Consider the following 72089-nt stretch of genomic DNA (forward strand, 5'->3'; position numbering starts at 1 on the left):
CAAGAAGAAAAAGTTTACACACTTTCAATGTTGGGAAGTGGTTAAGGATCTTCCATCTTTTGTTGCGGTGCTACCTACTACTCCATCTCCATATGCAAGTAGTTACGATGCTACTCCTTTCGCAACCGAATCATCTCCAACCATCAATTTGAATGACGACCAAGAAGTGAATGAGACACCTCAAAGCAACACGGCAGCTTCCTCGAGTCCACCTAGACCAATGAGAACCAAGGCGGCAAAGGAAGCTAGGCGCCAAAAGAAACACGGTAAGACTCCTATTAAGCAACGAGTTGAGGTTTTGCATACCATTACAAGTGACCAAGCATCATGGCATGCCAAGAGGCTAGCGCATAATGAAAGTGAGCTCAATTATTATGCGGAGTACATAGACATTCAAAAGAGGAAAGAAACAAGGGCGGAAGAAGAGTTACGATTGAAGAAACAAGAGAATGACACAAGGATCATGACAATGAATTTGGAGGATATGACCTCAATCTCGAAAATATATTTTACCAAGAGGAAACTAGAAATCTTTAATGAATGAGGAGCTAGTCAAGATCAACCTAGCGATGAAACATATTCAGATTATTATCAGCCAAGTCACCCAAGCCGCGTCTTATTTCCATGATAGTTATAGTATTGTACTAAATTTAAATTTTATGTAATTTAAATTTTATGTTTCAATTTTATGCAATTTAAATTTTATGTAATTTTAAATTTTCGAGAAATAAAAATGTAATTTATTTATTAAGATGAACTTGAAATACGCATTAAATTTAAACACACACTTAAATTTAAACACATACTTAAATTAAACACATACGAGCTTAATAATTAAATACAAACGGAACGAAAACATATAATAAAACATATTTAGAGTATTTCTCCATTTTCCACCCTCCAAATGTGTTTCACTAGGTCTCTCTGGAGCTCTCTATGGATGTAAACGGATTCGAGATCGGCAACACAGTCGTGAAACCTTGTATATTGGGTCCATATCTACTGATTGGCTAAAAACGAATTTGATTCCCTCGTACATCCACCGGCCCATCATAAATCCAGAAAGTCCTCAATGGGTTTTGCAAGTCTTCTTCTTCCTCATATTCGTCATCCTCATCCTCTACGTACTCTTCCTCAATAATCATGTTATGAAAATAATGCAAGCTAACATGATAGTAGTCATTACCGATTGGTGGTACATTGTACAACTGTGACGTTTAATTCCACATTGAGATTGCAAGATGTCAAAGGCCTTCTCCACATCTTTCTGGTATGCCTCATGTTTCTTTGCAAAGAGCTTATCTTGTGGTATCTGGGCATTGTGAATTGTTTTGACAAATGTAGAGTACCTTGGATATATTCCGTCAGCCAAATAATAAGTTGTCGAGTACCTCTGTCCGTGGACTTCGTAAATGGCAGTTGGGCCTCTTCTGGTTAGGATCTCTGAGAACACAATCAATATGTGGAGCACGTTAATGTCATTTTAGCTTAGGACACCCAAAGAAACTGTGACATATCCACGTATCATAGGAGGCTGTGATAACCGTTGGGCGACCCTTTCGACCCGAGTATGCCCCTTGATAGGCGGTTGGGCAGTTCTTCCACTCCCAGTGCATGCAGTTGATGCTTCCAATCATACCTGGAAAGCCTCGGCGTTCGCCTTTAGATAGTAGTCGCATGAGGTATGCCTGTGTTGGACTACGGAGGTATCTTGAACCATAGAGGCGAACCACTTGCCTGCAAAACTCCTTCAAACAATAGAGGGTAGTCGATTCCTTCATCCTTGTAATTTCAATACATTAATCTGCAGCTGACCAGTATGCCAGCAATCGTAGAGCCTCGGTTATCTTTTGTTGGGGAAGTAGCCCTAGCAAACCAGTGGTGTCTTCTCTTTGGTGCCAAGATTGGTCATGGTTGCAGAGGTCCGTCATGATAATGTTGAATCGGTCTCTACTCATCCTGTACCTCTGACAAAAGTCTTGTAAGTCGAAGATTGGACATTCGATGAAATAATCTTCCATGAGATTGTGTCCCCTAGATAGCCTCTGACGTGGCTTATTTGATTTTTTACCGCGACGTGAACTGTTTGGCCGTGCTGGTTCATCGTGTTGTGCTTCCACCATGATCACCTGATTGACGAATGATTGCTCCATATGGTAATCCTCTTCTTGTTGACGTTGTCTCGGCCTGAAAAAATTGTGGAAGCTAAAAGGATTCATTGGTGCATGAACAAGGAAATGTTGCTGAGTGTTTAGATAGAAGGATCCTAAATCTGCTCTGATTCTTCATAATGGTGTGAGTATAGAATGAGTGATATTAGACAATTTATAGCCAATTGGTCGAAAATCTCACCGGAAATCTGGTCCAATTATTTTGCCGACAACGGCACGTGGCACATTATTATTGGTTGTAAATATATTGGAAATTTTTTATAATCATTTCACAACAAGACAAAATTGAATTGCTCAAGCAAATTGTGAATGAGTGTGTGGAAAAATCAATTTGCTTGCTTGAAACAAAATTTACTTTTGGACCCACCATTTGCTTGAGCAAACCTATTTTATAGGTGCAGATGCTCTAAATTGATCGTGCATACATGCCTCACCATGTTCACATAACCACCACTGTACCGCATGCGTTTATGGTTCTAGTGTCAACTTGAAGTACTCGTGTCAGAGTCAGAAACGACATCTATTACATAGCCAAAATACATGTACCACTGGGCATGCCTATGTTTGTAACGCAGTTGCGCCCCTGTTATGTCATCTCTTGAAAACTAGCCACTGCATGCATATATGATCATTCCATTAATGTGATCGGCACACTTACATAGTATATAAATTACCACTGCCACATGCAATACCTATATGAGTTGCTATAATTTACTGTTAAATTCAGCCATGAGATGAAGACATTGGTTATTGTCACAGGTATCAAGTGCAATATATGCCCAACGTGCGCAAGCTAATTTTTCTCGCCTGCCTTCTACCTATGATGGCGCTAGGGTGATCAATCCCAGCCAGCCTCCCTTCTACGCAGCGGAATCTCTACGTTCTAATTACCCTTATGAGCGATTAACTCCCAACTCACAAGTCACTCTACACACAAGTGTTTCCCAAATGTGCGGGGGTTAGAATCATGCAAACACACACACTCGACTTGTGGAACTATTGCTCCGTTTTCATTTATGAATGCAAAGTACAATCCTACAATTCTAGCATGGACTTTTACAAGTGTTCTTCCCCAAGTCTCATGCAATAACCTACAAGCTATTTAAACAACTAATCAGCATAGAAGTTGACATCCCCAACTTCCCTAGGACACATGTCTAACATGCCATTATTCTAGGTGTAGTGGACAGCCCCCACTACTAGGTTTATTAACTGTCAAGAGGAGGTGGCAGCTTGCATGCTTTGCCAAGGCCTGCAACTGCCCAAGTAACTGCCCAAGTAATTGCCCCTAATATTGTGCATCAACTGCCTTGCATAACCTCCCTCTGTTCATGCGCCAACTGCCCTTGATAACCACCCACTAAGCAGCCCAGTAACCTCCCATAAAGTCCCTGTAACTGCCATCATGCATGCTCTGTAACTGCCCCTGCTGACGAGGCTAATTTCCCCGCAACCGCCTGCTGACAAGGCTAACTGCATGCACGGTCTGCAACTGCCTGGTGAGGCTAATCTGCCTGCACTGCCCTCCGCCACTGCTGCTGCTGGCGAGGCTAATATCCCTGCATGGATCTGCGTTGCCTTCGGGTCATCCCTGCCTGGGTCTGTGTTGCCTTCGAGTCAGTCTGCCTGCGCTGTTCCTGGTGAGGCTAATGTCCCTGCACGCTAGCGAGGCTAATATGCCTGCATGCTAGCGAGGCTAATATGCCTGCATGCTAGCGAGGCTAATCTGCCTGCATGCCACTGAAGCTAGCCTCACTGCTAGCGAGGCTAATAGCTCCGCACGGGTCTGCACTTGTTCTCCATCTTCTTCCTACGCTCCTACTCCCTGCTTTAAGCTTCCCACACATGGACAAGGTGCAAGGTGAAACCATGCCCTGCGCGCCCCTGCCTATAGCATTAGCGAGGGTGTAACAAACCACCCCCACTAGAGTTTGGCAACGCCCTCGTTGCCAAGGGGTTGTCAATCTCCATAGGCACTGACTTGTCTTCACCTTTGAACTCCTTTGCTGCAGCTTCCTTGCTGTCCCATCTTGCCAAAGTGTTGGTGAAGTCCGCACAAGTCTTTTGTTTCTCCTCGGTTAGCCTCTCCGACGAGTTCTGAATTTCTTCAAGGATGTCATTCCGCGACTCCTTTTTCCTTTCTTCAATGTGCTTGGGTGCAGCAACCATCTCCAAGCCATCTTCGAGAACAACCTGGTCCATTGCAGCCATTGTCTCTTCCGTATGAGCAATCTGTACCTTTGCAGCCATTGCTTCATTTCCTTGTGCAACCTGTCCCTTTGCAGCCATTGCATCAACTCCTTGTGCATCCTTGTCATTCTTTGCTCCTACGTGCTTGATAAATGTGTACTCGCTGATCTTGGGGTCTTCCATGAGATCAACTGCTCCTTCTTCTATGCGCAATGCATTTAACAAAAACATGGAACTTATGTTTGCTTCTTGTTCTCCAACAATTCCAGATTCATTGGAACCCTTCTCCAATGCAAGCAAAGCCGATAAGTTTGCTTTCTTTGGGCAATCCCTGGCTTTATGTGGTCCTTGACATAGGAAACAATCGAAATTCTCCCTACTTCGGTGGAAGTTGTGGGTGGAAGTTGCCTTCAAACTGCCTCCTTGTTGAGTGAACTGAGTGTGGGGTTTGTAACCGCCCTCTTTCTTCTTGTTCTTCTCAGTCCCTTTGTCTGCAAACATGCTGCTTGTCTGGAAGTCAAGCAAGCGTTCAGCCGCGACTAGTGCCGACTGTAGGTCCTCCACATTTTGCCTCCGCAATTCATTCTTTGCCCAAGGTTGTAATCCGGCCATGAAGCTAAACAACTTGTCCTCTTCTCCCATGTTGTTAATATCAAGCATTATCGAGCAAAACTCCTTGACATATGCACGAACTGAAGAACCCATCTTCAAGTTCCTTAAAGACTCACGAGCCATCCATGCCGAGTTGCATGGCAGGAATTGACTTCATAGTTCCTTCTTCACTGCATTCCATGTCTCAATGGTTTGCACTTCCTCACTTTGATCTGCATCTTGCATCCTTGAACGCCACCAAAGCTTTGCGTCTCCTTCTAGATACATTGAAGCCATTGTAGCCTTCTCCGCTTCCGGAATGCGAGCACTTCTAAAGTATTGCTCCAAGTCCCATATGAAATTCTCCAAATCCTTGGCATTTCTTTCTCCCTTGAACATCTTAGGCTCAGGTACTTTGATCTTTGGCTTGATACCTCCGTCAATGTTGAACCCGCCATTGGCTGTAGCGCTTTTCACCAAGGCCATGTTCTCATCTAGATCCGCCAATTTAGCCTTTATCGCGTCCGACAAAGCTATGAGATCCGAATACATATCCTTCGACTTTTCTTCTGAATCTGCTACATGTTGTGTAAAAGCTTCCCTCATTTGTATCATCTCAGTCCTCAAGCATTCAACTTGTACTGCGAGACTAACAGTTCCGTCTCCTTGTGGCGCGCCGAGAAAGTCCTCGACTCTTGCAATGCGATCCTTCAAAGTGTCACCGGTCATTGCTCCTATTTCAAACAACCGCGATCCGGCACTGATTCTGCAACTCTTTACTGATTTGTGGTGTGTCTTGGTTTCCACCACTTGTCTTCTTGAGTCCTAGTGTTTCTCGGTTTCCACTAAGCTCTTCCGCACGCCGTTGTCGGCCTCGTGCGCTGCTTCGCTGCCTTTAGTGTATCTTGGTTTCCACTAACTGCTGCTACTAATGTTGATGTCGTCTTGCATCAAAATTATGGGACCCTAGTGTGTCTCGGTTTCCACTAAGCCAATCCCTCCGCGAGCTTCCTTTGCCTCCGAGCGGTATGCAATAGTCTTGGTGTGCCGCCGTTTTCACCTTACTATGCTGAGTTTAGTGTTGTTGGTTGCCACTAACTCTAAAACTAAGGAGCCATAGTGTGTCTTGGTTTCCACTAAGCCAACTCCTCTTTGGGGCCTTAGTGTTTCTCGGTTTCCACTAAGCCAACCCCTCCACACACCTATATCAGTTCCGTGTGGGTGCACGTCCTTTCCGGCCTCCGTACACAAGTATCAGCCCCTTAACGGTGCTCTGATACCAAATTGTCACAGGTATCACGTGCAATATATGCCCAACGTGCGCAAGCTAATTTTTCTCGCCTGCCTTCTACCTATGATGGCGCTAGGGTGATCAATCCCAGCCAGCCTCCCTTCTACGCAGCGGAATCTCTACGTTCTAATTACCCTTATGAGCGATTAACTCCCAACTCACAAGTCACTCTACACACAAGTGTTTCCCAAATGTGCGGGGGTTAGAATCATGCAAACACACACACTCGACTTGTGGAACTATTGCTCCGTTTTCATTTATGAATGCAAAGTACAATCCTACAATTCTAGCATGGACTTTTACAAGTGTTCTTCCCCAAGTCTCATGCAATAACCTACAAGCTATTTAAACAACTAATCAGCATGGAAGTTGACATCCCCAACTTCCCTAGGACACATGTCTAACATGCCATTATTCTAGGTGTAGTGGACAGCCCCCACTACTAGGTTTATTAACTGTCAAGAGGAGGTGGCAGCTTGCATGCTTTGCCAAGGCCTGCAACTGCCCAAGTAACTGCCCAAGTAATTGCCCCTAATATTGTGCATCAACTGCCTTGCATAACCTCCCTCTGTTCATGCGCCAACTGCCCTTGATAACCACCCACTAAGCAGCCCAGTAACCTCCCATAAAGTCCCTGTAACTGCCTAGGTAACTGCCATCATGCATGCTCTGCAACTGCCCCTGCTGACGAGGCTAATTTCCCCGCAACCGCCTGCTGACAAGGCTAATTGCCTGCACGGTCTGCAACTGCCTGGTGAGGCTAATCTGCCTGCACTGCCCTCCGCCACTGCTGCTGCTGGCGAGGCTAATATCCCTGCATGGATCTGCGTTGCCTTCGGGTCATCCCTGCCTGGGTCTGTGTTGCCTTCGAGTCAGTCTGCCTGGGCTGTTCCTGGTGAGGCTAATGTCCCTGCACGCTAGCGAGGCTAATAGCTAGCCTCACTACTAGCGAGGCTAATAGCTCCGCACGGGTCTGCACTTGTTCTCCATCGTGTTCCTACGCTCCTACTCCCTGCTTTAAGCTTCCCACGCATGGACAAGGTGCAAGGTGAAACCATGCCCTGCGCGCCCCTGCCTATAGCATTAACGAGGGTGTAACAATTATCCACTTGTCTCTGCCTATTATAAGCTGCTACAATCTTCTATGGACACCGTAGTCTTCATCAAGCTCCCCCGGCACCCAGTTGCATTTTTCCTCCATGGACACAAATCTACACGCTTCTCCTCGGTGAGGCACAACTACTACCGAAGACTATTCTTATATGTATTACCCCGGTGAGGAATAGACTATTCTTATGTCGGCATATATTGATTCATATTTCACCATCAAGCCGCCACTGCTTCCATTATTTGGCTCTCTACTATTTATTGGGCTAATGATTGCACCAACGTGGCACCACTATTTGATTCTTTATTATTCGTCGGGTTTATGACTTTATCCCCATGGCACCACCGCCTCATTATTTGGCTCTCCACTATCTCTTGAGTTTAAGACTTCTTGGGCAAGTTATGTGTCCACACCCATATATTTCCCCGGTGTGGTAAAACTACCACCGGGACGTTTCCTTATATGGACTTATTCGGCATCCGCCCTATCGCATTCAGTATGTTATCTCCTCCGAGCACATTTTTATTTTCCCTTGGTGAGGCACAACTACCACCGAAGACTATTCTTATATATATATTTCCCCGGTGAGATACGACTACCACTGGGACACTTTTTTATATGGGCAAGCTACATGCCCGGGCACTTATCTATTTCCTCGGTGAGATACAACTGCCACCGGGACGTTTTCTTATATGGAACAGGTTTTGTCAGGGCTCAATGGCCGACATGGAGTCTCGTGTATTCACTCCATTTATGTTATCTACGGCATCTTCATATCTCTTCGGTACACTTCCCTTTACACTTGACTCTTCATTATATTATCGTCATATACGTTTTTCATTACGTTCTCCATTACGCCGTATATGCTACATTATTGTTGAGCATGCGTGTTACACTTGCACATATTCACGCCACATGGTAACGCCTACGGGCTAACACCTAAATGGCTATACCCGATGTTTATCTAAATGTTTACACTTTATGCCCCTGAATCGCCTATTGTTCATATTTTTACATATGCTTACTTGACTCATTCTCTTTTGATGATCACTTTTTCCACGAGTCCTAAAACCCACGGCTTTGCCCCGGCAGCACCTGCCCTGGCCGCTCTCTCTGCGGGTAAGATGGCGCACATATTTTTACAGCGTCGCCTCGCCTCCTCAAGGGCCCACTTTTATCCCTGGCACTAGATGTCGGACCCCCAGGGCGGACTAGCTACTTGCCCTGGCAGGTCTTGGTGTTTACTACTGGGTGACATCCCTTGTATGGGGACTTTGGGGACTCGTCATGATACTCCATATTGAATTAAATCGCCGACCCAAGCCAATCTCCAGATCCATGGATGCTCCGAGCGTGCTAGTTAACCCACAGCCTAGCCCCGAGATCCTAAGTCACTCTCCAGATCCATGGATTCTCCGATGTTAGTTAACCCACGTGCCTAACTGCATTTGTTAGTTAGCCCTTGTATAACATTGAGATCACGGCCACTCTCCAGGTCGACGATGCTCGCGCATATGGTGAACCCATGTGTCTGATGCGGAGATCCTCGACCAGATCCATGGGTACCCCATACGGTCAGTACCTGACCTGGCGATCAACACCTGACCCCGGCATACATAGGTCACTCCAGATCCATGGATGATCCAAGCGTGCTAGTTAACCTACGTGTCTAGCCCTGAGGTCCTAGATCACTCTCCATGGCAACGAATTGGCCGACCCGGGTCCCGAGGAATTTGAACTCGGATATTATGCCAAAGATGGAGATATGAAAACTCCCCACCCAAGTAATCTCCTCAACCATTGATGTAAGTGTCGCCTCAATTCCTTAAGGGCCTCACGCTTGTCCCCTGCATTAATTGTCCTGACCTCCGGTGCGGGTTAGCCACTCGCTCGAGGGGGTTTCGATCGTTACGGCCGGGAACATTTCTGAATGGGGACTCTGGGGACTCTCTGGCCCAGCTATTCTTCTCTAGGTAAATAGATAATTAACTGCTATCTTATGTCTTGCTTTAACAGAATTGTTGTCGTGTCTCCTAAAAAAACGGGTGCCTGCCCAGGCCGCACCAGCCTGGCTTAACTCCAAAGGAATTATGTCTGGTTTGATCCCATATGTGGGTACGTAGGCACTCTAGAACCTAGAGGCAATCGTATGTCGCCAACATCGTCGTCTGATCCCTCAGATCACGGCCATCTAGGGCACGTATCGCCATATGGTCCCCCGGACCACGCCACATCTATCGAACGCCTCACTATTTGATCCCATGCATCACATATGATGAACACATGCCATATGGTCCCCCGGACCACGTCATATATCTGACAGATATCGTTATACGATCCCCCGGATCACAATCCCCACATGATCCCCTGGATCACACATCGCCACATGCTCCTCCAGAGTGCAAAATTCACCTCTTGATTTCAGTTCTCCTGAAACCATATTTATCTCCTCATTCAGTCTCCCCGAGCCCCGGCATCTTCCCCCCCCAGCCATTCTTATACGGAGACCGGGGGACTTATACATCGTGTACCACGTGCATAATCATCGTGTATCACGTGCATAATCATCATGCATCAAGTGCATACTCATCGTGCACCACTTGTATGCTCATCATGCATCGCCATCACATGTCCCACGGACCATACTCGCATCATACGGTCTCTCCGGGACCTCGCATCATTGCACACATTTCTTTCTAAAAGTTGGAATAACTCAAGTGGTTAGACCTTCCTGTTGTTAACCACAAGGTAGCGTCGCCCAGTCCATCCCCTCTTGCATAGGGACTTGGGGGACTAGGGACTGTTAGTGCCGCCGTTAGTGCTTCGGCACTCGTTCGGGCTCGCACTCCGGATGTTTTGTTTGGTAAAATCCTCACTCAAGAGGGTCTCTTGACCGGAAATTTGAGGACTTGTTAACACCACGCCCTTTAAAGGGCTAATAATCGTGATTGCTCGCCATTTAGGGTCCGATTGGCCCAAAAGTCCATTACGCGCATTATTAGCCCACGAGACAGTTTTGTAATCTTACTGATCACACACTATTTAGCTCTATAAATAAGCCTTTACACCTCCACTCACACTCTTTCTCCTACCTAACTCTACATGTCTATTTTTGTAGCTAACTTAGGTATCAAAGCGTTGAAGGCCGGTCAATCGGGTCTTCATGTCGTAACGCCATGTGTTTGTGGTTTATAGGTGATCGGAGAACTTCATCAGTTCGTCGGAGTTCCCCTGCTGGAATCCCAACGTAACAGAATTAATTTTGAACTTGTAAAGTGCATAAAATATAAGACAATAAAACAAATGTGCAGCTATTACCACCTTACTAACCTCTTTGTTCACCCTACAAGTTCTTTATTTATTAAAAGACTAAAATATCCTACTGTAAAATTATAATAAAGGACAATATACACTAGCCTAAATTTCATACTAAATCTATTCATTTATCATCAAACCCTTATTTTTCAACAATCTTCTACATGGGACGACCATATATTGGGAAACAATGATGACGATGAGGATGATGAAGAGTTGGAACTGATGAACCTATTGGGCTCCTCAACCCTGAAGAGGTCACCAATTCAAGGGATTGTGATTCTCCAAGAGTTTGACCAATAATTGTGAGGAACCAAAGATCTAGCTTGACAAAAAAAAATCACGATGGGATGCAGAGGGATATGACACGGTGCTAATTGATTGAGTCTTCATAAAACATATTGATCTCCTCATCCCAGAGAAGGAGATTATATTAGACACGAAAGAATTAGATATATTGAAAAGGGGTATTTCGGGTACAACACATGGGTGAACAAAGTAAACATCATATTGAAAATTTATACATAGGGTGAGAAGAGTACGTAGGGTGAATAAAATAGTTTGTAGGTTAGCAATAATCGCACCCTAAAATAATGCAAGAATGGGTAGTTTCTACGTAGCTTTTTAACTTTTAGGCACCTTTAGTGAGAATTAGCCAAATTGGACAATTAGTAAAGACTATATTAAATGGATTAGTAGAATCACTTCTTGATCAAATTGACGACTCTTGTCTTCTAGACGGTAATACAAACTCTAGACTTCTTTGTTTTCTGTCTGAAGTCAGGCATTCGATCGTTTCAATTCTTTTCTCTTGGTCTTGAACAAAATAAACTAAGGCATGAATAATTACCATTGTATAAAGAGCATCTAAAGAACCTACACGACAAAAATTGATTAAAAAAAAAAACCACACCACGCAAGATGACCTAGCTAGGTTTAAAACGTAAGTGCTAGAGGCTAATGCAACGAAAACGTCTTCAACATTCTTGTTGGTCTTTGCACTGGTTTCCAAGAACATGAAGCCGCACACATCCGCAAGAGCTTGACCTCTACATCTCAACACAGCTCTCTTGCTCTCAGCTCTCATCATCCATGTCCGCCTTGTTCCCTACCAGTATCGTCTTCACATTGTTGGATTTGTTTTCACGAATCCAATCCTTAACATGCTTGAATGACAACTCATTCGTGGCATCATACACCAACAAAACACCATCGGCAGCCTGGTAGCGAGTCCTTGTGATCTTTTTGAATAACCGTTGCGGACTGGCAGTGTCACAGATTTGCGGATTGACCCATTCGTCACCTATCTCAATGGTTTTCACACTAGGATCTATCCCTATCGGAATATCTGAGAAACGAAGTAGCTAGCAAACTGGTTTTCCCAACGCCACTGTCGCCAAGGAGGAGGAGAGTCTTGAAATGGTAGTGGGGTGGTGTTGCCATTTTTAATATTGAAAGGCAGAAATAAGAAGCACTCACTACTCAGGAGAACACAAGTAATTAATAAGCAAAGAACAGAACAAAGAAATGCAACCAAACTAAGTTGTGCTCTTATATAAGCATTAATCCATGAACTATACGGAAGAAGTAAACATTACTGGACTGGGAGAAGGAAATGAAACGAACCCATTTCTAAATGTTTTCTAACTCTTACTGCTAGAAGGAGTGAGAAAACTGCAAATCTGAGTTTTTCGTTTCTCCTATTGGCGATAGGAAAAAGACGCGTTTTTTTTACTGAGGTATACTGAATTGATAAGCTCAAAACAACTCCAGGCATACAGATATGACCAGAGGATTGAGGAGGTTCCGCACTGGACCCAAAATTCCTTTTTTTTTTCTGTTTGCTTACCTTTGTTGATTTATCTACATCTCTTCTTTTTTTCTTTTTCGGTTTTCACAATTACATTATTTCCAAGAAAACCTCACTTTTTTCGTGCTTCCGCCATCTTCTTCTCTTTTAAATTCTTAATCTTCTTCATTCATTATGAAGAATACCAATCGTAGGAATCAAGGAGTTCAATTGCCAATTGATGTTTTCTTAAACCAAAATTTATTTCTCTGCCACCTCTATAAAATAGATAGATTTAATGGTGATCGTTCACAATTACTTTGAATTTTTAAATTTGACGGTTTCAATATTCGGAACTTCATATAATTTCATATTCTTTTTTATAATTTTACTAATAAAGAATAATTTTTCTTTTTTGAATAAAAAAATTTGTGAAAGGGCCCATTTTTTTCACACGGAGCCTCGAATCCCTCGGACCCTTTTTTTTTCGCAACCGGAACATCAAAATGCTGCTTCCAGACCGGGTTCTGACTATTACTAATCACGAAAGTCCTCCCAACTACAGCACCTGATACTGCAATTGTAACATAGGGAGCACTGGTGGTTCTTTTGCTACTTTTTCCTGGCATTTTCGCGATGACTCGCCCCATATGCTTATGAAAACCCTCCACATCAGGAAGGTTCTTGGCCTCATTGACACATATAACTAGGGACCCATGTAGCAGAAGCTTCAAGGCTCCACTCTCAAATGGTACAACTTGTTGGCCCTGCGCATGGCCTGAGCCTCTAAAGGGTTGAATCAAGAACTAAACTTTAGCAATGATACTACCCAAAATCTAACAAAAGACCCAAACTTTTGGGGAATGTGCAAAAACCCAGTTCGCATAGACACCACAAACTCTTGTTGCTAAACACCAAAGCAAGTAAAGCTCCCAAATGGACGAACAGATACGTTGGAAATTTAGAAAACCAGGACAAATGGGCAAAACTGAAATGATGGGTATTGAACATGCAAAAGATGCTAAGCCCGAAACCATCTATATATTTAATGCAAGCCAAGAAACCCTGTGATGATCAACCAAAAAAAACTCCTGTGATGGTCGGAGTTGACTTGCAATGGAGGGCGAAGACGAAGACCCAGAAGCAGCATTTTCAATTTACAAGACACAACACAAGTGGAAGTAAATAATTAATGTGCAAAGAATTGAATATATATACAAGCTGGGCAAGTTGTAGCTTATCTTTAATCCCCCTTTGGATCGAAGAAAGGACAGTATTCTGGAAAAAACCCAGTTGAGATAAATAAACCCCAGGATGAACCAAGCCTTGTGTACTAGCTGAAATGAGCGAGGAAGATCGAGCCTCAAGGAAATAGGCGCGTGTTTAACAGTTTGCTGCTTCAACATGGGAGATTCGAAACATATGGAGAGACAAAAATGCCCCTTTTATTCCGGCTACCAATCCAGCCCTTTCATGAGTGCTTGGACTTGCAGGGTGTTGCATGCGTGCATGGCATTGCCCTTGCTTGCCATGCAGGGCGTGGCTTGCGTGCATGGTGTCACGCGCTGCACTCAAGGTTAGTGCAAGCGTCTCTCAATGAAGGGCATTGACATTGTAAGTGGGGGAGGGTATCACGAGCTGCACAAATGGTTGTGCCATCATGACACTTCTTGGGAGCTATGCCGAAGAGAGAGTGTTAAGCGGAAAGCATCCAAGCTGATTGCGGGCTGATTGGGTGTTCAGTGGCATGTCCAGGTGGCAGTTTCGTAATTAAGATGCACTTCTAGGTTCGAGGCACTTAGGCTCTGAATTTGGGAAAAGTCTGAACACGAAAAATGTCTGGGACATCGAAAGGAGTTCAATGCACTTAACGGCATATTTTTATGAGCTTGTATGAATTAATTATGGAAGTTTCCCCTCCTTGGATATTTGATGTTTCCTCCTACAAAGTCCAGTTTTCTCCAATATGCTCTATAGGGGGTACCTGGTGTCTGACTCTCCACCACCCTCGGTGCCGGCCTTATGAGGCACTAAGCGAGTCACTCCTGGGGGACCTTGGGGAACCTAGGAGCCGGGCGGATGTCACCAAAGAGTGGTGGCATGCGTTTCCATGAGTCAGGATGTCTCATGGACAGTATTGGCCGGTAGGCCGATATTGCGGGTCCATGCGGGTGGCGAGGTTCGTACGTGGGCGATCCTTATGCCATCGGCATGGGCGAACTTGTGGGCTGAAGGAATACATGTCGGAACCCCGTGGTGCGCAATGGCCACGGAGTAAAGCGACGTGGGCATAGGTTAGGGGTTCGACCTTGCCCAAAGGAAAGAGTTGTCAACAAGCACGGACGGGCGACACCGTGCTAGAAAGAAGAAAGCCTATAGTGGGCAGATGCGGGCATGTGGCCTATGAAAGAGTATGCTGACAAGTCGGATGCGATGTCGGGATGATATGTGGGAGGCAAGCCGTGGAGGCGAGCCTCGCCCAACAAAGATAACACCTTGGGGCCGAGTTGCCCATATGATTATCCCCATGGGTGAAGTGTGGACAAAGGATGCCTATATGCCGAGTGAGCACGATGATGGATGCTCAGGAGGCAAGTAACGTGCGCAAGCTTCCAAGGGACGGTCAGATAGAAGGAAGCGAGGACCATCACGGTCTCGGCCTACTGTCATGCCGCCTACTACGAGGTGCAAGGTGCACACTTGTTAGTAAGGGGTTGGCATGGAAACCTATCGGTTGGGCGAATGTCATGGGAGTACCATAACACGAGGAAGCGATCGGTAAGGGGCTGGCATTGAAGCCTATCGGTTGGGCGAGTGTCGTGGGAGTACCATGACACGAGGAAGCGATCGATATGTGGATGGCATGGAAGCCTATCGGTTGGGCGAGTGGCATGGGAGCACCATGACACAAGGAAGTGATCGGTAAGTCACAAGTTGTGAGACTCATGTGTGAGTAGCTTTCGTTGGTGGAACCTCACAAGCAAATGAAGGTATGTTGGAAAGATCGGAATGACACGGGAGGCGCACACAAGTAAGAAAAGAAAGTTGGCATCAGGGATGCATGAAGAGTTAGGCTGGCCTTGGTTAAGAGTAACCTTGGCGCCGCACGGGTCATATTTCGCTGCGTAGTAAGTCGGCCCGTGACACATGGCATTGCCTCCATGGCATCAATGGTGGATCTAGAATTCAAAAATAGGGTAGGCTTTAAGTTTGGTCGGAATTTGGGCTAAGATAGCACTGGGCTTCAAGTTTGGTCGAAGTTTAGCCAAAGGCCAAAAACATTTTTGTCAATACAAGTATATAGCCATGGAAACGGTTGAGGTCAATGTGTCTTTTAAAATTAAAATAAATGTTTATGAATGTAGTAGAATATTCTAAAATCAATGACAAATTAAAATATCGAACAAATTTTTTTCTTAAATTAATTAGATTGAAACTCAATCACTCATACTTGCATTTTCATATTTAATATCTAGAGCGACAATAAGATTAGAAGAGTTAAACTTGAGGAATTTTATGATTAAAGAAGATGAATACTTTTATATAGGAGAAATGCATGTTAAAAGTCCAATTTTATACATATATATCTATTCTTTTTTTGTCAACACTAATATATATATATATATATATATATATGAAAGAGGCCAAAAATCTTGCAAGGGCTGGATACGTTATTGCATGGCATGTAATCTACCGCAACGAGGCTATTATGCCTAGTGTTACACCCTTGAACGTGCCATAGGCATATTAGCCTCGCTAGCGGGGAGGTTAGCCTCGCTAGGCAGAAACAGAGGCAGGGTGACTGATCTAACCAAGGGGAAGCTGCGGGGAAGTTAGCCTCGCTGGGCAGTCAGACAGAGGGAGCAGTAGCAGGGGTATTAGCCTCGCTACAATAGCCAAGCAAGCACGGAGTCAGGTGCCAAGCAGTTCAGCATGCAAGGCAGGCCGCGGAGACAAGTGTTGAGGCTAGGCTAGACATTAGCCTCGCTAGCATAATCAATGGGCTGGATATTAGCCTCGCCAGCAAGGAAGTGGGCAGATCTGACTAGGCAGGGACAGGGACGTCGCCAGCAGACCTCGGCAAGCACTAGGCAGGCAGTTGGCCGGATATTAGCCTCACTGGCATGAAGCAGGCAGGTCAGATGCGGAGGAATTAGCCTCACCAGGCAGTTGCAGACTATGCAGGCAGTTTAGCCTCGTCAGCGAGCAGTTGCGGGGAGATTAGCCTCGTCAGCATAGGCAGTTACAGAACATGGATGATGGCAGTTACCTAGGCAGTTACAGGGACTTTATGGGAGGTTACTGGGCTGCTTAGTGGGCGGTTATTCATGGGCAGTTGGCGCACACTGAGGAGAAGTTATCCAAGGGCAGTTGGCGCCAGGAGGGGAAGTTACTGGGCAGTTGCATGCCTTGGCAAAGCATGCAGTGCCACCTTATCTTAGCAGTTAACAAACCTAGTAGTGGGGGCTGTCCACTACACCTAGAATAATGGCATGTATGCCAAGTGTCCTAAGGAAGTTGGGGATGTCAACTTCCATGTTAGATGTAGGTATAAATAGCTAGTAGTTATGCGCATGAGACTTTGGGGAAAGGTTGAGACAAACCATTGTAAAGATCCATGCTAGGTTTTCAGTTTGTACTTTGAATTCATCAATGAGAAAAGGGACGCTAGTTCCACAAAACCGAGTATGCATGTGATTACTTGTTAACTCCCCCACACGCAATTGGAATTCGGGAAACACTTGTGCATAGAGAGACTTGTGAGTTGGGATAAACACTCATAAGGGTAGATTATAGATATCCGCTGCGTAGTACAAAGAATCCGCACAAGGATTCAAGCATACACCATCAAATACAAGGTGTAGTGCAAGGAGGCTGGCTAGGATTGATACCCTAGCGCCATCACAGGTAGAAGGCAAGGCGAGAAAAATTCACTGCCGCACGATTAGCATATATTGCACGTGATGCCTGTGACACCTAGCATGGTGGCATGTCGTTTGTCATAGCGAGGTTAATATGCACGATGCATTAGCGAAGCCAATATGCCTATTGGCGAGGCTAATATACAAAAAAGACTATCACACAACATATTATAGTAAAATATGTTGTGTGACATGCCTACAAAATGACATGCCTGATGCGCTAGTGAGGCTAATATGCCCGCGTTGGCAAGGCTAACATACAAAAAAGCTATCACACCAAGGATTTTAGTAAAATCAGTTGTGTGACATAACTGTATGATGGAAAACCTGTACTCTAGCAAGACTAATATGCTCATGCTAGCGAGGCTAATATATGGAAAAGCTATCACACAAAACCCGTTGTGTGATGTGTCTACAATACGGCATGCCTGATGCGCTAGCGAGGTTGATAGGCCCACCGGGCGAGGCTACTATGTGCGCACTGGCCTACTGAATGCGCTAGCGAGGCTAATATCCCTACTTAGTGAGACTAATATCCATGTCTGGTGAGGCTAATAACTCTGCCTAGTGAAGCTAATATCCCTACCTAGTGAGCCTAATATCTCCGCGTTAGCACGGCTAATCTACAAAAATACTATCAGACGGTAGTTTTTTTTATATACCCGCCTTGTGATCACTAGCGAGGCTAATATGTATGTTTGGCGAGGTTAATATCCATGTCCGGAGTAGCTAATATTCCCGCGTTGGCACGGCTAATCTACAAAAATACTATCATACGGTAATTTTTTATATATACCCGCCTTGTGATCACTAGCGAAGCTAATATGTATGCTTGGCGATGCTAATGTCCATGTCCGGAGTAGCTAATATTCCCGCGCTGGCACGGCTGTGATGGGAATGAACTTGTAATGTGATACATATGACACACTCCTTTTTTTTAATCGTACATACGACACACTACTTTTCTCTTGTGAGATGATTGCATTTCCAAGGCATTTGGGTTAAGATGTTGGGTAACATCTGCAACATATCGTTCTTTTTTGCGGTGTTTGGAGGACACTAATATGTTCGACCAAAAAAAAAGGACACTAATATGTGCTAACTGGATTTATTGTAAAAGACTAAAAGGGTGATTGCGATAATTATCCACCATAAGCATGGTATGGAATCCATTTGAGATATTGGGGAACCTCAAAGAGTCAAATAGACCTTTTTTTTTGTTTGTTTCGAACAAAGTTACTCTGCCCAATAGAGCAAATTTGACTATTTGAGTGCCCTTTTCTCTGGCCAAACAAAAGAATAATGGTTGTTTGAGACTTTGAGTTCCCGACTTGAACTTTTTCCTCAAACAACAAAAGAACATAAGCATCACTACCTCGCTTCTTTTTGTCACTTGCCGCTAGTGCATAACGAATGTTGGGTTTGTTTCACTTTCTATTATTCTTTTAATGAATCTTAATGATGTTGGTCATTTCATGGTGGTATCTAGTTTGAATAATGTGTGTGACACCCACACAAATTTCACACTTAAGATGACTAGAAGGTGATTATACTAGTAATTCACCATGTATCTAATTGTAGATGGAGGAGCACTAGCCTTGTGTATCACCCGCACATTCTAATATCTGTGATATGCATCCATATCCTATTAGTCCAAAATTCTTGCGTGAATTAACTACCTAATGAAAGTAGAAGTGCAGTGTATATACTAATTTTGAGTTCCCATACATCCACTATATATGGACCAATATGATTCGAGAAATGTGACCACAAAAATTGAAAGAGCCGCTATTTGTGAATCACAAACGTAGACTGAATGAGTGTTGGAAAATATTGCAACAATTTTATAGAAAGAGATCATAATCAGTCTACATTTGCAAATATCAATCGAAGCAAACTCAAAATTAAGTAGACATATAGTACAACGGGAAAGAGTTCTACCGAGTACTACTCCATTGGAGAACATGAATTTACCAACCTCACATGTAATTAAGCTATTTGTTGCCCATTGTTACTTCTGTATCAAACATCTAAAACTCTTCAATGCTTTCACAACTGTTGGCTAGGCTAGATTATTATATTTACTCCCCACCCCCCAAGGTCACAAAATAGCAAAATATATATCAGACACAAAAGTAAGCATTTACTTCTTCCATTGAACAATCGTCTCATCTTTTGCGCTTCGACTTCAAAGAGGTCACTGACTGAGAGTTGCTGTGCCAATTGCGCTTCCTTTGATTGATGAACCAATTGTTTATTTGCTTTAGCTGCAACCCTGTCTCTTCCACAAGTTTTGCCTTGTCATCTTCCTGTGTGTATCACAAAACAAGCAGAAAGATGCATCAGTATACTAGAATTAATACAATGATCACAACTGAATATATTAATTGTGAAACTTACAGTTGGATAAGGCCACTTCGAGTGTTGCTGCCACCAATTCTTCAGCACCGTAGTTGTGTCCCCAGGTAATTTGCCTGCCCTTCTTTTTCTTAAGATTTCCTCCCTTACATCCTCAATTCTCGACTTAAAACCCTGCAAATTTGAAAATGCAAGTTTGTTTTAATTACTGTAATCTGTAAAATCGTGTCAGATAGGTACTGTACTAATGTCTGACATCAGGCAAAAAAACCGTTACTTCATATAGCTTATAATTGTTCACCTGCTTGAGCTCAATCTTCAATTCCTGACGGACTCTTTCCATGAGAGATCTTTCAGATTCAGTAGGGAGTCCAAATCCCATCATGTCGTGGGCATCAGAGCCAGCCTGATCCATAGAGAAATCCATTGGCATGTCATCTTCATCATCTGACATAGTTGCGCCTGTTCCTTCACCCAGACTCACTCCTGAAAAAGGTGATAAATAAGCCAAAAAATTTGAAATCAATGTTTTTATGAAGACAGTGGAGCATAATTAATCAGTGATACAGACATTTGTTATGGTATTAGACGATAGAATAATCTTGTGAGAGGAAAAAAAAAATTGGCATGGATGAGGAGAGATTACTGGTCTTATATAAGTTTCATTATGTTAATGTTAACTCATATCCAGTACCTCTTATTCATTGATATTATGCATTATTCATCACTTGCAAATTAAGGTTTGATAATCTTTATTGTAATCCAAAGTAGTACTCGGTTTTCTTTTCAAATGTATGGAGAGGGAATATGCATTTGACACGAATGAACATCTCTAGCACAAATATTTAATCTATGTTCTTTCTTGAGCTAAAAAAAACTAAGATTTTGTATATTTTCCTTGCAATGTAATATTCTACCTAAGGTAGAAACTAGAAAGGGGTTCCTTTCAGTTCTGCATGTAATTAAAATTACAAAAACTTAAGATTTGTAAGGAAGATGCAAACACCAGTACGTGTGCATGACTCCAAGTAAATATGATAAGAATTGTAATCGGAATTGTAATTTCTCTTACACCACTCCTAACCCCATCAGTAGTAGTGATTGAGCCTTTTAATTTTATGAGAATGAGTGATTGAGCCTTTTAAAACCAAATAAACGTTTTGGTACTTGACCCCAAGGATTATTGAATTATTGTAAAGAAGAAACCCTGTATCTGTATCAGGTAGCAAGTATGAAGTATCCATCCAAAAATCCAACCTTCATATAATCATATCATTATTTAACGATATGATTGGCTACCCTTTAGTTAATTATATATTACTCCACCTAATCACCAAACTCCGAAGATATGGATAAGCCAACAAACATAGTTCATGCATTCCATTCAGTACTCACAATACTTAAAAGAACGAAGAAGAAGAAGAAGATTGCAATCACCAGATTAGATATTTTATACAACCCAAAATAATATTCTTGTAGCTGCTAGGTGCATCCTTGTCATCAGTTTGGTAATGGTTATGGTGTACCCTCTACTTTAAACCAACCCCTACTACCCAACTCCCTCATCTTTTGGTTATTTTTTGTAGACCCACACCCAACTTTTCTCTTGCAAGGACACTCAAAAATTTCCAGAACCCCCAAAATAGCTGTCCTTTCTTATCGTTATGCCTACCAAACGCTTTAACCATCAAAACAGACTAACAGAAACAAATTTCTAATACCCCAAATAACGCAAAGAACTTAAAACAAGCCTTCAAATTAAAGATTGCTAATTTAACAGAAAATTACACTAATTTATGGCTTTATAGTAATTACCAGTAAGAGCCTGCAAGGTGCTCTCAATTTCACGGCAGGCCATCACCGCCTCGACGGCGTGGACTCTCACATGTTGCTGCAGCTGTTCTTTGAACGAGCATAACACTATCAAATACTGCGCCTGCAAATTAAAATTTTTGTTATAAAGCTAGAACTCATATATAATATTAGTAAAGAACAGAAACTAAGGACAAACGACGATGAATGCTATGTACCAAGAAGTTATCGAGCTCTTGGCGCTCGTGGGGCGAGAGAGAGTGGCTGTGCTGTTGGTGGTGCGAGGCGTAGGAGCGGAGGAGATGGTGTGACTGAGATAGCTGAGCGTCAATTAGTGGCAACTGATCGATCGGCGTGGCGACACGGAGGCACGACACGTGTGCCGACAGGAGCTGTTCGTAGAGAGGGTGTGTGGCAATCTCGGACTTGAGTTGGTGAACGTGGTCATCACCACCGCCGCCGCCACTGCTCACTCCGCCGGAACCCATCATTCCCAAGCCGCTGTCTTGCATTTTTGAAAAAGGAGAGGTGGGATTTGATCAGTTTGGGATTTGGAGAAATGGGTTTGGAAGAGAAGAGGGAGAATTATAAAAGGGTGGTAGAGAAAGAATAAGAGAGTTTTGGGGGGTTGTGTAGGTTAGAGAGGACCACTACAGAGAGAAATTGAAAGAGGCATGAGAGGTTATGATCTTCTTCATGCCATTATGGCGTTTGAGACAGTTGCATATATTGGGATCTGAGACACACAACTTTCTGAACTGAGTCTGAGAAAAACAAAGATCGTACATACACACAAGAGACACAGAGAAAGAGAAAGGCTACAGGGAAAGAGATTTTCAATCAGAGAGATAGGGAGAGTGGTGTGTGTGAGGTTTTCAAGATTGTTTGGTACTTGAAACTTGGTCCCTGAGAAAAGAGAGAGAGAGAGAGAGAGAGAGAGAGAGTGGATCCTAGCTCTTGATAAAAAGAAACCAAAGATAAAAGAGTGGAACCTAGCTCTTGATAAAAAGAAACCAAAGATAAAAGCACAAAGATAAAAGCTACTTGCTAGCTTGCTCTAATTGGCCTATGGCTTGATTGAGATATTGCTTGTTTTGAAGAGCTAGGAAATTAGATTAAATTAAGGGTTTGATTAAGGAGGTTGGTGGGTAATCTTGGTTTTTCAGAAATCAGTCAAATCACATATGTTTGGTTAGGTATGCAAACTTTGTATTTTTGGGTTATAAGCAGAAAATTCAATTTTAAGATGGTTCCATCAAAGAACTGATTTGGACACTTCACAGTATGATAAATGGGGAGCACCCCTTTCAGTACGTTTTCATTCTCTGACCCGAGGACTAAAAAATCGAAATTATCGGCGGTATTTCAGTGATAATTTCATTTTTTTTTCAAATAAGGATATATATTTGTCATATTAAATTAATTTTGTCCGAAATTTTCGATATTTTATAATATTTTTGATATGTTATGATATTTCTAATAAATTTAAATTTTGTGTACTTTTTAATATAATTTTTTATATAATTAAATTCAATTTCACTACTGATATTTCCCGATATTTCTAATAAATTTAAAAAAAATTGTACTTTTTTTAATTAAATTCAATTTCACTACCTTCTTAGTTACACCATTCATGATCATTATCATATTTTTCATTCTTCATATTGGGTCATGGATTAGATAAATAAAGTAAATTCTTGTAAATTCTCAATAATTAAGTATGTACCGTATCATGTTAACTTATAATACAACTCACTATAACTATAAATTAATGTTTATACCAGATTCTCTATATGATATAAGGTTCTAATAATTAAAAGTGTGTACAAAGTCCTAATAATTTAAAATTTATATCTCATAGATCCTCTACGTTGTTATAAATCACTCATGTAATTTCATACTCAAGATATCATATTCATATGTATATAAGGTGTGATAGCCTAGTCTCCCTTTGGGTTCCTAGTCATTAAAAAAATAGATGTTTAAACTTTAAAGTGTCAATTTTTCAGAATTTTTGACGACTGTTTCATTTCAAATTACTACAACTCATTATAGACTAATAGTTATACAATATTTTCTTATAAAATATAGTATATAATTTATTAAAGAAGCTCAAATTTTCATTCAAAATCCATGTTTTTATTCAAATTTCCATCAATTTTCTCAATTATTTTTCAAAACCAATATTTCCCCAAAATTTCTAATTTTTAGACTCTCGATATTTCCGTAATCACCGAAATTTTATTCCTTGCTTTGACTATCAGTCTATGCAAGCTTTAATTTCTACTATTGTCGTCACTCTTTACAAACTTGATTTATAGCTTGTGGTTCTAGTGCACACCTTGGATGGAAACATTTCCGTACTCATATTCATTTGCCAAGAGAATGATTTTGGTATGGGTATGCGAAAACTTGTATAAAAAAAAGGTGGAAAATTACGATCAATTAGTCTCTTATTGCATGGTGTACGTATTTGTGTTTTTAAGGCCAATGTATCAGCATGTTTCTTTTTTTTCCTTTTGGAAAATTAATGTAGAAGGTGCGTATGATTTGAACTTGAATAAGGATGGTATTGGTGTAATTTGTCGGGATGAGAATGAGAGGAGTATCGGTGTGCTTGCTAAATCCTATCTACATGCTCACTCAGCTCTTGCTATGGAAGCTGAGGTGTGTAGAGAGGGTTTGCTTCTTGGTATTAACCAAGGTTGGGGTAACATTGACATTGAAACTGACTCCTCGGTATTAGTTACAACTTTGAGTCCTGATGAAGTAGATTTATCGGATGTGGGTCGAGTTATAGAAGATTGTAAACGGTATCTATTGGCATTACCTTCTTCTACGATAAGACACACTTTCCAATAAGCAAATAGTGTAGCAGATTGTCTACCTCACTTTGCTTGTGGTGGTACTATTAATAGCGTATGGTTTGAGGAGCCTCCTAACTTTATCCAGGATATGCTCTACGAGGATATTTTTGATTTACATTATGTAGCACAGAGTTCAGGTTCTTTGTTCCCGTTGCAAAATTTATTTCTATCAAATAATACATGTGGCACCTAGTCCCTTCTAAGTGTTCTGCCTTCAAAAAAAAATACATACCACATAAAACAACTAAAGATCAAAACCTCTAGTTACACCCCCTCAGACTAGAACGCTGGTACACATTTTAGGGCAGACATATAAACCAAATACAAGATAGAGTGTAATAATCCTAAAACAGCAGCCCCGTCAGTAATAAAATTTGCTTCCCTATATATGCACATATCGGACTAATCGGAGGATAAAACTCTGAAAAGAGGCAGTCAACCATCTGATATATTGTATGTAGGGATGGAGTGAAGACACCAAGGAATTGCAACTTTACCAACCATCTAATTAGTAATACTTTTTTACATGGCGTTGTACGTAGTTTGGCAGTATGAAGACTCTCACAAAGGGCATTAGCTTCAGGCCTTCAGCAAGTAAAACATATATATATGTTGACGTATTGAATGAGATTAGTTCCATGTGAATATGATATGATTTTTGTAACTATGCCCTGAAACATAAACTAAGTAACTCACATGTAGTTTTTCAGTCTCTTCTCTTTTGTGATGACTTATTGTCTAATTTGGTTGTCTTTAACCAAACTTACCTCACAATTAATGATGATTTAAACATGAACAATTCAAATTATTACCTCACAATTAATAGGCAAGTATATAATCAAGATCATGCATTGCATAAGGCAATAAGATGCATTGCTTAGAAACACGAACATATCTAATACCAGCGGAGAGGGACTGCGCGCAATGCATATGGTTTACTTCCGAAACGCAATTGCTTTAAAGATAATTAAAATATGTCTTATTTTCATTATCTTTCTGTAAAAAAGCAATGCTCACCTAAAAGTAGTTGGCATGCATAGAGTAATTGGTCACACTTATATTTCTGCAACTAATAAATTATATTCATATTGCTTAGTCATAAAGTGTTGGTAAATAAGAACACATAGTTTGGTCACTTGGTCATATAGGGTGCTTCGATAAATTAATCAAATTATCAAATAGAAACGCAAAGATCACACAATATAATACATTGGTTATTTGGTTTTTGTTTTTTTGGTAATAATTGGTTATTTGGTTGCATTACCAAGTTTTCTAAGTTGTGTTCATTAAGAAAGTCAGCTTAGAAGGTTGAGCTGTCACAACACCCGTCGCCAGTGGCTGGTGTACCATTCTTTTTTCAATTACAAATACACGGTGGTGCTTCTTCATCTTGATATTATTATTAGAGAAAATTAAATATAAGTCTTGAAGCCACCTCTTTAAAATACATCCACACCCAATTTTTCTTTTAATATATGTTCACAATTTTTGATTATCAATATTCTTCATTTTATAAATGTATGATTTGCCCTTCTGATATAAAAAAAAAGTTAAATTAGATTATTTCCTTAATCTTAGGTCTTTACATCAATTTGAATGTGGAATTAATGAATTTCATCCATAATTATATTATTTTAAATTTATATTAATAACTTCAATCTATATATATACTTATCACTGAGATATTCAGTTTTGCAAAGTTTTTGTAGCTTTTGTTGTTGTTCTTCCATCAATCTATTCGACTTTGTAAAATTTTACACAATTCTTGTATTTAAGCAATAAGAGCTAGTGAAACGAAAATTATATGAGAAATTCTTATCGTAAGGTACGTACACATCTTTATTCTTGAATGACATTTTATTTTCTTCATGTTAGGTATATTATAACATAAATCCACTGTAAGAGGTATAATACTGTTTTTTTTTGAACGAGAAGCATAGGTATGTATATATATATATATATATATACATTACAAAATCTAATAAAGATGTATATTAAAATTCTCTATGCATGTTTTCCTCGATAAGAGGTACAATATAAAATTTATAAAGTTTCCATGTGTCATTACATTTTTTTGAAGTGAAACTTCTAAGTAAATGCTCCTAATCCTTAGGTTGAAATTAAAAGAGATACATATTAACTAAGTTGTCTCATACCTATTAACTAAGTTAACAATGTTAACTTCTACCTTTATGTTAAGTTATAAAGAGATGAATGAATATAGAAAAAAAAATAGTGTTGCAAATATCAACCTACAAATTTTTAAGTTTCAACATAAAAATTTACCCAAACAACAACTATAAATGTCCTCATGAGTCAATGGACAACCCATCTGGTTGTCCCAAAGAAATATGAAATGAAACGCTCATGAGAAAATTAAGTAACCCTTCTGGTTACCCAATGCATTTATAATACGGGTACCAAGAACGCTGGTACACATCTGTTACCCCTCTCGTAAATTTTTAAGTTTCAACATAAAAATTTGCCTTTAAGAAAGATAATTTAAATGACCAAAACATAAGTATTACATTCATCATCTACCTTAATTTGAATTATTATTGTAAACAGAATTTATATAATTTTAGCAATAATAATGAGTTAAAGAATCACAAGCAATCTATAATTGAGTGTTTTAAAAGAGAATTTAATTTCATAGTTGACTAATCAGATTTAAATAGTGGCAACCTATGTAATTCGTGTTAAAACGAATGACAATTTATAAGCTTAATTGAAAATATTTAAGGAAAAATTAGAATTAAATGATAAGTGGGTTTATTTTAAAAACATGTTTCAAAAATGAGTGTAAAATGAAATACCCCAATTATTATTATCTCTCACATTTGGTCAGATTATAACTTTATATTATTGTCATGACCAAAACGAATCGAAGAAAATATCAAAGGAACCCGTTTGTTGGGAAACAAATTTGACCCACCACCAAAACTGTTGTGACACCAAACTAGGTCTATGTTTCTTTGCCTCATTGAGTCTTTGCATTATTTTCATCTTTGGTGGTTGTGTTCAACCTATGTACGTCTAATTAAGTAGCATTTAGGATAACGATGGGGGATATACATGTTTTATGTGCAATTAAGTAGTATAATGATCCATCCATTGAAATTGGATCATGAGGAAGAGAATGAATTGGGGTTCTAGATGAGAAAAACAATAATTAGTTGGAGATGTGGGAAATATTATCGAGCATGCATTAGCAATATAAAAATCTTGTTTCTTTTGTTTTACGTGTAATATTTGCGTAGGTAGCAAGGTTGCGTTTATATCCATGTGTGGATATTAAGCTTTTTATAGTATTAATATCTTGGTACATTGGTAGAAGTATGAAAGCAATTCCTATGTTGAAAGTACCCGGAAATGCTATAACTTTGTATTCTTTGGAGATGCAAATACTCAAAATGTCATGCTTAAGTGACAATGGCATGTTCTCTCTCTCTCTCTCTCTCTCTCTCTCTCTTTGTTTGTTTTTGTGTGTGAAAAATGTGCTCGAACATTGAGTGGTAAGTACAGCCACAAAAAAATTTCTCGTTCTCTTAGAAAACCCTAGAGAGTGAAGGTAAGAGATCGCGACCCTCCGGCAGCACGCCATTGTGACAGCGTCGCCGGATGGGTTATAGTGGATAAATCGAGTCAAGGTGCAGGAGGTGCGGTGTTCTTGTTGTCCAAATGCACAAAGTTCAGGTCGTGGTACAACAGACTATAAGCTCGACGTCATGTGGGTATGGTTGGGTCGATCTCTCTATGTGCAGGAGGTGTGTGGGAGGGTGCGACGCTGCCTGTTGATATGTACATCAAATCTACAGGTTTCAAACAGGACCGAACTTGTTTCGTTTCTAGTTTTGGAGTTGTGTGGATGGGTCGTGTGGATGTGGTGGTTGTTTGCTCGTGCGGTAGAGAGGGGTTAGGAAGGGAGGGACGTGTCGAGCTTTGATCTGTGGGCGGGATGGTTGCTGGTGGTCGGATGGCGTGGCTCTGGAACGCGGGACGGCGATGAGGTCACAATTCCACATTGCACTCTTGGACTGGGCTATAGTTGGTGGTGGGCCTGGCTTACTCTCTTGCCCATTACCCATATTTATTTTATTTTATTTTGCATTACTTTTTTTTTGTAAAATAATGCTCTCTTTGGGAGTGTAGCGGGATTTCACTTTGTATACTTGTTCTTTAGGTCATGCATGCGTTAACTCATTGCACTAGTATTAATGTACACTGTTGAGGTCTTAGGCGGATATACTACTGGATTAACTTATGTTTTTATCTATTGGTTAAGTTTAGTAGTCTAATGTAAGCTTAAATATGAGTTCATCTCCCGCTTGACTAGGCATATGGTTTGTATTAGAGTTTTTCTCTTGCATAACTACTGAAACGTAGTTGTAGGCTTCGATCGTATGGGCGCCTTACCCGATGAAATATATCTATTTCTCTAAAAAAAAGGTGCTCAAACATTGAGGGATTTTTAACACAACAATGGGAAAAATCATCCTCTAGCTCTACCAAACCATGGTTGACATGATTGATCATGGTAGGGCTAGCCCGGCGCGAGTCCCTTCATATCTAGTCTGAACTCTGAAAGCGTCTACCAAAACATAATTATCAAGTACATCTAGCATTCATTTCTAAGTGGGACGTAGAATACCGAAGGATCTGAGGAAGCTTAATTAAGGGTGGTGCTATTAACACACACATTTTTACTATTAACACACTCTCTTTCACATAATTTTTTAAAAGTATGATGTCATGCAATATTATTTCATATGGAAATGGTGTGTTAATAACAAAAAATGGTGTATTATTAACATCACTCTTAATCAATTTTGCTCTTGCTATGTCATATAAATGAAACTGTTTACATCGTCACGATTTTTTTAGATCTGGATGTAAAAGTAGAAAGTAAATACTATCTTGATTATTGATGTTTGATACACAAATTGATTATATAAGCTAATTTACCACTAATCCCTCTGTGAATCACGGAGGGAATGTGAATCACGATCCGTGATTACCGGCCGGATTCACGCCGACAGTAAATATATCGTTACCTATAAAAGGTCATCAAGAAATTACACCAAAACAAAACAAAAATAAAGGGCAGCAATATCAGATATATCATCATTAAATGACTTATGAAAAAAGTCGAGAACGTGAAAGCCAAGAAGAGCCTATTCTTTCTTCTCTTTTGATTGTCGTCGTTGGTGGTGATGACGGTGGTGGAACAACCTAGGTGATAGCTAGAAGCAGCTTCGATCACAATCACATGCAGCTGTAAATCCTCGTCGTCTTTCTCTCTGCTACATGGTCCTCTCCAATCTTTCCACAGAAGAAAACTTAAAATTATTACTCGAAATAACAAGCTTATCGATCATAATCCAAGCAAGAAAAATAGATAACACAAAGATATGAAGGGTGGTCCTTGAAATGAAAGAGATCGAGATGATGATAATAATCGGGGAGTAGTCGTTTTCAGCAAGGAAGGAACCCCCACACAAACATATAAACAATGCTGACTTTTCTTTTCTGGCTTCTTTGTATTGCATCGTTTTCTTTCTCTGATGATCTTTTTAATTTTTGTCTCTTTCGTTATGAATCATCAATCCAAAAAAGAAGAATAATTAAAGTCAATCCATTGGCTAATCATCGAGTAATTAACAAATGAATAGTGTGGAATGATGATGGATAAGAATTATGGCATATGATAAGGGGAATTTGGTTAATTGGCAATAACAGTGATACAAAGAAGCTTGAGTTTAAAAAAAAAATTGATTATTAAGACACTTTTCGATTCACAACCGAAATATAGTAAATACTTTGGTTGAGAAACTTGGAAAGAATTCATTTCGCAAAAACCCTAAATACTGGGAAATAATTCATTGAGCTATGAAATAGTTCATTGTGTGGATGTTACGCATTCTAATAACATGTGCATGTTTTGCATGCCTTCAGTAACAGATGATATCAGACTTGTGAGTTCCAGAAACCTTTGCTAATAGGAAAATAGGATTGTAGATTATGTTTTCAGAAGCACAAATCACAATTCCAACAGTCCTTTTTGAAGTCATTTTCACTTGGATTCTCCTAGTTCAAATACTGCCATCAATTCATTTACATAATTGTGACACTACCAGCAATCAATGGCAGTATGGCACCCAAGGGTTTGATTAACACACATAATTTCCAAGTTTTTTTTTTGTTGTTTTTGTTTTCGATTACATGTAATTTCCCCCTTAGTACAAAATTTTAGTTTAATGATGGTCAGAACTGTTTGAGTGCTCAAAATTGTTTGGAGACATTGTTTTCGTTCTCTATTATTAAGGTATAACTACAAATCTCTTTCTTATTAAGGGAATAGTCATATCACATAGGAAGAAACATACAATATTACACCATACTGGATTCGAGAACCATCACATGGAACATGTAAACGTATAACTGATTTGAAGATGTGGAAAACCAAAGATACAGACCTAATTGCGAAAAATCAGTACAACAAAAGCAAATGCACCAACTATGGGTTTGCTCTTTTGGATTAAAATCATTAGATTGTATCAAGTTCTCCGGTGAAAGAGATGAAGCAAATCCCTGATCTGTCCAGGAGAGAAGATTCTTGAGGTAGGATGTGGATCCTACGAGGAACAAATTGGCATGATAATAGTCTTCTCCAGGGTCCCCTCATACCTTTAGAAAATTGACACACCTATAGTGGGGGATGTACATATGACTGTTGTCACGATTCTGCCAAGAACGAATATGAAGGCTATGAATATTAGTATATTACTCTTTCAGATGCACGCCTACTCTTAATTTAGAAATTTAAGTGATTCTTCTATTCACTATATAGAGTATATTGGTTAGGATGATGATGTACTGCAATGTTCTGATAATTGCATACTAAGATTTGGCACCACCAAAGTCCTATCAATGATCAAGACCAGAATGTAATTTGCCAAAAAGTAGCACAAGAATAGACAATCGATAATAATAATGACGAATGACAACTCTGATTAAAAGATAAGCCAAGAAAGACACAACTGTTGCTTTTTTGAATCCTCAACGGTTGAAATCCCACTGCTATCTTTAGCTCATTATTCTGTGCATCATACCCACGATTTGATAATATCATCATATCCACAAAACTGGAAAAAGATGAGTCACTAGGATTGATGTAATAGAAATAAAGAATCCACGATGTATATGTAAGGAGTCACTAAATTCAGAAGACAAACATGCTACCTCAGCTAGCATTTCGCAATGTCAATATCAGCCCCAAAAAACAAAAGCTCACAAAGCTAAAGAACTAGAGCCCGTCACTGAAATCAGGTACTTCTTCGAATCTGTCAATGAGTTAGAACTGGGGCTTTATTCACCTTCCAACAACCTCAGAGTCAATCTGGTTAGAAAACACTGCCAGGCGGAGGGCTGAAGGGCCGAAGCAAGATGGTGTATATACTGACTGGACTCTATGTACAGTAGAGAAATGTATCGTTTAAAATTCACATACAATCCTGAACGTGGTGATTAATGGCATCAAATGTAATTAAAAACATAAAATTTACAAAGACAGCAGTGAAAACTGTTCTTCCTGGATTCACATCACGATACACTTCTCCTTGGGCTTTTCAGGTCTTGAAGATGAGGACATTGAAGAAGTTCTGACATTACTTCTTGTCCCCTGCAAGTTTTGAATTGTTGCTCTTAGATTTATATTGCAAAACCGAACGAAAAATCCAAGTAAAACAAACACCCATGATTTATAGCAGTCCATTCAAGGCAGAGAAAACATACTGATTACTGAACAATACAAAATGGCCAACGGTACTAGTCAGAATGGTAATGTGAAAGTGGGTGGGCTGGTACCCTAGGTTTCTCCAGACCAGACAAGCAAATTATTTAGCTAGCCAAAGTTTAGGCCACTGAGAACTGTGCATTTTTAGAAAGTAAAAACTTTGACGTCCAAGAAGAGAAGGGCCTTGAGAAGTATTCTGCCTTCTATTTACACCAAAAAACTGGAACAGGAAATCAGAGTCCATACAACTCCCTAACATAAAACTCTCATCAAACCCATTATTAACAGATAGTACCACAAGTGCTAGCAGAAAGTAGTTTGAAAGTTCTCGTAATCAAAGAAATTAGGTCGAAAAGCAGATGATTATACCTGGGGACCTGTAACCATCCTTGAATTGCCGCTAATAGATGGTTGCTGCACATTTGATCGTTGCTGTTGTTGTGGTGGTTGGTGTTCAAACTCCTGTTGTTGAAGAGCAATTGCCAATTGCAGATCAGAACTGCAACAATACAGTTTAACAATATTAGTACCTCTGGACACTCGGTAACCATAATTTTAATTTGTAAGACGCCAAGTGATTTGAGAGAGAGAATTCTTTAAATATATTAGCAAATTGTTTTTCAATTCATATATGTGGACATGACTTAAACTAAAACTAAATATAAGAAGGTTATTCAAATTATTTTCTTGGTGCTTTATATGATCAAAAGAAAGATAAGCCTCTTTCAAACAAAAGAAAGATAAGCCTGCAACATGTGATATAAGCAACACAGGGTAATCAAGCATTTAATTACTGAGCAATATTGCTACGTATTTGGAACTAAAGAATTGAAAATAATTACTTCATATCAAAGCCTGCTGAAGCGGCAGTATCAATGCTCGCAAGGTAGTCCTGAAGCACGTGATATCAAATTAGTATCTTGGAAGCACTTATAAACAGGTCTGGACATTATGAATAAGAGCAATGCATACCGCAGTGCTGGTAACAGCATTATTTTCATCCCAATTTTCATCTGATTGGTTCTCAACTTTAAATTCTTTGAAGTTGCCAGTCATGAACAATGTATCGCCATTCACCTGGAAAAGCATAGGAAATTAAAATTATGATACTGGCAGAAAAGAAAAAAGTAAAAACATGCACCAAAACAATATGCATACAAGCACTTTGACCATCAAGGCACCCACTATGATAAGAACATCTCTCCTAATTTGACACAGCTACACCACCAAAATCTGTAACCTAATTATGCCTCCATACTTTAAGCTCCTAATAATAATTTTCTACGTTTTATAAATAAAAATTAATTAAAAATCCGTTGAATCCTCATCTTGCTGAATGTGATTAGTAGGGGGTGGCCGCCAAGGTTGCATCTTCATAATCTAACACCAACTGATGTAACAAGTAAACCACGCCCACCCACCTAATCAATATTGTGTTGGGTTGTGTTGATAATCAGCTTTTAATTTGAGCTTTATATAGATTGGGTTCCAATTTGGACAGGAGATCAAAATAATGCATTAATATCTCTATCTGATATCCATCACAAAGCAAAACATAAATTACTGAGTTTACCTCATTAAGCTTTTCCCACACCAGATCATGCTGATTAAGGTAACCCTGATCAGTAGCCAGAAGATAAAGTTCTCCATTCATCTGCACAGTGAAACAGGATGGTAAATACTTTGTACAGAGGGTGAAGGACTAGATAGAATAATTTACTTTTATTTTCTTAGGAAAAATGAAATATAGGAGTTTCAATGAACTTTTCACCAAAAAAAAGTTTTCTTGGCAATATTAATAGTTAATATCCAAAACCAACCTTAAACATGGTACTGAAGTGGTTATTTCGGAAGAAAACACAAAGCTCCCGTTCTTTAAGGCCATCTTGTAAGCAGAAAAGGCTGTATAAATAATCATACAGATTAATTGGGTACACACTATAGATTCACAAAAAGTAAAGATATTAAAAAATAGATAAATAACAAATTGCCAAACAGTGAACCAACATACCCAAAGAAAGTCAATTGACTAGCATTGTTCTTCAAAAAAGTCCTGATCAGTTCCCCTAAATTAAATTGGCAATTTGGATCGAAAGACAATATAAATTAGTATATCAAACTCATTAAAAGAATAAATGAGTTACCCAGATGAACTTGAAGAAAGATGAATAAATAATCATCTTTCACTTCTCATGTAGTACAAAACTCACCTTCTTGTGGAGTGATCTCATCCTTTGACCTTGAATCTAACATCCCTTCATCTGCTTGCTTTGCAAGCACTACCTCACCTTCATAAACAGGCTCTCTTTCTTCAAAAACTGTTGTGCCTGAATCCAAAATATGTTCCTCTCCTTCATAGATGGGCTCACTGCCTTCACCACTTGATGTCAAAGCTTCCGATTCATCAAGTCCCAGCATTCTACCACTAGATGAATCCAAACCCACATTTGAAGCATATAAGCAAGGGGTCTCTGTCAAATTGCTCCCATTCTGCTCATTCAATTCTACAATTCCATCGGCAAAAGTTGGATGTTTGACCTGATCCTCATCCATAGATTCAGTAATTCTCTCAGGAATTATAGAAACTGCACCTTCAATGTGGTCTGATTCCTTCCCAGTGCTTTCTGCAACCAGATCCTTAGGAGCATCTTCTGTTTTCACAGAAGTTGGCTGCTCATTATTGTTCACTTCAGTGGTTTCCAACTGGGACAAATATGCTGTTTCCCCTGGAGTACTTTCAAAGGATATCATATCGCTACTCTCATTTCTGGAGGCAGTGTAATCTGGTACAGGCAGTTTTGACTGATGAGAATTCCTGCAGTCAGCGTCATGTTTTTCAAAATTATCTACAGATCCTAAAGGCATAGCCTTCTCAAGATGACTGCCTTCATCTGAACCAACTAACAGAGGCGGTGTGTTGATGCTTGCTGCAAACGGGTCAACTCCTGAAGTGGGAAGCTCTGCTTCAGCCTGAGACATCTGTAAAGCCATTAAAAGCTCTGCTTCCTCTTCAATGTCTCCTTTCCTTATTTTTGCTTCATCAGAAGCTGAACGCGGAGACTCATCAAAAGATCTAGTTTTAGAAAGGCTTGGGGATGGTACACCAAGTGTTGCAGTTGTCGCAGCAACAAAATCAACAGAATCTTCTTGAGGAGTATTCTTCCCTTCGCATTCACTCTCCATAGTTTGTGTTTCCAGTGCAACAAGCTCCCCCATCAGAGTATTATAGGATTTCGACCCAATTGCATTAGCAGTATCAGAATCCTGGTATATATAGGGAGCAAACAAATTACTAAACTAAAGGCCATTAAGTAAAAAATCCATCAATCAGAACAATACAATTCTATATATAATTTACAAAGAAAAAGAAACAGGTAAAATAGGTGATAGGAGGTAAAGGCTAGTCATTGACAACATGAACATAATTTTCTAACATAAAGAAACTTGGTTATGAAAAATGCAAATTAAAACATCAAGGAACTTGAGTTACAATCTCAAATCACAAACAAGATGCCCCAGAAAAATCTATGATATGTAATGACACACCTACAAAAAAAAAAGCATTTAAAAGTGTCAATGTTGTCTATACACTGCAAAAGTTCTGAGAGATTAAAAATCATCCAATCAGGCATGCACATTTTGCTTGATTAATATATTTAATTTAAATAAACAATTAAACAGTAAATGCGTATGCTTCAAGCTTCAAAGAACCTTGAGTCGGCTTATTAAATTTATGTCTGATTCAAGATAGTTAGAAAAATTTCAGAATCAACCCTTCCTCATGCAGGGTTATTGTAATATACTTGCTAGTTTCAGCGATTTGCTTTCTTATTCAACTATAATAATACTTTATTTCACATTTTGATGGTTACAAAACATATAATTCTCTCCCTAGTGGATCTCCAAAATTATTTCACGCAGGGGCTAATTCACATGAGAGATAACAAGTGGAAAACCTAGAATGTGTTCAAATCCTTGTGTTCAACCTCAAGATTGCAGTAAGAAAAAATGTTTTACTCATGCCAAGTAAGATTTGAGAACTGCAACAACATACCTGGGAATCAACAATCCAGCCATGATATAGTGGGATGTCTAATAGATCAAATATTGCACATTCTGGAGTAAATTCAAAATCACTTATCCTGCAAGCGTTAAGTAAATTTCAATGAGAAGTCACAAATATCATCTCAGCAAACTACAGGTAAAAAATAAATAGAGAAAACCTTCTGAATTTTATGTTCACATCAATTCCAGTAGCAAGTCTAGGGAGTAAATCAATAGCATCGGCAATGTTCTGTTGTTGGTTTTCTACATAGCCCGCATCTTTATTCTACAGAATGACAAGAATGTTATTAGTTTCAATTTACAATGACTAGACAAGAAAAGTACAAAAATGGTTATGAAAGTAAATTACAATTTATTACATCAATATTACTGTTAGAATCAATCAATCTTTCAGCAACAAGTGAGAGTAACTTTTCTTGAGAGACTTCTGTAGTGTCTGCACTCAAATTCAGGTTGTTTCTCAGTGAGAGAACATTACCTGCAAGAAACCAAAATATAAACTGAAATTAGTAGGCATGCACACTCCTGGAACAAAACAATGATAAATGCATGCATAACTATTGATATGTGCACATTACAGCATCTTTCATGTTCAACTTTACAAGCAACTGAGCAAGGACATATACCACATAATATAAAAGCATAAATGGAATTCCGAAACCTAAGTTCCTATTACAGTTTATCACATGGACCAGTCAATTGAATTTGGCCCAACGAATTCAAACATATTGATCTTTCTTAGAAACCAAAAATATGACAAAAACTTAAACGTAAAAACTGTGACGTTTATCTCATCAGATACCTTTTTGTTTTCTCCTCAATAACCTAACGAAATAGTCTCTCAACCCAAACTGAGCTAAATACCGACTTGAAACAAACAGAACAACTAAAGGAATCCTCCTTATCTAACCAGTTTATAACCTAAACTAACGAAACCACGAATCAGCCTAACCAACATATAAGCTTAGCATCTAAACACCAGAGATTAGCAATGCACATTCAAGTGATTCGACAAGGGGATGAGACTTTTACTTATATGATCTCCTTCAGTTTGTCTCAATAACCAGCACAATTAACCATCATAAAACCCTAAGAACAGGTCAGCAGCTAAAAACAGAACCATTCGGTCTCAAATTGAAAGCAAAACAGATTAATCGAAGCAATCAACTATCCATTTCAGCACCAGAATCAAATTAAAACGAATAAAAAGAAGAACAGAGATTCATACAAGTGGTCAAGTCAGGTTTCACATCCAAGAAACCTCTAAACCTAATCAAACTCACCGCAAAGGTAATCAAAACTCGAATCGAATCCACTAACGAATCGAATCCCTGACTACGTTTCCGTTCGCGGCAATCAAAACAATCAGGAAATCAAGAAAACGAAAGCCTAAGAGATTGAGAGAGAGAGAGAGAGAAAGAGAGGAAATTACAGATGGCGAGGAGCGGGCAGGGACCGTTGTCGTTCTGGAGGACGATAGGGGCGGTGCGGCCTAAGAATTGGATGAGCTTGGTCTTGTGGAGACAGTCCTTCACTGACTGTGGCTGCTGCTGCGGTGGTTCTTGGCTCGCCTGCGGTGGCTCCTCCGATGACGACGAAGCCATGGCTCTGCTCTGTGAAATTTGATCACTGCCAAAACCTTAGGAGCTTTTTTTCTGGAAGAAAAAGAGAGAGGGGTTCTGCAAAGTTTGGTTTTATATATTAGTTTGACGGAAACGCCAGAGTACCTTGAGACCCAACAACGAAAACTACCCTAAATTTTAATTAAATTTATGAGCTATGTGTTTAGTGTGAATTTTATTAAAATGAGCTCATATTTTAAGGTTGGTCATACGAATTTGATTCCTAAAAAAATTATAGTTACAAAAGATTAGGTTAGCAACTGTAATAATGAATTCTGGATGCGAATATGACATTGTTTATGCGTTTACTGGCTTGTGATTCACATGCACGGTCGTTGGAGTAAATAAGCATCTCAAAGTTCTCAACTCTCGTTTTATGAATTTATATGATATAGCAGCACGACATTTATATACTTTTTGTCAAACGAATTCAAAATAGAACTTGAGAATTAGATTTTATCGGTAAACTATGTAATATATGAGTAAATTAAACTGCTCATGAAGATGAGAAACTAAACCGTTGATGATGTGATGTTGTTATTCAACTAAATTATTATTAAATTTTAATTTTTTTCCTTCTTTGTTACAGTAAATCATGTTTCACTTGTTAGTAGAAGATTTTTCTTTAAAAAATTAATGAAATGGTAACTTTCACAAAATTTTATTGTGATTGTGTCCTTACCGAATAGAGATTCTATTCATATCTCTAAAAACATATTTAGACTGATAATTAAACCTCAAAGTTATTTTGATAAAAAGCTAAAATGCTATTTAGATGCTCATAGTCCAATAAAATCAATAAAAATCTATTTTTACGATAAAAATTTATTCAATTGATTAAAATCTATTGTAATTATATCAATCTCTCAAGCTTGAACAGAATCACAGTACAATTAGCAAATACAATTTAGCTATAATTCATAACAACAAATTCATTCAAATTGGCAAATCACAATCATTTAGAAAAATAAAAGAGTTAACAAAAATAAACGTCTAGAAAGTGTGAACAATATTTTTGCTAGGATGCATCTGAATTATTGAAAATAATAATATCATAGTTTAGCTAGATGTAAGCAGAGTCTGTTTGAAATTATTATTATAAGAAAAAAATTGAGAAATCAGAACTATGGTGTTGAAATATATTTTTTTTATATTTATCTATATTGTTAATTTTGCATCAGTTGATAATATCAACACTAAGTTGGAAAAAAAATGGTGATTTTGGTGTTGTTTTAAAAGGTATAAATAGAAGCTCCAAAATTTCTATTGCTTAATAGTGTGTGGAATATAACTATTAACTTGAGCAAAAATGCAGAATTAAATTTCTACCAGTACTTTGTGTGCTGTGAATCCATAATGTCAACGTGGGACTTATAATCTTACTTTCCGGGCCTCTCAACGGAAATAATGGTCAAAGACCAAAACTACCACTTAAGGTCGATCTAGGAGAAAGGTGATATCGTAACCGCTGCGCATCTCACCACAAGAACAATCCCGCGAACATCTAAAAGGATTAGTTAGAAAAGCTAAATTACAAATAAGTGAACAGTTCGAGACTAATATTCGAGTAAGAATATGGGAAACCATGTTTAAAAAAACAAATGATCTAAAACTCCGAAAAAAACGCATAAAACCCATATTTCTATACAATAGTAGACCAAAGCATACGTCTCCACAGAGCTTGACATGAACGTAACACCCAACAATGAACATTTTTCACCTAGCAGACTAGCTGAACAACATCGATCTAGCAAGGTATATATGCCAAACATACAACTTTCCAAGAATTCAGCCCGACACATGAGAAAGAGGAAGAAGAATGGAGAGACCTATAAATTGAGGCGTAGAACCCATCCTTCTCCTATAGAGGTTTGACCGATACAATCGTTGTAGACGACCCAGCCAACGCGAGTTCAATATGATCTTTCCATTGGGAGTGCCATGATGGTGAGTTGTTAGAGAGGTCGCAAACTTGATTTAAAACCAAAAGCGCACTTTCAAGTGAAATTGCAACACACTGACGCTGATGCCGCCTCATACCAGCACCAATAGTTATTATCCAACGCCAAAAGGACTCGTGCTTGTTGAGTTGTGTACCGACGTTGGTCGCCTCCATTCGACTTCACTCTTTAGAGCACCATTCAAGCATGTATATGAAATATCAAATTAATATTTCATCAACTCAATAAAATCATTATATTTCGCTAATTGACAACATTGTTTTGATAATTAAAACTACAATTTTTGTAAACCAAACTAAGCTTAAGTATCACATAATAATATAAAAAATATATCGTCTTCTCTATCAAACCCTAGCCGCTACGGTTTTTTTGCCAACTCAACCAAATCCTCTTAGATTATCTGCTATGGTAGATCAAATCTCCTCCACTGCTCGTTCTTCTACACACGGTGGCTCCTCCGCTCGGTCTTCAAAATCGTCGCGAGTTGTGCTAGGGTCACGAGGATAAGCTGCCTTGTCACGCCCTGGTCTCAACGGTTGGCGGGTTCTTACAGCACTGAACGGTGGTCACGATGAGGGACTTGATATTACAATGCGGAATGTAAGTAAAACCAAAAACAATTTTCTTCAAGGTTATTCACTCTAGGCTCATCTAATATATTCCTGACTCGACAAATTCTACACTTCTCTGCAAAAACGTTTATAAATGGGTGTGTAATGTAATATGCTAGCAAAACCATGTCATTTTACGTACGCTACAATATTATATACGCACAGTTCACAACAATGCGCTACATCACACAATATGTTCTTATTGGTTATCCTTCAATTTATTGATCCACACGAGACATCTAATGATCTCTTGCCTTATACCTCCGTGTGTCACATCCTTACTTCAGCATATCTCAATCAAAAAGTTCACATGTTCCATGTCTAGTCAAATAATGGATCCGACACCATACTATATATATATATATATGTAATCCAATATATTTCACAAATCGACATGTTTCACTGTAAAATAGAGAGATGTTTCACAATTATGGAATATGCTTTTGCACTAATTTAATAGCATATAAGAATATTTGAAACACATTACAGAAAACCACTCACTTCAAAAATATGAATCGTCACTCAGACCATAAATCGAGACACATAAATGAGCATTCAAGCAATCGCCGATGGATCTAACCCAAATCTCTAGGATATAAATAGTATGTCGATACAAATTTGCAACCACTCGCGGATTGCAATTTGGAATTACGACTAAAAAATTATGATTTGCGTGTTACAGAAGAATGTAATACGCATTGAATAGAGAGAAGTATCATCTTTATTCATTGATAAGGAGGCATTATATATAGGCATTACATTGAGTATCATGTACATTTAGGGATTATATATTCTTCATTAACTAGACTAACATATACTAACTATGACAAGATACACCGGAAGACTACGGAGAGTAATTCTCCTACAACACTTCCCCTTATATCGCGATTCTAATGTGTCATGGTGCATAAATGTTGCCTCGGTAAAAACCTTGCCAAGCAAAACAAAAACCTCTTAGGTAAAATAAAAACTTGGTCGAATGGAAAAAGAGCACAACACACCAACTACAATTGAAGATAACATGTGGTATAGACTCCCCCTGAAGTCTACAAAACAACTCCCCCTAATCAGTAACTCAATCTCGGAGTTTAGATAGATAACGTATACGAACGCTCTTCACATTCTTCAAAAGTAACAAAGGGTCAATGATTTGAATATTAAATCTCGCCAAACATTCTTAAATCAAACATGTACACTTATCCGCACATGGATAAAAGAAATAGAATTGCATAACAACTCAAAACAAGAGTTTGCAATGAAAAACAGATTCACGTGTGGTATGACCTTCACGCACTTAAACATTCATAACTTCTTCTATGCAATAGGTCTGGATGAACTGTATAAATTTCTGGACAGTAGACACCTGTGGTTTTCCAGTGATATATGGCTCACAACCTAGTTCATTCTAAGTTGATCACAAAGCTCCGTCGAAGTTGACTCAACTGCAGTTTCCTGACAGATCTGTCATATTTTACTAAAATAACTATAACTTACTCAATATACGAGATATGGTCAAATGGTTGGTGTCTCTAGAAAGTAGACACATAGAGCTTTCCAATTGTATCAAATTCACCATTTTCTAACAAGCGAGTTGCCCTATAGGTCCCGTGGAAGTTGTCTTATGAATCTGGGCAGATTCTGATATCGCTTCATTAAAGTATCTTTTGTGTTGAGATATAGGATTTGATGTCATAACGTGCTGTGATCAAGCATTGACATATGTGTGGGCGCACTCAGCCATCATCTTGGCCTTACGAGTTTAAACCGAAATGAGATGTCGAGTCATGTATATTACAACAAGTACATGCATACACATATCGTATTTAAATGTGGAGAGTTTCATCTCTTAAGACTTATCATCGCTCATACGGCGGAAACACATCTTTTATGACTTCGACTGATTCATGGAATACTTGTAGGCATTGGTTTAACGTCCCTATTGCCTTTAGCCAACCGATGAATAACTTCATCAATAACAGTCATCACTTTCGAGTTTCGAGACATAGTATTTTCAAGATATTTTCATCCTAAGTACAGTTGCATGCAATATTGCATATCTCCAGATAGTTATGGGTAAATTACTTACACGTAACGAGGGTCCTAGCTATAAGTTTTAACTGCTTATGTCACGACTCCAAAATTTCGAGTATGAAACTCAAATTTCGAAGTCATGAAAAACTCTAAAACAATCTCAATAAATCGAAATCATTTTAATATCACAGTGGATCATTTCTGAGTTCAAAATACAACTCAGTCAAACCGATTATTACAAACCAAATTTGTAATTCGACATTATAACAAATGGAAATGTATAAATCCTCACACAATCCTCACAAAAATCCACACAAAATCCTCACCACAAGTTGAAAATAAATGACTTCAAGTCCTCTGAGTGGTCCGTCAAGTTCTGCTAATCCACACCTGCGGAATTATCTCATACACCATCGAATAGGTGCACCGGGATTGTAAACACAAACCTGGTAAGCTTTACAGCTCGTATGAGTAAAAACGACAAATACAACTCGCATAAAAGTATATATGAAAATCCACAAAATGTCAATTATAAATGCACTCATGTCTCATTAGACGACCCATCTGGTTGTCTAATAATGTGAAAATATACATGCTCATGAGAAGTTGAGTAACCTCTCTGTTTACCCAAATGCATTTATAATACGGGTACTTATGAGCGATGGTACACCTCTGTTACCTCTCATGTAGTACGCCGCCGACATTGGACAACCACATGTTATCCAATATAAAAAATATGGGTACTCATAAGCCGATAACCCATATGTTACCTCTTATGCAGTACCCCGGTAGACAGACTAGAGTTCTAACTGTATTGTAACTTTCGCCCGGCCAAAGGCTAGGTTCCGACATGCCAACACGTCCGAAGACAAAAACGTTTTAACAAACTCCATGTTAAAACCACATACAATAATCATCGCATTATATTGTACAAATCGAATCAACATGCTCAATACATAAATCTCATCACCAAAATAACTTATTCGCAATGAAATCATGACATTATATAATATAGCAAACTATATATATGTACTTATTTACCATTTATACAAATACACATTCCACTATATCATATACTTGTCATATTTCATCATTTAAAATATAGCATAATCCCGAATCTCCGCAAAGTTAGATTCGTAAATTTGAGATTTTACTCACCTTATAATCTCGTGCGTAATTCCACGATTCCGAAAGTAAATCATTTACTTAAATTATCGATCACCTTGAAAAGATAAGAAAAGAAATTAGAATCGGTACGTAAACCTTAAATGTCGAAACAGTAATAATATTTTTTACTATTCAGCAATTTCTGGTTTTACGAAATTATTGTTCACGTATTACTATACAAATACATAGTAAATACATATTTATGTACGAGTACATACTATTTACGTATTTCTGTACGTACGCATACTATTCAAATGTAAATATTGTCTCAGTAAATAATACTTACCGATTTACCCTTCTGAAATTACATTTACATTTACTGAATGTAATTTACATTTACATTTACTGAATGTAATTTACATTTACATTTACCGTATGTAAAATAAATTCACATTTACCGTACGTAAATCACTTTTACATTTAACGCACGTAAAAATAAATTTTACCAATTTACTGTTTCAAAAATACTATTCACGCGCCACCTCCGGCGACCGCGCGTGGCGCTCACGCGCCACTCACTGTGGCAGCACGTGGGGCCCACACGCCGACCCTAAGACCGACGCGTAGCACGCCACCGCCGCAACAAAACTCACCCATTTTCTCCCCTCTTCTTTCCCACGGCCTCACGCCGCCTCTTACCTCCTCCACGCACCCACACGCGCCGCCTAAGGAGGCGGTAACCTCCCCTCCTCCTCCACCTCCGATCTCCCACCAAAACACCACAAATTAACCCAAAATTTCAACAACAACATCGCAGTAACCAATCTAGGCTAACCTCACCTCGATTCAAGTTTGAGAACCACCAGAGATGGGCTTGACTGCGACGGAGGAAAAACGCAGAAGTTGGCGATCTCGTGCGGCTTCACGGCGGCGCGAGAGGGTGCATCGACCTCGGGGTCGACTGCGGGGGGCGGCGCGACGTTTCCTAGGTCGGCGGTGAGAGTCACGGACGATCGGTGAAGGAGATCGCCTGCGAGGTTTCGAGAGTGAAGGAGAGAGAGCGATCGGGGAGAGAGAGAGGTGAGGGAGGAGGGGTGAGACGAGAGAGAGAAAGAGGGGTTTCTAAAAATGGAAACCTTAATCTGAAAAAATGTCATTTTTATACTCATTTCTAAAATCGGAAACTAACTTCTGACATTAATAACTTTCACGTCCGACGTCTGATTCAAACGCGTCATGCGTCCACGAACTCGTATCGACGAGCTCTACAACTTTCGCAAAGGAAGTTTTTACAAATGAGCGACGGAATGAAAGTCAATTCTCACGTCGCGAAAATGTAACGTTTTTCTAAATCGAAGTTCCGATAACGTTTCCGTTTTCGATTTCCAACGCCGCAAAGCGACACAAACACGTTTAATGAATTTTCACAAACTTTATAAATTTAGAAATAATCCAATAATCATTCCGAAAAAATCGGGTTATTACAGCTTAATTGTCGCTCGTGCTTATCCATTCATGCAGAATGAACATGGGGTTACAGGGATGTCCAATCCCGACTATGCAATAAAAAGTCTTTAAAGTGAATTCTTATGTATTGTCAGGGTGGTGGGCCCTCAGTTTTGAGCCAGGAGCTTCGGAAAGCATCATTTTGGCTCTTAGTTCATTTAGAGTCCATCACACTTCATTTTACTATCCCTACCTTAATCAAGTTATCGCACTCTGTGGTTTGGAGGCACTTGAATTAGATGAAAACTAATCCATTCATGATCTTTATCTACATCTCTTTAACTTAGTCCCAACAGAGATGATCTGTGACCACAAGCTGCAAATTCAGTTATTTTGAAACCACCTAACTGACAAGGTATTATGAGAACAAGCCGTCTCATATTTGATTCCAGGGCGTTTTGCTAGTGAGTTTACGCCATAAATTGAGTCTAAACTCTTCTCTTTCTCACTACGCCTAACAAAGGTACAACCGATAGGATTTACATTTGCGGTGTTAGCATTATCTGACCAATAACCTATCTCTTTGTTAAAACTGGATCCTATGGCTTTCCAAGAGGCTGTGGCGGCGACATGGGTCGATCATCACCATCAATTCCTACCGGATAGCATTTTCCATGTAGGCCAATCTACAATGTTGGAATTTTACTTCAACAGAGTATGTATAGTTCGACATCAAACACATTCAACATCGTCATTCTTCGAGATCTCTTATTTGGATTAGTATTGACATTGAGGTGTCTCCCAATGAAAACCATCATCCAAGATAACAGACGAGTGAGTATCATTGATCATAGATCAAGTTGTGTCATAACTCGCATTCAGCAAGTATATCGAACCAAGTGGTCTCAATATACTTTCGTAAGAGCCACGACCTAGTGACACCATCTACCACATCTGTGGAGTCACCACGTCACCAACAAAGGGTGACTACATGTCCATTTATTGGACATCGATCCTTACATGCATAGTTGCATCATGTATCTATAATCTCGTCACTTCCATTTGTAGGACTATTAGGAACATAATGAGGCACAACGGGACAAATAACGACAAAACCAAGTCGTTGAACTTGAACAAACTTGTTCTTCTCTCCCCCTAATGACGGGGAGACTGGCTCATCAAAAATGACTAAATGAGATCGTCTGTTAAGGTCTTTATATAAGCGGACATAGGTGGAAGTTCATGTCTTATTCAAAGACAAAATTCAACATCAAATAACTCATCATTATGCGCTTGTGGAGGCACAATTTGACACATAAAATATGTGGACGATAAACCGTTAACATAATCCGTTCAAAAACATGCATATTGTTAGATTTGAAACACTAACATGCGAATAGTTACAACCGTAATGTCAATGATAGTGGTATAAATGGATACTGTAAAACAAGAAACGCTACTAGCCGTAGCTTATGGTTCAAATTGTTGGTTCGTTGGAAGCCTAGGCACATTAAAAACGAATACCGAACCTCTATTTTACACTTCCTTGAATGGTTCACTGACTTTCCGAACCCTAAATGCTACGAAATTTTTGGAGTAAGTAAACATTGGTGTTAGGAATCCAATTCCACCAGCCTCACTGTCGGAACATGTCGAAAAGGTACTGAACCGGCCGAAATACTAGCCGGAGGTCAGTGACCACTTGTGTCGAGCGGTTCACCATGTTCTAGGTCTCTAAATTGGCTCAAATTTTGTGATTAGGTAGCCTTTGATGTTAGGAATCAGTGGTTGTAAGTAGCACCTCAATATCCCACCTGAAAGTAGGTGACCGGTCCAAACAATGACAAGTCCGCATCTGTAAGTCCTGAAAATTTTAGGCTTTTTCAACTTTTGTCATTGTTTTGCGTGCTCCAACATCTAAGTGTTATGTTTTGAGTTTAACCATGATATATGTATCACCACAATATATTTTATCCTCAAAGTGAATCATAATAAGCTAATTTTGGCTTTCATCTTATGTCTCATTCTCTTTAGCGTAGGAAGGTGTATCATGTATGTCACTCCTAAATTTTGCTAAAGAATATGCTTTGTGATTGAGCATAGTCAATGAAGGATCATAGAGGGGGATTATGCACATGATAATGCATGATTACATCTCCATTACATTAGAGGAATTTTATTGATCTGTATAACATCTTTGCTCAAAAGAATAGCTTAAACGAGTCATCGATTCATTATTCCGAATCAACGGGGGTGCGGGAGAAGGCTGCAACGTTTGAGTATCTCGGGGGCGGGGGGGGGGGGGGATTAGAAGCTAGGTCACCGGCGCGCGATCTGCTGGTCGGAGAAGACAATGGTGCCCAGAGGGAATTTCTTCGTGCCCGAGAATGAAAACGAAAATTTATTTATTTTTCCTTTTTTTTCATCTTCTGCAAATATATTTTCGGCAGAAGGAAAATTGTCTACATCTTCCGTCGAATTTTTTCATGACATAATGAATTATTTTCAAAAAATAGGGTTCTAGGCCTAGGGACATATAGATATAATTACATGCTGATAACGTGTTACATTTTTTTGTAATACGCATTGAATAGTGAGAAATGTCATCTTTATTCATTGATAAGGAGACCTTATATATATGCATTACATTAAATATCATATAGATTCAGGGATTATATATCATTTTTTAACTAGACTAACATATATTAATTAAGACAAAATACACTTGAATATTACGGAGAATAATTTTCCTACAAATTGCGGAACTTTTATCTCAAATTAATAAAATAAACAAAACTGAGGACAAAAAATAGAGAAAATGAAAATACACGGAGAGAAGCCCATTGGTCCTATTTATAAGGTTCCCTCTGTAATGTGTCGCTTAATGGTTGGCTCTAAGATGCCACATGTCGCCATAGGAACACACCACACTACAATGCCACAAAGTGACAGATGCCCACGTGACAATGCTGATTATGATGTCATCAGCATGACATAAGCAGCATGACATCAGCGTCAGCTGGTCCCTTACACCTGCCGTGTCCCACCTTTTGGACCAATAGGAGCGCGCCACGTCATCACATACCCTATCTTCTTAATTAACTTCGGAAAATCACTAAAATTAGCTAAGGACTCCAAAAACTTCACCGAAAATTATGACGAGTTCGTGACGACCTATATTTTATATTTTTTAAAAATTTGACATACTCAAAAAATGGGGATATTACAAATTGCGGCCCTGAATCGACATTTCTACCTTGTCGGACGTATGTTAAGTCCAAAGTCGAAGTTTTAATTTATGGCCTTAAATGTACTATTTTGACTATTTAGAGGATTCGTCGAGGCTTGGCCATCCATGACACCGTCGAACGCTTTCTCTTTCAATTTTGACAATGTTGCAGAACATTTTGTTGGTGTTGAACAAATTGGGAGCTTATCTCCAATGGAGGAGGTTCCTATGTTTGAGATGGTGGTATAGGTTGTGATTCATGGTCTTCCGGCCAATTAAGATACAAGGAAGTCATGCATTGTATCGGTGATTCGTTGGTAATGGTTGTACATTTGGATTATTCTACTTTAGGAAGAGGACCAACAGATCAAACTCTGATTTGATCTGCGTGTTCGGATCCGCACTTGGATATTGTTTGAAGCTTCAAAATTTGTGAAGCTTGAGTTGTCTTTGGTTTTTTAGAAATCAAGGGTTTTTGTAAAGCTTATGGCTGGTTTTAGCACGAAGCCTCGAGTTGTGACGAGTTTCTTGTTCACGAGCGTAAGGATTTGCTACAAGGGCATTCTGTTAATTTGTCTAGTTTATCTTTAACTTCAATGACCCCTATGGCCAATCAATTTCTGGTTGAGAAGGTGAATTCGGAGCCCTTACCCGACATGGGTGCGAAGGGGGTAGCTATGGAAGTGAATGGGCTACGAAAGCAGGTGTAGGTTGAGGGTATTCCAATTTTAGACGCTGAGACACCGTGTGGTACAATGGTGATTGCTCTAGCCCTGGTGGCTCCATCAATCTAGCCGGCATGCAAAGAAAGTCACTCTAATAATTTCAATGCAACACAGATCCAGCTAGGAATTGTGGGGCCCACTACATTCAAATCAGTGGTCCTCCTTTGGTGAATCACATGAAGAGATTAACCACATCTGAACTCCGTCACCCATGAAAGAAGTAGAAGTCATCATGGGTTGGGCGGGGGTTGGCCTTACCCTAATTTTAGAGATTAGTGTAGGGTCGGGCCAGGTTTGACTTTGGTCAACCAATTTTATGGCCGGTAGGGTTGGGCTGAGGCTTTAATATACAAACTCTTACCTGTTCTAAATGCCCATTCTGATAGGGTTAAAAGGGCGGGTCGGTCCAGCCCTCTAGGTAGAGCTAAATATGGCAAACAAAAAAAGAGCCGAGCATGGCCTTATTTTGTTTGATAAAAAAATATTTAATATGATTTTTACCTCATAATTTAGTTTATATTGGTTTAAACATGTAATACAAGATTTTTTTATTTATATATTTAAATTTCCCATATATATTGACAATAAATTCAACTATCTACTACTTTATAAATGTAAGTTTAATTGCCTATATTTATATATTAACTCCCTAAATCACTTAAAATCAATTATTGTTTCTCACAACAAAAAGACACAGAAGAAATAAAGCTTATAAAATCAAATACAATACATGATAAGGTGTATTGTATATAAAATATGAGAAATATATTTAAAAGCTTGATTATTAAAAGGCCCAAAAAAAGCTGAATAGGACGGGCTTTTAGGGCCGAGTCGGGCTTGACCCTATAGGCTCAATAGGACCGGGCCGGAGGGTAGGACTTGGTTTCATTTGCTCGACTCTTACCCTACTCTATTCTAAAAAGGCTCATGCCGGCCCGCCCTTATGGAGAATATATATTCAATCCAATGCTCTTACGGTTGTACAGAATATGTTGATTGTGGTGCAACACAAAAATGGAAAGTTATTGGTGTCACCTAAGGCTAACTGTAAACTTGGTCTGCCTAAGGGTACTACGTAGGGGTGGCACTTCTGAATCGAAAAAATCGAAAACCGAGCAGAAAAAACCAGCCAAAGTCGAAAAAAACCGAACCGAACACTAATCGAACCGAATCAATTGGTTTGGTTTTCGGTTTGGGCACATAAGAAACCGAACCTAACCGAAAAACTGAACTATTCATAAAATAATGTCGTTTTACGATCTTACCGAATATTTGATTTAATTAATGTGATTTTACGTTTTATATCATATATAATTATATGTTTCTCTTTTGTAATGTTATATATGTATATATATGTAGGCCCATATATGTATGTTTCAAATAAGTTTGCTAAAACAAATATATATATATATATAAGCGGATGTGTAATTACTAAATCCGCCTCAATATAATATAAGAATAAATATTTTTAAATATATATATATATATAAGAATATATATGGAAATATATATACACATATAAATATATTTATATACATAGTTATATACATATATGCATCTATAAAATTTCAAGATGTCGTGTAATTAAAGGATTGAGAGTGGTATTGTTGGCATAGGCTGTGGGAAACCGGGTGTACTAAACCGGGTATGATCACCACATCAACATTAGCGCCGTCTGTGGGAAACCGCAACAAAAAGTCAACAAAAAAAAACCACATGCAACACTTAGCCAAACAATTACACTTCGATATGGGCACTATCAATCCCTCCCCCTCCACTCCGGCAGACATTCACATCGAAGACATCACAGACCTTAGCCTCAACCACCCCTACCTTCTGCCAACGACCCTATCATCCTCACACCTACACCCGAAACAGTCGTTAGCACTAACGCGAGAATGGAAAACATGGCCCGAGATTTAGCCAAATGCCAGCAGCGCGAGGCACTTGAACGCGAGAAGGCAGCAGCTCTGCAGGGCGAGCTCGACAAGATGCGCGCACAGCTCGAGCGGGGGAAGCGCAGTCATTTACATGGCGAGTAAAACCGCGAGGGCAGCGCGCAAACGAAAGGACGAGAACAAGTTCACTTGAGCATCAGCTTCACTCCCTCCGAACTCGCCAAGAAGCGGCCACCATCACCACGGCGTATTCGCAACCGTGAGGAAGGGAGCACGAGTGTCACCTCCCGCTCCAGACCCCACACAACTGCGAGTCTGCCACGCTAGCTCTGATCTTGCAGCGACTAACCGCAATAGAACAACGGGATGCCAATCCACGATGCCAACCAATGTTCGCAGCCAGGCCGGGCCCATTCACTACGCGAATAATGAACACCGTGCGCCCTTCTCAATCCAAGAGCCCAAAAATTACGCCATACACAGACGAAGGCGATCCATTCCGGCACATTAATAACTTCAAGAAAGTCACTGCCAGTAGAGAGTTCGACGACGCCACCTTGTGCCACATGTTCAGCGAAACACTAGATGGGGATGCCATGAATTGGTTCTTCGAACAACCGGCGAACTCTATAGATTCTTTCGCGCAGTTGACCACATCATTTCTTAATCGGTTCATCCTCATGGCCGGGGCCGCCCACATAACGGATGGCTTATTTCAAGTAAAGCAATAAAGCAGGGAAACGTTGGGCGCCTTCGTCATGCGATGGCAAACAGCAGCATCCAAATGTCGGAACCTGAACAAAACACTCGCCTTGTCCGCTTTTAAGGAAGGACTACGGTCAGAGAACTTCTTATTCCATATCAATGTAAACCCTTGAATGCGCGGCGCCACATATGACGATATCATGACTGAAGCAGTACGATACGCTCAGGCAGAATACGTCACATACGGGGAAAAGCGGACCCCAGTACCATCAGACAAAACCACTGCGCCGCAGACATCTGTACACACAATCCCCCTCCAGCGTGTGTTCTTTCCTAACACAGAAGACCATAGCAAAGGCAGGAAAAGACAGTGGAATCAAACCAATCACCGTGACGCGCGCAACAACGATCGGCACAGAGGCCGGGACCAGAACATGAGACTTGGCAATGAACGTCGCGACAACAGAGACCCTCGCCAAGTTAACGCGATGGGACGCCGTAGTGACCACACACCGCCTAGGGAAGAGACCTTGGAAGACTTTTTCCACAAGCATCAGGGGACGCTTAGGAAACCAGCAAGACCACTACGCCCTCAAACCGAAGCAGAAACTGGTAAGTGGTGCAGATTTCATGAAAATGGAAGCCATAACACGAATGATTGCCGCACCCTCCGCATATTAAGAGCCAATGGCGACACGGGAGTTCGCCCGACGCAACAAAAGATACAACAGAACGTGGTGGCCGTAGTTGAGAACCTGCGCCGCATCAACGTCATAGAGGGAGGAGCCCCGATGACAAACATGTCTAACCGAGCAAAAAAGTGCTTTAACCGCAGAAATCACTCAATGCAGGTGTACGCCATCACGGGGGGAAACGCTAAGCGACAGAAGGAAGGGTTGAAGCCGATCACCTTCACTGAGGAAGAGGAAATTGGCATATCCTTACCCAATGACGACGCTTTCCTCATCGACGCAGTCTTGGGCGGACAATGGGATGTAGGGAAGATGATGATCGACACGGGATCCGCAGTCAACGTTCTATTTAAGGGTTGCTACGAAAAGATGAAGCGTAGTGGCAAGAAGTTAGTACAGGACCACGAACCGCTAATCAGCTTCTCTGGCGACGTAACCCAACCCCTAGGCTCGGATTACATGGCAGTACACATTGGGACCGCACCGTGCACGGTTTGCGTCGAAGCCGAGTTCATCATAGTCGGCGCCTTCAGTTCCTACAACTGAATCATCGGCCGGCCTACACTTAACCGGATGCGAACTTTTATCGCTGGACACATGATGCTCATAAAATTCCCAACTCCGCACGGAACAGGACATGTCCGGGGTTCACAATCCATAGCAAAAGATTGACAAACACGCGCGATTCGACAGACGCGCAACCGACACAAAATCTTGGCAGTACATGCCACAGTAAACTTGACCGACAAGGTCGTCGACGCACGAGACCAAAACACCGGCAAACCCTGAATCTTCATTGAAGAGCATTACGCCATACCCGCACCATCCGGAGCGCAAGATCAAAGTCAGCGCAACTCTTAGTCCAACTGTGGAGAGAGACTTAACAAGTTTCTTGAGCGACAACATGGAAGTCTTTGCATGGTCCTATGAAGACATGCCCGGCATCTCGCCTGACATCATCATGCATGAACTGCACATCAAACCTTCCGCACACCTAATTAAACAAAATCCTCGAAGCTTCGACGACGAAAAAAGCACGGCAATACGCCAGGAGGTTGACAAGTTGAAAGGCATGAAGTTCGTCCGGGAAGTGCAGTACCCTGAATGGATCTCCAACTGCGTTATGGTCCGTAAAGCCAATGGTAAATGGCGAATGTGTGTGGATTACAAGAACGTAAACAAAGCATGCCCAAAATACAGTTTCCCCCTACCGCGAATCGACCAGCTAATCGACGCAACGGCAGGTCATGAGTTGCTAAGCATGATGGACGCCTACTCCGGTTACAATCAGATACGCATGAACCCGGCGGATCAGGAAGCTACAACCTTCGTTACTGACAGAGGCCTGTACTGTTATAACGTCATGCCATTCGGATTAAAAAATGCGGGGGCTACGTATGTGCGTTGCGTCACACAAATGTTTGACCAACACATCGGTCGGGAAATTGAGGTATACGTCGATGACATGCTGGCCAAGAGCATTAAAGGCCGAAGACCACGTAGCCAACCTCCGAACCATCTTCAATGTGCTCAAAAAATACAAGATACGATTGAACCCGGAGAAATGTTTTTTCGGCGTAACAACAAGTAAGTTTCTCGGCTACATCGTCAGTCAACGTGGCATAGAGGCAAATCCTGAAAAGATACAAGCCATCCTGGATATGGCGCAGCCAGTACTCAAGAAGGACGTAGAAGCCCTCCAAGGCAGACTCGTAGCACTATCTCGATTTATATCAAGACTGACTAACAAGTGCGTACCATTCTTCAAACTGTTAAGACGCTCCAAGAGCAAACTGATCGAATGGACACCGGACTACCAAGAAGCCTTTCAGGGATTAAAAGACTACCTTGCCGCAGTACCATTACTGTCGACCCCACAGCCAGGAGAACCGATGTACCTTTACCTCGCAGTATCCGCAACCGCAGTCAGCAGTGCCTTAGTTTGCCATGATGAAACTAAAGGATTGCCAGTTTTCTACGCAGGCAGGGCCATGAACGGCCCAAAGACGAGATATCCAACACTGGAACAATTAGCCCTCGCGCTCATCGTAGCAGCCAGGCGACTGGGCCACTACTTCCAAGCTCATAGCATCCACGTACTTACAAACCAGCCTCTCAAACAAGTACTACAGAATCCAGATCATTCCGGGCGACTCAGCAAGTGGGCTATCGAGCTGACAGAATTCGACATCGAATACAAGCCACGACCCGCCATAAAAGAACAAGCCGTAGTCGATTTTATTGCAGAAATGATCCCCCGAGATACGACGGAAGTGGTACCATATGATGTCATCAACCCCATCAAGATTTCGCCATGGAACTTGCATGTAGATAGCTCCAGCTGCGCCAAATCTAGCGGAGCGGGGATCATCTTGAGCGGACCGGGGGGACTCGAACTCGAGTATGCTTTAAAATTCAACTTTGATGCCTCCAACAATGTAGCAGAGTACGAAGCACTGATTGCAGGACTACAGTTGGCCCTCAGCACGGGTGCCACAAGCATCAATGTGTATAGTCACTCTCAGCTCGTAGTCAATCAAATCATCGGGTCCTTCACTGCCAAAGATGAGCAATTAGCAGCCTACCTGGCGTACGCCACAACGCTGTTAAAGCGATTTGAATTCTATCATATCAATCAAATACCAAGGGCCAATAACGCAAGGGCGGATTCCTTAGCAAGACTCGCCACGGCGCAGCCACACCAATGCCACAAGGATACCAGGGTCGAAGTTCTCCACCATCCTTCCATCTACCAGACCTTGCAACAGGTATGCCAGGTAGAGCGCGACCAAGCCTTATGGATGGATGAGATAATAGCATTCAAGCATAACGGCAGGCTACCCGAAGACGAGACTATGGCAAAGCAACTAAGGAGGCGAGCGGTAAGGTATTATCTGCGGTATAACACGCTCTATCGCCAAGGTCTGCTGAATGCCGAACTTAGATGCGTCACAGCCAAAGAAGGCAAGCAAATCTTGAACGAAATCCACAACGGTGATTGTGGCAACCATTACGGCAGCCATGCATTGGCTGCAAAGACACTCCGCACAAGATATTATTGGCCCACACTAGCCTCCGATGCACAGGAGCTCGCCAGATCTTGCCACAAATGTCAAATTCATGGACCCATACCACGCCTACCCTCAGAACCGCTATCTTACATAGTCAGCCCGTGGATCAACTGCCTTTGGGGAATAGACCTAATTGGCCCGCTTCCCGTCGGGAAATGCCAATTCAAGTGGGTCATTGTGTGCATCGATTATCATTCCAAATGGATTAAGACTGCACCCTTGACGGCCATTACAACCGAGAAGGTCCAAAACTTCCTGCAACGCAACATCTTCTACCGCCACGGTACGCCGGAGTCTATCATCACAGATAACGGCACACAATTCAATAACGATCACCTCATCACATGGTGCAAGGCAAGAGGGACTAAGCTCAAATTCGCATCCGTAGCACATCCCAAAACCAATGGGCAAGTAGACGCCCGCTAACAAGTTGATCAAAGGCCTCCTTAGGAAAAGCTGGATGAAGCCAAAAGACTTTGGCCCGAAAAACTCGACGAAGTGTTATGGGCAATCCGTACCACACCAACAGAAGCCACGGGCGAAACTCCTTTTTGTCTAATGTACGGCACGGAAGCAGTCCTTCCCATCGAAGTAATTCAGCCAACACAACGAGTTTCGCTTTTCGACCCCGACACCAATTCGGAAAATATGCAAATTGATAAAGATCTCTTGGAAGAGAAGTGCATCGCAGCGCACCGTCATAACATTCAGAACAAACGGCGCGTAGCACGCTTCTACAACTCCAGAGTCAAGAGTAGGACACTCCAATTAGGCGACTGGGTCCTAAAAAAGGTACTTAGTCATTTCCGCGGATGATTTGAAGGCAGCCACTGCGCTGGATGCAGCCTCATTCCGCTACGCGGGTTTTTTCAACTTCGCTTCCTCGCTCATCCGCCTTACGAGCTCCTCAGCCTCTGCAAGAGCAGATTGTGCCGCATCTCTCTCCGCGGCCATCTCCTGGGCAAGCGACTCGGCCACCACCCGACAGGCAACCTCCTGCCGAAGGTCCTCCTGGAGGTTCGCCGCATTTTCCAACTTGGCCTTAGCATTGGCCAAGTCGTTCTCTAGCAGTAAGACCCTTGTCGCGTGACTGCTGTCCCGTTCAACCACTTCGGCGAGATGGCGTTGCGCCTCCAGAGCATCCCGCTCCGCGTCGAGCAGGTTGAACACCATATTTATTTGCCGTTCTCATCGCAGCTAGACCGAGTGGACTCCGCAGGTCCAAACCAGACCCTTTAGGCCGCCTCAACTCTCCGAGCCCGGCGTGCTGGCTGAGTAAAACCAACTTCTCCAGCTCCGGAGCCCCCAGCTGGCTCAAAAGACTATGGTCCAACGCGGACAGATCCTCGAAGACCCGAGATTCTATAAAGGTGAAAGGCGCCACATGCGTAGTCCTCTGTCTCTTAGGAGGCGGAGCTTCTACCATCACATCTTCCACATCTTCGGCCCACTCCTTCTGCAGATCCACGACTTGCGGGGAATCCTCGACCCGCTTCGCCGAGGCATTCATCTTTTTCGTGGATGTCGCCACCTTCTTGAATATAATGCGTCACAACATCGTTACCGCTAGTCCTTCAGTATCCGGCGTTACGTCGGGATCTTTCTGCTGCAGAAATCTTGCGTAGCAGATGCGCTCCGATTTCTCAAAATTCCTGTTCACCGAGAGCATCGTAGCTGCACACATAACATCAGATTAATACGCCATAAACAAAGAATAGAATACTGAAGAGCGTAGCACTTTTACTTACGATGGCGACGTAGTAATCCTTGCTCAAACAAGAGTTACGAGTTCGTCAATACCTTCAAATCGTGGACTAAGTCCTCACCTTGGCACCTCCAAAGGTATGTCACACGATTTACTCGATCAACTTCTCGCTCCGACAACACCAACCTCCTTCCAGCTACGCAACAAAAAAAAGGTAGCGTCAACAAACAGTTATTCCGTAGCAACAAAATTTAGTAAAGCATCGAACCCTACAATTAATGGCTTGAAACTGCGAGGGAATACGCCTCTTTGGGAGATACTCTACCCCGTTAATGCGCCTATATTCCCATCCCCTCTCTACTATGAAGCTGTTTGTTCTCCAGTTCGCCTCCGAGGTGGGCCAGTTCTCTAAAACCTGGTATTCACTGCGCTCATCCCGCCTCACAAATCGCGCGGACCCTCCATTACCATTGCGCTGGTTATAATCCACCTTGAAGAAATGGAGCACTTCCGCCGCAGTAGGAGCCGAACACCCTGAGAGGTAGAAGAGTGAGCAGAGACCGAGAAGGACTCGCCACATGTTGTAGCTGACTTGACCAAAAGCCAAGCCAAACTCCGCCACAAGACACTGTAGGCGAGGATCTAACGGTAACTCCACCCCAAGCCGTAGTACAGAGGGACTTACTAGCGCGTACCCGTTAGGCAACATAGAACCAAATTCACCACGCCGAATTGCACGGGCGACGATCACGGCAGGCAACTTAAACTCCTCCACGTAGCCATTCACTGCGGCGGAGTCAGCTCCATGCGGTTCTTCCACCTCCGACCTATGTACTCCGCCATCTAACCAACGCCTTACAGGCGCTAGGCTCAGTGTTCGGCCTGAAGTGCTAGTCCCCGAAGCACTCGCGATACGCTCTGACACGCCTTGATCTTGTCCCAGAGCGAGATCCACGTCAATTTCTCCAATCTCCTCACGTTGTGACTCCATGGTGCTTGACGACTCTCGTGTCCTAGTTCGCTAGCACTCTTGCAAAGACAGCGGTACGATCTTGGAGACGCAAGCCGTTTCCACCACTACGCCGCACCAAACCCAAGTAGTTGGCCTCCAAGTCACTTGTCCACGACCAAGAAGATGACGACGCGGACCAACTTCCTTCTGCAGACGCGGAATCGCTGTCAGTTAGTATATTTATCCTAGGCATTACGCCGCAGCAAGCAACACCGAAGTCAAAGGCGAACAACCTAGAACTAGAAGTCAGAAAGTTAGTCAGATCTATCCTACGAACCTCGCAAGAACGAGTTTGAAGAACATGGAGAACATGAAGAACATGAAGAACATCAAACCCAGTTAACGGCGAAAACCCATCCGCACCGCCCGTATAAACACCCCACTTTGCCGGAAAACACCAATCCAAAGATCAAACAGACCCAAAACCCATAAATCTGTCGGAAAAACCCAAACCCAAAACCACTGATTTACCCTATAAACACAAACCTACCAACAAACAACCAAAGCCACAGTCGTATAAAGGAGATTCAGATCAGAAACATACCTCAAAAAACCGATTCACACAAAAATCCCGATGAGTTTCTTCCAAACGCGAAGGGGAACAGACGAGAGCAAAAGAGAGGGAATGAGAGAATTTAGATTTCGAAAACTTGGATCTGTCGATAATGACAGCCATTCTATCCCTTTCACCCCTTTATACTAAATTCCACCTCACATCTCGCCCGTTGATTTCTCACAAGCATCCCTTAACCGTCAGATCCAGAAAACCGTTACTCACATCTTAGCCGTCGACCCAAGAGACATCGCTCTAGATCTCGCCACGTGGCATGAGTTACCGAGGCAACGTTTCGGTTACACACGCCTTAATTACATGCAATAACTGTCTTCTTGGATAACGTCACCCCACGAATTTGAATCGTTCACGAAACATCCGCCCAATGCATGTACGACACGTGCTGCCCACAGCGCGAATGGCGCTGCTCTCAACCTACAAACACTACGCTCAAAGATAGTGATGAAAGACGTCCTACGCGTAAGAATTGACTACGCTATGACAGACGCACTACGCTCAAAGATAGCGATGAAAGACGTCCTACGCGTAAGAATTCACTACGCTATGACAGACGCACTACGCTCAAAGATAACGATGAAAGACGTCATATGCGTAAGAATTCACTACGCTATGACAAATGCATTACGCTCAAAGATAGCGATGAAAGACGTCCTACGTGTAAGAATTCAATACGCTATAACGGACGCATTAAGCTCAAGGATAGCGATGAAAGACGTCCCACGCGCAAGCATTCACTACGCTATGACGGACGCACTACGCTCAAAGAGCGATCAAACGTACTACACAAAACATGACTCGGCTACGACAGAGGCACTAAAACCAACCAATAATACCCAAAGAGGTTCGACACGGCTCATTACACCATCAACCAACTCGGCATTCCTTAACCGGGGAGTGGGGGGACTACGAGAGGGTCAGTGAGACCCATTGCTGATTATGGCAAAACGCTCAAATATTAACTCCCCAGTCATGAAATCACCTCCCTAGACTGGGAACTTGGGGGGACTTGTTGGCATAGGCTAATGCCCGCCATAATCAGCACAACTATCAGCGCATTAAGGCTAATGTATAGCACAGTCTTACAATACTAATAGCAAGTCAGCCGTACTAGCTACGCAATGGGCCTCCCCGCGGTCCAAACTAACTACGGACGCGCGCCCTCACGTGCATCTCAAAGAAGACGCCAGAGAACACATTAATCGGACGTCGTCCCACATCGAAAGATAGATAAATGATCTACCTCAACTCAACAATAAAAGGTCAAACTCTTGACCTCATAAGGTAAGTACACTAAACCCCCTACTGTAACTCTGCATAAATTACCACCATCCTAACTTAAGCGTCGGAGAGTTGAAGACCACGCCGCCGTGGTCTCTACTGTGACGACGTGTGCCATTTGTGACAGGGAAAAGACAGAAGTACGGCGTATCACATCCACAAGGAACACGGCGTACTAAACCGGGTGTGATCACCACATCAACAGGTATGTTGCCTACAATATTAAATTTAAACCCTCATTTTTTCGATTGTATTGTAGTTATATATTTATATTTATAATTTTTTTTCAAATAAGTAAAAAAAAAAGGGGGAAACCCCAAAAATTCAATATGGCAATTTTAGTTTAATTCAGTTTTTAAAAAAAATTAAAGAAAAAAACGAACCGAACCGATTGGTTCAATTTTCGGTGTTGCATGTTTAAAAACCATGAACTGAATCGAAGTTCAAATTCAGTTCAGTTCCATATTCATGTCTAAAACCGAACCGAATGGACCGAAGTCCACCCCTAGTACTACGAATAGGCCTCAGGCCGCCTGGGGTTAGTGATGGAGGCTTCAGATAACATTGAGGTCAAGTCTTCGACTTGGAAGATGGTTGCTATGAAGAAGCTAAAGTGTAGGATCCAAAATATGTTTTTGAGCCTGAGTTAACGGCAGAGGCTCCAATGTTGAGTGTGTTGCATATGATTCTCATATGGAGGTTGTGAATGATGCAGTGATAGAGACTCTCATCTCTCCTCAAGCGGAATCGATTTTTTAAATCTCAGGGAATGTCTAAGTTGGTGTGGTGTACCTTTTACTATTTATTTTACATTTGTTTAGACTTATTATTTAAAATGCTATAAACTTTTTGAGAAAATAAGTAGATCACGGTCATATTAGCTAATTTTGTCTAGACTTTAAAATGAATGAATAACTCTATATTATCTTAATTATCTTTACTAAATAATATTGATCGACATTTTGATCGGAAAAAACTACAATTTTTGTCTTTTCCTACAGTCTGGATCTCCTTTAACTCCAGGAATAATTAGCACGCCAATGGATTGATGAGACCTTCATTATGAAGAACAATTACATTTGAAATGCAAACTAATTCATAGTCTAATAAAAGGGAATAATGCTTGTGGTCCAATTTGGGGAAGAACGTAGAAGAACTAATAAGAAACCTGACACGCCATACCAAGTTGGTACAGTGAGTCCACATCAACACGTGGCGACGACTATTTTGTCTTCTTTTAACTCTGAACCGTACGGAAAAGATAAAAGAATGAACCCTTCGTACGGACAACATTTAAGAAAACGGAAAACTAATTTTTTACCGTGCCCCGAATTTTACGTGCAACACCCCTGGTCCGAATATTTACCGGCAACCGACAGGAATGTTCGATGTTCACGATGGCAAGCACCTCTTTGCCGTCCCGAAGAGCCACTGACCACCGAGGTCGTCAGTCACTTTTACCCCACGTGTCGGCACGGCACGCGTGGCACGAAGCTTTGTGTTGCCTCCAACTTTCCACATTGGGTGAATCAAATGAGTGAGTGGCCTCACATGTGGTGGGCATCTATTCCCCTATTTCCCCTAGCTAGTCTATTATTTACTAAAATTTACTAAAACGAGCAAGACTTTCAGATTGGGTTATGGCCTCCTTTCCTCTTTTACTTTCTTAAAATTCCTACAAAAGCAAACACACCCTTCGTTTCATACCATAGGGTTCTCCTTACACTTTGAGCTATAGCTCATTCCAAAAAGCAAGTAGGGCAAACCAATCAGTTCTCTCTTCCCTTCCCTATCTATATTCTCCACCTCATTTTCTCCTCTGCAGATTTTAGGGTTTCTGTGGATTTTCTTTGCCTTGTTTGCTCCCTTTATATTTTGGGAAGTCTTTGGTTTCTTGCTTTGGTCTCTCTCTTCTGATTGGTCAGATCAGCTTGACCGATCTGTCAGTCTTGACTTGAGATTTTTTTTTCCGGCTGAAAATGGTTAGGGGGAAGACTCAGATGAAGCGGATAGAGAATGCGGCGAGCCGGCAAGTGACCTTCTCGAAGCGAAGGAATGGGCTGCTGAAGAAGGCCTTTGAGCTCTCGGTTCTCTGCGATGCCGAAGTTGCACTCATCATTTTCTCCAACAGAGGGAAGCTGTTTGAGTTTTCCAGCTGTTCTAGGTACACTTCATGAATTAAGCCCTTCGTGTTTTATTGCCAGAAATTGAAGAATAGTAACAATTGAATTGGGCACGCACCCAGATCATTTATTGTCAATTAATTTTGTTATCAGGTTTTGCTTTTTAGATTCATTAAAGCTGTTTATATATTTTGGTAGTGCAGCAGTGAATGATTATATGGGTAAGTACCAGTTCTACGTACTGCTTTAAACGTATAAGGGGTTCTTAAAAGCTGCATAAGATCTTACCCCTCTTTCTGCACTCAGATTGTCTGTGGGTTATGTCTTCTGGTTGAGATTTATTTGGGGTTCTCTCACTGTCCTAATCTTATGATTCTTATCAAGTTCCATATCAGTATAGTTTTTCAGAGCTCCCAAGCTAGCTGTTAACATCGAACTACAGCTTAATTATACACTGAGACACTGAGACACTGAGAGAGAGAGAGAGAGAGAGAGAGAGAGAGAGAGAGAGAGAGAGAGAGAGAGAGAGGACAAATTAATAAAGCGTGTCAGTTTATGGAAATTATCATATCCTGATTTACTGGTTAAGATCAAATATATAGAACAGTTTCGATCTGCTTAAGTGCACTCCTTTATAAAGTCAACGTTTTGGTAAGATATGAGATATAGAAATCATAGAATATCCAGAGCTAGGTGTTAATGTATTTGGAAATTGTGTTTATAAATTCAGATCATATATAGTTCAGCTAACAACCCAAGGTGAAAAACTGAAAGTACTGATAGAAGATAATAAAATCGATCTGGAACTGGCTGTTTCACAATCTGATTATCTGAAGCACTATTTCTTAGAAAAAGGCTGAATGCACGAGTTCCTTGTCATGCTCTTTTGAAATGCTATTAGATATATACAGTACTTGCTAGCTGTACATAACCTTCTATATATTACCAAATCAGTTAAGTTTATATAGCTTTTATTTGTCAGTAACATGTTCTATTAGTGCAAAACAAAACTCGTTTTTTTCACCTAACACACTGTCTAGTAATTAAGATATTGATATAGATTAGGCAAAAGAAAACAACCATGATATGATCAAGAGAAGCATATTTGGCAGAATACTTTAACCATACAATGATCTCTTCTGTAATCAAAAGTACGTTAGGAACATTAATCCGTTTGTTAACTTGGTACGAAGTTTTGGTTACTGAGTTGAAAGAGAAGCCTATATGTAGGCAAAATATTTGGTTACTGAACCACGTACTCATTTTTCATTTGAATTAGTACTTTGTACAAATGGATATATTGCTTTGTCAAATGAATACATGGTTTAGAATTAAGCATGCATGGGGTGTGCAGATAGTGGACTAGTGGAGATTGTAAGTAGATTAAGAGAATGTAATTGGTTAGGTTAATGCACTGTTTTCAAATTTTTATTTATTTGTGATTGATAGATGATAATTGTGGTAATATTAGTCATTGATGGGGTGATCGATCAAGTGGTCATGATCATCTAGAAGATAGGATGGTGTTGAACAATATGTTAACATGCATATGTGTACAAACTAAAAAAGCATGGAAATTGAAAAGGATTTATGTGTGATAGCTTAATGTATATCTTTATAAGCTAAGTTACTCAACATTGTTTTAATGTATTTTGATTTTGATGCCATTGGAGATACTTCAGTCTGAACAATACAATAGACCGTTTTCAAAATAGAGTGAAGGATCAAGGCCTCAGCGGCAAGGCAGTTCAAGATCACGATCATATGGAGGTAAGCCAGCAGATTAATTAACACGCACCAGTAAATATTTCCTTAAAAAACCCTCGTCTAATTAGCCGAAATGAGAAAAGTATGGTTAATCTCACTTGCTGAGACATATGTAGAGTCCAATGATTGGAACTTTCTACATCTGAGGGTGTTTTTTTTAATCTTTATTGGGGTATTTAGTTTTACACCCATTTTTTACACATGCTTTTAAAATAAACCTACATATTATTTAATTCTAATTTTCTCTCATATATTGTCAATTGAGCTTATAATTGTCTTTCGTTTTAACAAGAATTACATAGGTTGCCACTATTTAAATCTGATTAGTCAACTATAGTGAATTAAAGTCTCCTTTAAATACCTAATTGTAGATTGCTTGTGATTCATTATTATTGCTAAAATTATAGAAATTATGTTTGTAATTTTAATTTTAATTAAGGTAGATAATGAATGTAATACTTATGTTTTGGTAATTTAAATTATCTATCTTAAATGTAATTTTTTAAAGAGGAAACTTGAAAATTGGTAGGTTGTTATTTACAACACTAATTTTTCTATATTCATTCAGCTCTTTATAATCTAACATAAAGGTACAAGTTAACATTGTTAATCTGGTTAATAGGTACGAGACAACCTAGTTAATATGTATCTCTTTTAATTTCAACCTAAAGATTAGGATCATTTTTTTGACATATGGAAATTTTATATTGTACCTCTTATCGAGGAAAACATGCATATATATAATTTTAATGTACCTCTTTATTAGATTTTGTAGTGTATATATACCTATGCTTCTCATCCCAAAAAATAATATTATATCTCTTGCAGTGGATTTATGTTATAATATATCTAACATGAAGAAAAGAAAATGTCATTCAAGAAAAGGATGTGTACGTACCTCACGATAAAAATTTCTTATATAATCTTCGTTTCACTAGCTCCTATTGCTTAAAGTCAATAATTGTGTAAACTTTACAAAATTGGATAGATTGATGGAAGAAGAACAACAAAGAGATACGAAAAACTTGCAAAATTGAATAGCTCAGTGATGAGTTTAAAACAATGAAACAATTATGGACGAAATTCATTAATACCATATTCAAATGGATGTAAAAACCTAAAAGTACGGAAATAATTTAATATGACTTTTTATGTATCAGAAGGGTAGATCAGACATTTAGAAAAAGAATAAATATTGATATAAAAGATTTTGGGTATATTTAAAGAGGGGATTTAATATTAGGCTTATATCTAATTTTCTCATCTTTTTAGGCATAAATGCCGATTTGCACCCCAAACTTGGCTGAAATTGTCAATTTGCACCCTGAACTTGCATTTGAGTCAATTTACCTCCTAAACTTGGTAAAAATTGCCGATTTTCACCACATTCGTTAAATTTAACTGTTTTATCCAATTTTGCTTCACATGTCATGCACATGAGGGGTAATGTTGTCATTTTCTATTTATATTTTTCTTAAAAACAAATAAAAATATTCTTTAAAATGAGGATTATTTTGTTAATCAAATTATTTATTTACATCTTTTTTTCTACCTACTTAATCCTACTTTGAATTATATATTCAATATACCCACCCATTCAAATATAGTGTTGTGTATAAATATATTTTTATATGTACACATTGTTGGAGGATGAAAAAACGAGAATAATAACGACATAATAGAACAGAACGTAACCGTTTATTGATTAATAATGAGGCCAATATATAGGCATTACATAACCACAATTCCGTAGGATTCAGAGTTCTAATCTATTACAGAGATGCGAAATCTCTAACAGGAAACCTAATAAGGTTAAGACACACAATGGTAGAATAGTAATTTTCTCGGAACACATATTTATTTTTAATTTTCAATGTATTTATTTATTTATATTTTTTCTAATATCTTTTAACATACCATATCACATAAAATAATAAATATATAAATCAATAACATGTTTCGAAAAAACAAACATTGTAGCAAGTGTTCCTCTTAAGTAATTTTATTAATTTATTTCATTATTCAATATGAATAAATATATAATGACAATATTACCCCTTAAATGCATGACATGTAACGCAAAATTAGATAGAAACAGTTAAATTTAACGGATGGGGTGCAAATCGGTAATTTTTACCAAGTTTAGGAGGTAAATTGACTCAAATACAAGTTCGGGGTGTAAATCGACAAAATTTACCAAGTTTAGGAGGTAAATTGACTCAGATGCAAGTTCGGGGTGCAAATTGACAATTTCAACCAAATTTAGAGTGCAAATCGGCATTTATGCCTCTTTTTTATGCAACTCCGTATTCAGAGTCTTCGTATTCCTTCACTCGTTTGATTAAGATTATTCAAATTAATTGAAGAATTGTACTTGTCGACGAGGTTTAGATGAGAAAAAGGGTTTTCCGATCGATACGACTGACTCTCGATCATGTAGAAGTAATTTTTTGATAGGAGCTAGCCCAAAACATGAGTAGTTTCAATTAGCGAGGTGTTTCGTTGTACATGTGGTTGCCATGGTGAGATTGAAGAAGTACTTAGGTTAATTAAGTTTAATATGTCGATACTTGATAAACCATTGTCTTGGTTAATTAATTAAGCATGACCTAGAGATAAGTTATTTTTTAACCAATTTTCTGAAGTGATTGGATTTCATATGCAGCTTGCTAACGGAGACACCAGTAGCATGGCAAAGACAATTGAGTTTATTGACTCTTCTCGACGGTAGACTTTCAAAAACATTCTTGTTGAGTTAGCGCGCTCAACTCGAGCTTCGTACTAATATTGCAAGACTTAAACGTAACAATAGTATACAAAACCTATTATACATGTATGCAGGAAGCTATTGGGTGATGGGTTAGAATCATGTTCGATAGATGAGCTACATCAGATCGAGAACCAATTGGAGCGAAGCTTAGCTAAAATTAGAGATAGAAAGGTATATACCTACATAAACATTGAGATCAAGTTAATTGCTTTTATGTTGGCACTTTGCATACATTAGGAATAAGATTGTTGGCTTCAAATTTTTGGCCTTAAATGCCTCAATCGTAGATATCTTGCCAAGTCAACTAAACACCTCATATTGTCTTAGAAAATATGCAATATCATTTTTAAGTAAAAAGGTCATTAAATCCTTTCCAAATTTTATGATTATTATTTGTTTCATACTTTTGGATTATGTTTGTTACTCAATATTTTCACTTCAATACCATCATGATATAAAACAAAAATTCATGAAAATACATATATATATATATATATTAATAATATTATGCTTTTGAATGTGATAAAAAATGTGAATACATATGACTATATGAATATATGTATAATTCATCAACAAAATATTCTAAATTATATATATATATATATTTCGTAATTTTTTTGAAACAAAATATTTTGTAATTTTAACCGATAAAATCGATATTTAAATCATACAACTCATATCTCATTCAAGAAATGATTATTGCACTAGTAAATTAATTAGAGAAGTCAACAAATACAAAATGTGGAAAAGAATTATCTCATGAAATTTAGTAACTAAAGAGGTAAGAAATTAAGTTTGACCAATAAACATAACAAGGAGATAAAGAGAAACTGATATTTGAAAGAGCACTTCACATAAACTGGAGCTGCATAATACTGAAACCCTAGAGTTTTAGTAGTAGGGAGACGACGGTGGTGGCGATCACCACCGGTCTTCAGTTCTATCGGCTTCTTCGTGTCACAGGGAGGAGTTCTAGATTTAGTTCAAGTTTGGGGCTAGTGGTTTTGGTTCGGCGAGGAATTTTTGACGAAGTCAGAAAATGGTAGGAATGAAGACTTGTTTCTCGAATTGGTGGATCCCCGTTAGGGTTGATATCCAGGCTTGAAGGTGTGAGCAGTGTTGGCGTGCAACAGTTTAGGCGAGTTGAAGGTGTTATTTTACAAGCAGATCTAGGGGGGTTTCCCTAAGACAGAGCAAGAGTTTCTAGTGACGAGGGTTGAGCCCTTGGGCGAGGGCGATCATGGCCTTCTATTTCGGCCGGCCACTAGACTAAAGTAGCGGCAGTAGGCTCCCTGCCAAGCATTTGCAGAACAAGTGTTGGTTGGGGGTGAGGGGAGAGATTGGGCCTATGGGCCCTCTCTCTTTTGGGCCGCATCACTGCTTCCTCGAAGAGTGGGCTTTAGTTTCTTTTTCTTTTTACTTTTATGGGTTGGGTCTGTTAGATGCTTTTGAGGGAGTAATTTCTTGGAAACAAGGGAAGACATCTTTATGTATGAGTTAGAGTCTCACTTGTTTCTTAATTTGAAAGGTACACCTTGGGTCGCAGGTCTGATGATCAAGTTTTCGAGTCATACCTCATGTATGTAGGTTATTGCTTTATTTTATTTTTCAATTTCAAACTGGTTATTGATTATGTTGAATTTTCAGTTTTGTTTCGTAATTTTAGGAATAAAGAGCTTGTTTTTTGTACATTGTATTGGAGCTTGATCTTGCCTGACTTATCAATAGTTAGCCATTATTGGCTTGATGACTTATGAAGTCATTCATTAAAAAAAAAAGGTGAGAAATTAAGAGTAGTCAATTAAAATTGATAGAGTTTAACTTGTTAACTTAGATTGACAATGCTGATTTAGGAAGTAAATCAAAATAATTTTGAAATATTAGTTTTAGGAAGGATATGATTGTCTTATAGAGTGAAAATTGACTTGGCTTTGTTTGGTAAATAGGTGATGTGTTTATGTGACTAGGCATGACACATAAGATTGAGACTTAGACCTAAATTTTTTAGGCCCTATATCACTGCTCTATACGTTATTACTTCAACCAATATATATATTGACAACCATATATATTTCTCCGATCCTTAAAAATAGAACCTGATGCTGAGCGAGCATATAGAGCAGCTGAGGGAAAAGGTAATTAAACTTAATTGCTGTGTACATACAATTTCATGACCTCATGCTACGCACAGTGATTTAATATTGGTTCGATTTGTTTCTATGCATGGCATGATCAATACTGATGATGATCAGGAAATACGCCTACTCGAACAAAATGCAGAGCTCAGGGAGAAGGTAATATTATCAAGCTTCTTTCTCCTTCTAATTACAACTCTGAACTCCAATATTGTTGACACAAGGTAAATGCGTGATGGCCTGCATACCACACGATGTAAGGACGTCTTGGTCAGGCAACTTTACCTATATTGCATGCCAACTGTTTAATTTGAATTTGATACATTCTTTCACTTCCTTGTCCTCCATGGTGTACATATACTAGAGCGCAGGGCCGGCCCTAGCCCTGCGCAGCTATTCCAAGTGTTAGTCGCGACCAGTGGCGGAGCCACACTGCATATATATGTGCTAGCTGCATGCACGTTTTGGCTTTGGCTGATCAGTTACTGCATGCACAGGCAGTTCGCCCCCCCCCCCCCCCCCCCCCCCCCCAAAGATATAATAAACTTAGTACCAGGTTATGCTACTAAGATGCTGAACTTAGTAGCAGTCGAAATGGGGATTTCGGATCATCATATATGTAATCCTGACGGTATTCGGTTAAAAGGTTTTCACTCCAATATTAATTCGGCCTATTTCTTGTTTCAGTGTGGCATGCAACTAATTTGTCCACCAAGCAATGGAGAAGAAGATGGAAATGAAGATGATGATGTAGAAACAGAGGGCGACTGTCGAACTATGGAAGTGGAGACAGAACTGTTCATCGGGCCACCCAAAAGACAAAGAAATGCCAAGAAAACTCCCTAGCTAGGGTACGATCGAACTCGTAAATTTATGATCGAGATCAATGAACATTGGTGACGATCATGTTTTATTAAAAGCATTTGCAACCACAGGCAGCTCCGTTCACAGGTTTCCAAGCTGCTTCCTGATGGTAATTTGGGGTGCACGAGTATAGAATAACTGTAAATCCAGAAAGTTGCTTCGATATTTATGTGTGGAATGAGTAATGCAGAATACAAAGCTGTGTGATTTGTGTTTTTATCTTGATCACCCATTCAACTTAATTAATTGGTTGGAACGGGGCTGCTGCTAAGCTTATGTATTTTTTATTAAACAACCAATTTTCTATTGAAGAATCGCAACTCATTAGCTTGCTTAATAGCCAAACTTGTGTACAGGAAGTATGTTGCTTAGCTAGCCTCCTATATATGGAAACATCATTCATCGTCTACTCTACGTACACACTCAATTGTGATACAGAGAGAGAGAGAGAGAGAGAGGCTTCAAAGTCCTTAAACACGTCCAGTTCAGACCCAGGTCACAGTTGCCTACTTGCCTAAGCCCAGCCCTGCTCCCAAGCCGGCCAAATCTCAAGGCTAGAGTACCATCTCCGGCCATGTAAATAACTAACGTCATTCAAGTTATTCACGAGAATGATAAAGTTTTAAAACCGTACGCGTCCATATGTTGATGTATCTAAATGTAAGTCGATCTATTGTTAATTCTTTATCTCTTTTTTTTAACTTAGAGGAAATTTATTAAAAACCGGGAAACTAAACACAGTGCAAAGGTACATCAAGAGAAAGCAAAATATGAAGAGAGGAAGGTGGAAACTGACACCAGTCAGCTGGACACTCTTCCTCTGTCGAGCTAAAAAGGCAAGATGATCGGCCACCTTATTAGCAAGTCGGCTGGTGCAAACCCAGCTAAAAGAGCACAAACCAACTGTTAAGCTCTGAATGTGAGCCACCAGAGCCACCACAGACCAGTCTGGAGATTGAGTGGTGGATGTGAGAGTCCTAACCAGTTGTAGAGAGTCTATTTCGAAAATAAAGTGAGAAGAGGGAAGAGAAAGAGCCAATTGAACCCCACGGCGAGCAGGCAGAGCCTCTGCAACCAAAGGAGATCGAGCCAAAACCTGGGAACACATCCCAGAAAGAACAGAGCCCGTAGACGATCGAGCAATCGCAGCAATGCCTGCTCCATCAGGTGTCCAAGAGGCATCCATATCTATTTTTAGCTATGAAGGAAGAGGGGAAAGCCATTTAGGCTTCGGCGGAGGCCGATTCGGGGGCACAAAAACCACCGGGTCAGAAGATTGTAGAAGGAACTCCGACGAAGCCAAAAACGCTTGAGAAGCAACCAAGGCAGGCTGGGGGATCGAAGAAGCCAAATCAACTTCCAGATAATAGGATTATGTACCGCAGAAGAGTGTGGATGCACAATGGTAACATTTGGATCTTGAGAATGCGCCGCATTATAGCCTGACCGAACAGAGTATAGCCCTGACTTGTCTAAAGACCAAATCAATTTGTTCGGAAGTGCCACAGATGTGGTAGGAGTAGCACGAATGGCCTGCTCCTGCTCAAGCGTGGTTCCAAGTCATAGAATCCCAAATGCTAAGAGAAACTATTTGCAAAGAGGGGTCAGCAGAGGGAGCAGGAGATAACGTCATTGGTTCGGGGCAATGAGGAAACCAATTGGTGTGCCAAACCGAGAGATCCACACCATTACCCACCTGCCAAGCAACATGTCGAAGTAACAGTTCCTTACCATGTAATAGACTGGACCATAGCCAGGAAGGAGAAGCCCCTTTTGCGTGCAGTATCAAACGTAGCTGAAGGAAAATAACGCTCCTGGAGAATGCGGGCCCAAAGTGCAAAGGGGGTTACAGAGAAGACGCCAACCTTGTCTTGCAAGTAGAGCCTGATTAAAATCCGCAAGATCAAGGAACCCCATTCCCCCTTGAGATTTTGAGAGGCCTGAACTAGATCATTTTAGCCAGTGAATTCTAGAGTCCGCCCTATTCCCCCACCAAAAATTGGCCAAGAGAGAGAGTTAATCTGGCGGCATAGTGTTTTAGGAAACTTGAAACACATCATTGGATAAGTAGGAATTGCCATGGCAACTGATTTAATCAAAACCTCTTTGCCAGCCTGGGTGAGAAAATTGTTATTCCAACCATGAAGCTACGCACTACCACCTCGCGCACATAAGCTAAGGCAGAGACTTTGGAACGCCCCCAAATTGTAGGTAAACCCAAATTAGACCCCGGAGGCCGAAGGGAGGAGATGCCAAGTAAATGAGAAAGCTGTCTAACCGGAGAAGGAGAAGCATTTGGACTAAAAAATAAAGTGGACTTCAGGGGGTTAATCTGTTGCCCTGAACTAACGCCATATTGTTGAAGAAGCAGTAACAGAGTAGACACATTGGAACAAGAAGCTTCAAGGAAGAAAAGTGAGTCATCCGCAAAGAGGAGGTGTCTAATAGGAGGAGCTGCAGGGGTAATGTAGAGAGGGCAGATCCACTGA

The 72089-nt window shown here is 40.2% G+C and overlaps 4 protein-coding genes and 1 pseudogene across 6 annotated transcripts; 2 read left to right on the forward strand and 3 right to left on the reverse strand.

Annotated features, from left to right (window-relative positions):
* Positions 1-19202: 19202 nt before the first annotated feature.
* Positions 19203-22413, reverse strand: LOC126796426 (homeobox protein HD1). The gene is made up of 5 exons (XM_050523252.1): positions 21766-22413; positions 21551-21671; positions 20037-20221; positions 19778-19909; positions 19203-19686 (listed from the first exon to the last, which is right to left on the reverse strand). Exons 1-5 carry the CDS (start codon positions 22057-22059, stop codon positions 19546-19548), a joined length of 873 nt encoding a protein of 290 aa, XP_050379209.1. The 5' UTR covers positions 22060-22413; the 3' UTR covers positions 19203-19545.
* A 9201-nt stretch (positions 22414-31614) lies between these two features.
* Positions 31615-37965, reverse strand: LOC126793571 (uncharacterized). Its single transcript, XM_050520131.1, has 12 exons — positions 37707-37965; positions 36634-36752; positions 36433-36539; positions 36264-36351; positions 34420-35473; positions 34221-34275; positions 34030-34111; positions 33783-33863; positions 33182-33286; positions 33052-33101; positions 32579-32708; positions 31615-32095 (listed from the first exon to the last, which is right to left on the reverse strand). The coding sequence occupies exons 1-12, from the start codon at positions 37876-37878 to the stop codon at positions 32012-32014; spliced, it is 2127 nt and encodes a 708-aa protein (XP_050376088.1). The 5' UTR covers positions 37879-37965; the 3' UTR covers positions 31615-32011.
* A 15796-nt stretch (positions 37966-53761) lies between these two features.
* LOC126795441 (uncharacterized) lies at positions 53762-55798 on the forward strand. Its single transcript, XM_050522281.1, has one exon. The coding sequence runs from the start codon at positions 53762-53764 to the stop codon at positions 55796-55798; it is 2037 nt and encodes a 678-aa protein (XP_050378238.1).
* A 5801-nt stretch (positions 55799-61599) lies between these two features.
* On the forward strand, positions 61600-69937 carry LOC126794177 (agamous-like MADS-box protein AGL19). 3 transcript variants are annotated; one of them, XM_050520834.1, is made up of 7 exons: positions 61605-62105; positions 63738-63834; positions 66497-66558; positions 66673-66772; positions 68695-68736; positions 68854-68895; positions 69424-69937. In XM_050520834.1, exons 1-7 carry the CDS (start codon positions 61921-61923, stop codon positions 69580-69582), a joined length of 687 nt encoding a protein of 228 aa, XP_050376791.1. In that variant the 5' UTR covers positions 61605-61920; the 3' UTR covers positions 69583-69937. The 3 variants fall into 3 exon arrangements, with proteins under 3 accessions (XP_050376793.1, XP_050376791.1, XP_050376792.1); XM_050520835.1 differs by having other exon boundaries at positions 61612-62105; positions 63747-63834; XM_050520836.1 differs by lacking the exon at positions 68695-68736 and having other exon boundaries at positions 61600-62105.
* Positions 69938-70428: 491 nt separating this feature from the next.
* LOC126795442 (uncharacterized mitochondrial protein AtMg00310-like) lies at positions 70429-71681 on the reverse strand (annotated as a pseudogene).
* Positions 71682-72089: the final 408 nt, after the last annotated feature.

Source organism: Argentina anserina, chromosome 5 (assembly GCF_933775445.1).
Source record: "Argentina anserina chromosome 5, drPotAnse1.1, whole genome shotgun sequence".
In the NCBI taxonomy this organism is placed as follows: Eukaryota; Viridiplantae; Streptophyta; class Magnoliopsida; order Rosales; family Rosaceae; genus Argentina; species Argentina anserina.

What these genes read in the sequence shown, in the direction of transcription:
- LOC126794177 (XM_050520834.1), top strand. Translation starts at nt 61,921, where the DNA reads ATGGTTAGGGGGAAGACTCAGATGAAGCGGATAGAGAATGCGGCGAGC. An exon ending in TAGAGCAGCTGAGGGAAAAG is followed by an intron (nt 68,737 to 68,853) that starts GTAATTAAACTT and finishes GATGATGATCAG; the next exon opens with GAAATACGCCTACTCGAACA. An exon ending in ATGCAGAGCTCAGGGAGAAG is followed by an intron (nt 68,896 to 69,423) that starts GTAATATTATCA and finishes TTCTTGTTTCAG; the next exon opens with TGTGGCATGCAACTAATTTG.
- LOC126796426 (XM_050523252.1), bottom strand. Translation starts at nt 22,059, where the DNA reads ATGCAAGACAGCGGCTTGGGAATGATGGGTTCCGGCGGAGTGAGCAGT. An exon ending in CACCTTGCAGGCTCTTACTG is followed by an intron (nt 20,222 to 21,550) that starts GTAATTACTATA and finishes CACCTTTTTCAG; the next exon opens with GAGTGAGTCTGGGTGAAGGA. An exon ending in TGAAGATTGAGCTCAAGCAG is followed by an intron (nt 19,910 to 20,036) that starts GTGAACAATTAT and finishes TCAAATTTGCAG; the next exon opens with GGTTTTAAGTCGAGAATTGA.
- LOC126793571 (XM_050520131.1), bottom strand. Translation starts at nt 37,878, where the DNA reads ATGGCTTCGTCGTCATCGGAGGAGCCACCGCAGGCGAGCCAAGAACCA. An exon ending in AGTCAATTGACTTTCTTTGG is followed by an intron (nt 34,112 to 34,220) that starts GTATGTTGGTTC and finishes TTATTTATACAG; the next exon opens with CCTTTTCTGCTTACAAGATG. An exon ending in ATGCTGTTACCAGCACTGCG is followed by an intron (nt 33,102 to 33,181) that starts GTATGCATTGCT and finishes CACGTGCTTCAG; the next exon opens with GACTACCTTGCGAGCATTGA.
- LOC126795441 (XM_050522281.1), top strand. Translation starts at nt 53,762, where the DNA reads ATGACATGCTGGCCAAGAGCATTAAAGGCCGAAGACCACGTAGCCAAC.